General features: G+C 42.0%; 1 protein-coding gene across 1 annotated transcript; it reads right to left on the reverse strand.

Moving 5' to 3' along the window:
* Positions 1–16794: 16794 nt before the first annotated feature.
* Positions 16795–48129, reverse strand: LOC308083689 (solute carrier organic anion transporter family member 1C1-like; the record flags this gene model as incomplete). The annotated part of the gene is made up of 14 exons (XM_080426003.1): positions 16795–17002; positions 17334–17451; positions 18907–18971; positions 19339–19523; positions 23557–23722; positions 27861–28056; positions 32461–32625; positions 33493–33747; positions 40976–41074; positions 42255–42401; positions 43814–43923; positions 44278–44410; positions 44915–45056; positions 48073–48129. 14 exons carry the CDS (start codon positions 48127–48129, stop codon positions 16795–16797), a joined length of 2046 nt encoding a protein of 681 aa, XP_080282129.1.
* Between the last annotated feature and the right edge of the window lie 23960 nt (positions 48130–72089).

Consider the following 72089-nt stretch of genomic DNA (forward strand, 5'->3'; position numbering starts at 1 on the left):
TACTATTTGGCCATATCCCACCCTGCAATATCCCGGACACCATCACCCCTCTTATCCGCCCATCTGCCAAAAATCTCGGTGTAACCCTTGACAGTTCTTTCAAATTCAATCAACACATCAGCTCCGTGGTTAAAACCAGCTTTTTTCAGTTAAGGCTTCTGGCCAAGATTAAGCCTTACCTCCCCCGCCACCAACTGGAGATGGCTATTCATGCCTTCATTTCATCCAGAATAGATTACTGCAACTCTTTATACACCGGTTTGGATCATAAACAGATCAGACGCCTTCAACTAGTTCAAAATGCTGCTGCCCGCCTCCTTACAGGTACAAGAAGGCGTGAGCATATTACCCCTGTCCTTGCCTCTCTACACTGGCTCCCCGTGAATTTTAGAATTGATTTTAAGGTGTTTTTATTTGTCTATAAATCACTAAATGGGCTCGCTCCATCCTACCTCTCCGCACTTGTTAAACCATATGTCCCAACCAGGGAATTGAGGTCTGCCGAAAATTATTTACTTGAAGTTCCAACCAGAAATTTTAAAAAGACCAGGGGTGACCGCTCTTTCATGGCCACGGCCCCGCGACTCTGGAACAGCCTGCCCCTCCACATCCGATCCCCCCAATCGATCGGGGCTTTCAAAGCCAAACTAAAAACCCATCTTTTTTCCCTCGCTTTTAATAGCATCTAATTTCCACTTATACTTATTTGTCCTTCCCTCTTTTATGTTGTCTTTTAATAGTGTTTTCATGTTTTCCTTTGTTGCTAAATATTTTTGTGAACTTGCTCTGTTGTTTTTGCATTGATGTTTTTAATTTTGCCTGTACAGCACTTTGGTTCAGCTTGCCTGTTTGTAAATGTGCTATATAAATAAAGCTTGATTTGATTTGATTTGATAGCCTACATTGGCAATATGGAAAATAGCAGATGTACAAGCTCACAAGTTGTCGCATTGCGGCACATTGTGAAATTATGGATCTTTTATTTTCAGAAAATGTTGAAAATATTTTCAGATGGGGGTCCGTGGACAAATACACATTAATTTGGGGGTCCTTGACATGAAAATGTTTGAGAACCACTGGTTTAAATAATAATCAAAAACATAATTTGAAGCAAGCCCAAATAAGCAACTACACTTTAAAAACAAGCCCAAAAACACAACCAATATTTACAAGCAACTTTACAGAAAACAAGCCCAAAGTCGCTTATAATAAGCAGACATGGCAACATGGGACCACATTACCCAAGTCCTGGCTACTCTTCGCTGGCTTCCAGTTGCTTTTAGAATTTTAAAATCCTTGTATTCACTTTTTTTTTTTTTTTTACTTTTACTTACTTTTTTTTTTAACTCACAGGAGTTCTTACTGTATGGTGTGTGTGTGTGATATGAAATGTGAGCTTACCATAATCACAGTAATCCTTAATCATATAATTTTCAAACAAAATCACTGTATTTTATTAGATATTATATTTATAGCTATTTTCTCCAGCTCCCTGTGGTGCATGAGCCCCCCACCACTATTATGTGGGGTGGGTCTATGATGGACCCACCACGCACAATAGTGGTGGTCCCCAGGTTGCTCTTAGTCGGGATGGTGGTCCCTGGGTCAAAATCAGTTGAAAACCCCTACGTTAGAGTATCTATCACCTGTGGTTGTTTTGTTACCATAATGATCTTATGCTACTTTTGTTGGTCTGTAGAGACACCATCAACGATGCCTGATGTCACGTGCAACCCCTAACACCATTGCAGGTGAGCCAGGTGTACACTGTAAAACCCTCAGTGTTCAAATAACTCATAGAGCGTACATCTGTAACCTGACATCAGAATCAGAAACGAAAACAGGAATCAGAAATAAGATATCGGAATCACTCTTTTTGGCTAAATAAGTTTGCACTCACAAGGAGTTGAAGTTGGCAGAGTGTTTACATAGGACAAACTATTTACAAATAAATACATAAATATTATAGCTGCAAGCAGCAATGACCGGGCCGGGCCCTCTGTCCACGTTGGGGGCAAATATGGAACATTCAGAACAGGGAGCAGAGCTAAGTAACTCTAACAAAGGACAAGGATTTTCAACCGAGTCCAGTGAGACGACTCATGACTCTGTACGACAAATTGTTCAAAAGTTAAAGGATCTACACCATGAATTTAAAAAAAATATTTGATATTTAATATCATATGGTGTATGTCCCTCAAACCTTTTTCAAAAGGTTTGAGCCTAAATCATCACTCAGATATACTCATCCCAAGTCAATTGTCTCTGGCTTATACAGCACTTTCAGCTGCAATACCAAAACGTCCTTTTGGGCAGGGGGTGGCTACTGAGCAATTCTGTCTGGCCATCATCAATGCAATGGCAAGGCAAGTGATGTCACTTGCATTGCCATTCTGAAATGGCCTGTTCAGACACGCCCATTCTGAAAATCTCTGAAATGAGAATGAATGACTGAATGTTAAAAAAAAACATTTTTTGGGGTACAAGAGACACTGGGGAGCCCAAAAAATACCCCCCCCCCCAAAAAAAAAAATGAAATTCATGGTGTGGCCCTTTAAGGCAAAACATAGGAACTATCAAATATCGACCAATCAGAAGAGGGGGCCGAGTAACACTAATGAAGGAACAGGACTTTAAACCGAGTCCAATGAGGCGACTCACAAGTGGCAACGTCAAACTGTTCAAAAGTTAAGCAAATGATAGAACCAATGTAATATCGACCAATCAGAAGAGGGGGCGAAGCTAAGTAACACCAATGAAGGACAATGACCCTCAACCAAATCAAGTGGCACGACTCACAAGTCTGCACGACAAACCGTTTAAAAGTTTTAGCAAAAAATAGGAACTGTCAAATATCGACCAATCAGAAGAGGGGCGGAGCTAAGTATAGCCAATGAAGAACAAGGACTGTGATCTGAGTCCAATTGTGATGTGTGTGTAAAGTTGCGCAACTTTCTGTGTACGTTTAGGCCCTCATTTTCCCGATTAATTATCGGGAAGAATGAGAATAATAGACAATGGACATTGACATTTTAAGTGTGCCTGCCGCCCGCTAAGTCTTTTAACTGCCTTTGATTACTCAAATAAATGATTATAGTGGGGGGGAAATTGCAATTTGACCCACTTCCGATGGTGGGATTGATTTCTGGTCTTTTTCAATGGTTTCCTCGTACCCAAAAACGGTTGGAAGGGGTAGGCAGAGTTTCGGGTGTCTACGTATACTGGTAAATCCGGAAATGAACAGACCCACTTCTGGGTTGCAGGGTGAGGTTTCAAGGCAATCAGACAAACCGGAAGTAGGAAGTATAACAACCGGCAGTGATATTTTTAGATGAAATAGGAAGTCTGTGGGACCACTAGCATGCTGAGAACTGGAGTTATGGCTGTTTAAAGCCCAGCCAATAGGAAGGCAGAGGGGGCAGGGCACCACTACACATGGCTATATCGCAAAAAGTGAAAAGCACTTTTTTATTTCTGTGAGTGGCCTGAGACATTGAGCTACAACATGTGCAAATGTTGTGTTGGTACGATCAAAAATGTGGTTATAAGGGCGAGTTAAGAAATTGTTTCTTTAAACATCTTTTTGCCAAATGATAAATAAATTAACATGTGTTACGCGTGTGCGTGTGTGTGTGTGCACACGTGCCTTTATAAGGCACAAAGCACCACCTATAGTAACATAAATATGTTCTTGTTTCTTGCACAGTATGGTCACAAAGAAGTCTAGCAGAGTCTGTATGGATCCTTCTCTCCCTTGGGTCCAGGTTATCATGAAGGCTCTGGATCAGCGTACATTTTAGAAGCAATCTGCCCATTGATTGATTGATTGATTGATTGATTGAATACTTTATTAGTCAAACATGTAACCAGCACGAGGTACAGTCAGACATTAAGGCTAAAAGGATAAAAATAAAATACATTGATTTTATTCATTTTTTTCTTTCTATCTTTTTTATTACTTTTCTGTCTTCCCCATCTGGTTGATGTACTGAGGAAAATGTTGGTTTCATATTTTAGTATGAGGATTTTTTTTTGCTAATAATTTACTGTAATGGGTCAATGACACAAATGCAAATTTTGTGTGAATTGGCGGCTTCATTTGATTTCTCCTTTACTTTTTTCTTTTTGAATGTTTATATAACCTATACTGTACTGTACATGCACTATGGGGCATATTAAAAAAAAAATTTAGTCCAATATGTTTGATCTTGATTCTTGATCTTGAACCTCCTATAGAGAGTGCCAACGCGTCATGTCCGCTGCTACCAAAAGACACTTGTTGACGCCCCCTTCAGGATTTTTGGCACGCGCTATAGGCCTACATGCAATAATTACAGCTTAAAACAGGCTGACAACAACTGGCAACATATGATGGTAATTGTTTAACTAATGCAGTTGTGTATCTTTTCCCACTTTGTCTCTCCTATTTATTCTTTGTTCTTTGTTTCTCTTATTTGTGTGTGTGTGTGTGTGTGTGTGTGTGTGTGTGTGTGTGTGTGTGTGTGTGTGTGTGTGTGTGTGTGTGTGTGTGTGTGTGTGTGTGTGTGTGTGTGTGTGTGTGTGTGTGTGTGTGTGTGTGTGTTAACCCAACCCATCGGATTGGCCGAGCTTTGCACCATGTTTATGCACCAATATAAGTGGTAGCGTGCACAATAGAACTCCATTCTTTTACATGCATGAAATGTCTGTATCTGTCTGTGTCTGTCTGTCTGTGTGTCTGTCTGTCTGTGTGTCTGTCTGTCTGTCTGTCTGTCCGTCCGTCCGTCCGTCTGTCTCCCATTTCTGCCAATGTACGTCATCAACACGACGTCAGCAGTTTCTGACCACATCAGGGATCCCAAGATCTGCATATGTGGTCGACTGTGATTTTGGGCAAAGCTTCATGATTGTTATATCATTAATAGCCTATCACTGTTTCTATGCTGCTGCAATGTCCAAGAAGCTGAACAAAAGTACATTTTACTGTTATGTACCTTGAACCTTGATCGTTGTGTAGTTCAGGTCATTTGTACTGATTGCTTTCTGTCCCTTCCTCTGTACTCATCCACAAACTAAAGGTCTGACATATACAGCTCCTAAACTAAAGAACACTGCTGCCCTCTGGAGGAAGAGTAGGGGCGTACACACAATCAAATGGAACAGAGAGATCATATTCAGTGGTGGACAAAGTACTCACCTACCCCAGGGGGTCCCCACATGATTCTGGGGGGGTCCCCAGATGACAGTAAAGTGACAATTTAAGGACTTTTAAGACCTTTTTATTACCTAATTAATACCGGCCCCCAGTTCAAATATGATTATTTTGGGGGTCACGGCCTGAAAAGGTTGAGAACCACTGAACTACAACTGAATATTGGTGGCAAATTTAAATTACAAATCACATGTTCTTTTTAATATCAATGTGTTGCTGTGTTGAAATGTAGACATTAGACAATATTTTCCAGACATTTCCCCCAAAAATATCAATACTGAAAATAGCAGACCGCCTAAAGTTCTGTCAACTGCCATTGCATCTCTGTATACAGTATTATATTTATTATTGTATTCTACAGATGGCACGGGTGGGCCCTAAATGTCTCGGTGCCCTAAGGCAACTGCGTAATTAAATCTTCTCAACATATAGTACACAAATGCCTTCAAAATTGTATGAAAACTGAACACAAAAATCAGAAGCAGATAGCTTTATTCCGCAAATCTAAATGACATGACAATTCAGCCAAAAAACTGAGATCTGCATCTCTTGGGAGCTGTGGGGGCAGAGCACCTGTCTAGCCGACTGAGAAATCTTGGACTCCTGGCTTCTCTTTATATGGCATATAACAGGAGCTACTCGTCCACACTACTTGTTTTCCCTGGTGGGATGGTTTATTCCACATCCATAAGTGTGAACCGTATGTGGATTTTTTACACTTCATCATTAGTACCTCTCATGCCTTTCAGCCTGGCGGAGACTATGTTTTGCACACTGTCCGTCCGTCGGTGTGTCCGTGTGTCCATGTGTTGGTATGTCCGTCGCCCCCTCCGTCTGTGAGGCCGCTTTTTGCAACAAAAATAAATTACATTTTTATCCAAACATCACGCAATCGCCATCTAACAAAACTTTCAGATTTTTCATATTCCATCCTGATTAGATTCCAAAGTGTGCAGGAGTGCTCTGTTTTGAACCAAATGCCTCAAATCATGAACACAGCATGCAATTTCCAAGAAATTTGCATGCACTTAAAAAAAAAAAAATCAGCCTCATGGTGGCGCTATAACAGGCCGATTCGTGTTTTTACCTACAGTATAACTGCACCGATCTGTGTAGAACTTTTTATGTCCACTCCCTAGAGGCCAAGAAAAAACCTTTGCCATGCATTTTTCACATCTGCCTTTTATAGCGCCACCAGGAGGCCGACTTATGTAAAACACATGTTTGGATATTACTCCTTCAGATTTTATCCAAATGACACGCAATTCGGTACACATGATCTCTATAGACATGCGATCAAGACGGATCTGGTTGATTTTTCATATTCCATCCTGATTGGCTAAGATTGACTGATCTAAAGTTTGCAGGAGTGGCCCCTTTTCATGATGCAAATCATGAATGCAGCGTCCGATTGCGGTGAAACTTTGCACGCACATTTGCACTACGTTGAGGAACAAATGCCACCCTTTCAACATTGCCCTATTATAGCGCCACCAGGAGGCCTATTTTTATCGAAACAATTATTTTATATTATTCCTACAAATGTTGTCCAAACATCACGCAAATCGGTACATATTATCTCTTTGGTCAAGTGGATCAAGACTGATCCGTCCGATCCATCCGATGTTTCACTTACCGGCCTGATTGGCGAATTCCGAACATTGCTGGCCCACACTAACCTACCTGACCTGGAGTGCCCCTCGGATCTGTGCTCCGAGGGGCACTTTTTCTATTATATATATATTTTTTTTACAGTATTCATTCTGTGTAAACACACTGAATACAGTTTATACAGGGTCAATAACCTTAAAGTGTTAGTTCGGATTTGTTGAGTATTTTCTGTAGGAAATACTTACCATTAATGTAGTGTTTGCAAAGGTATTAGTTAATTGCCCGAGTCCCGTGGTCATAGTTCTGGTCGGGTTCTGATGAATATTAAGTAGTTCCGTGGTTTGGTGGGGGCCACTCATTCAAAATAAATTCATCCAAAAAACTAGCGTCATTTGTATTGTTGACCTATTTCTAGGGTTGTAGTACTCGAGACCGGTCTCGGTCTCGAGACCGGTCTCGAGTCCGCATTTTGATTTACTCGGTCTCGTCTCGGTCTTGCCCATGATTTTACTCGGTCTTGACTCGGTCTCGGACTAAGGGACTCTGGGACTCTACCCCCACGAGTCCACTCGAGTCCAAGTCACTATAATGCAATGAAATAATTGTATTAAACCCATATTATGAGGAGCCCATTCACATTAACATTATAAGAGAGCTGTCTGGTGTTTATGGACAGCTATCAAATAATAATAATTTAAAAAAATCTGGTCTCAGTCTCGACTCGGTCTCACCTCCTGTCGGTCCCGCCTCGACCACCTCCCTGGCCTTCCGTACATGTCATTTGGATCCGAGTCAAGACCGATCTTGACTCTGACTCGCCCCCCCTCGGACTTGGTCTTGACTTGGACTCGCTTAAGGTGGTCTCGACTACAACCCTACCTATTTCTACCATATAGCGCAGGTTTGGTTCAACTTTGACCCGTCTGTCACATGGTACTATTTTTTGTGTCCAAAATCACTGCCTACTCTCCCAAAACAAGGTGCACTATGTGTGTGTGTGTGTGTGTGTGTGTGTGTGTGTGTGTGTGTGTGTGTGTGTGTGTGTGTGTGTGTGTGTGTGTGTGTGTGTGTGTGTGTGTCTGTGTGTGTGTGTGTGTGTGTGTGCGTGCGTGCATACTGGATTTACTACATTACACTATACTACTACACTATACTGTATATTATCTTAACATTCTTATATTATACCATTATATACTGTATACACGTTATTGTTGTACTATATTATATTATCATATACTATCTTACACTATTATATTTGCTACTATTGTTATTGCTACTACTTGTATCTCTCTCTCTCTCTCTCTCTGTCTCTCCTCTATCTCTCCCTCTCTCTCTCTTCTTGGGCGGCAGAAGACCGCCCACCCTAGAGCCTAGGGTCTGCCTGACGTTTCTTCCAGTTAACTTTAAACCTAATAAGTTATGTAGTGCAGGCATTTTATTTTTAAAAAGGTCAATATTGGAGGTCATGGTGCCGTTTATAATAATAAAAGACAACAGGGGAAACTAATTTTCTGCTCGACCCAGCTGAAGTGGTCATATATAGCACGCAGGGGATCACTCCGGGGTTGGGAAACTCACTCATGGACACCTCAACCCATGGCCATAGACAGGAATCTAACCCTCAACCTTCAGACTCACAGGCTGTCACACTAGTGATTGAGCTAAGGCTTCATCCAGGCTGATGGTGTCTGTTGAATATCATAGACTCTTGCCTTCTGCCATGAACCAAGCCCCTGTTTCACTAACACTAAGAGGTTCACAAAGAATTTACCAATAGAGAAATGTGATGTCTCCTCGGAACCAAAACTAGTAAAAGTAGCCGGTCTACAAGCTCACAAAGCGTTGCTATCCAAAAAGTGGTGACCTTGTAGATCGGCTATTTTTTACAAGGAAATAGGGTATACATTGAAAATAACTACTCTCAAAAAGGCATTTCATGTTATCTTTAAAAATTGCATATGCATTAAAAAACATGGTCATGTTTTGTGCAATGCCCCCCGCCCCCCTCACCCACCTTCACTAACCTTAACCTCAGTAAAACAACGCCTAAACCAAACCTCAAGAAACACTATTTGTAAAACTAAGAATTCCAAATCATGATCACCTCAACATATTGTCGGGGACAGGGATCGAACTAGCGACTTTTGGACTCACAGGCTACCGCTCTTCTCATTGAGCTAGAAATATGTCCTCCCTGATGGTGTCTGTTGATATCTATTCCATCTATACGTTGCTCCGTCCGTTATGAACCAAGCCTCTGTTTCGCTAACTACTCTAGATCACTGGTTCACAAAACATTTACCAATAAAGATTTTTTTTGTCTCCTCGGAATGGAAACTAGTAAAAATAGTCGATCTACAAGCTCACAACGCGTTGTTATCTGAAAAGTTGTGAGATTGTAGATCGGCAATTTTCACAAGAAAGTATGTCATACATTAAAAATAACTACTCTCAAAAAAGCATTTCATGTTATTTAAAAAAAAATGCACATAGGTCCAAAGTACATGTGTAAAGAGTTTCGTGCAGATCGCTCAAAAATCCCAGGAGGAGCTTTTCATATAATTCAAAATGGTGGGAGATCTAAAGGTCACAGGTCAAAAGTCAGAGTTTGAAAGTCGTTCGTCATGAGGAGACTCATATGTGTACTAAAGTTTCATGGCCATAGCTCAAACAGGGCATGAGTTGTACCTGTTCAAAGTTGGCATTTTTCAATTGATTGCAATAGCGCCACCCTTTGGCCAATGGTTGTGAGTTTCGTGCCTTGGCCGTTTGGCATAGCCCTCTGCCATATTGCCGATTTTTGTGAAAAGTTACCGCACGGTTAGGCCGTGACAGAAAAAACGGCGGAAGAATAATGAAAGTGTAGAGATGCAAAGAGGGTGCACGGCCCTTTGGCCTGGGCCCCTCAAAAAGTAAAGAAAAGAAAAGAAAACCTGCTAACAGAAAGAAATAATAAAGACAGTAACCTAATTTCTTTAAAAACATAATGATTCTCTTAGCACATGATTTGTATCCTCTCTCGTTTTTTGTTTTATTTCTCACGGTTTCCCCAAGGTACAAACCTGGCAAGACAGAAACAACAGAACTAAAAACTATAAACTATTAAAGATGGGGTGCCATGATATTTTTCAACCCTAAAACCTGATCATAAGGTATTATTATTATGTAAGGATTTAAAAAAACAAAAAACAAACAATCACTTATGCGTATCTAATCCAACTGAACTAGCTCTGGCGACCCTAACGTTGGCTGAGACTGTATGACTCGAGTTGGTCCCGCCCGCGTCGGTATGTTCTGCCGATTTAATGTCAAATTTTTACCTTCTGAACATTGTATGAAAAATCTAAAGCTAGGCGCCGTAACCTACATAATTTATGTCTGTTGTTCCGACGGCGTGAAACAACGCATCGATGGGCTCAAACAACCGTTTAAAACCTTAGTTTGTTGGCAGCCTGCGTTGAATTAACATGGAGGCTCGTCCCTGATCGAACTCTGCGCCATGTTAACACTTGCATGACTAAGCTATCAATATGACCGATTTTGAGAATTTAAAGTGGATTATCTTCTCTCATGAAGCTCTGAGAAAGTTCCCCTTTCATGACTTTTCCTAAATATATGTTTCAAATCATCTCCGTTTTTTTTTTCTTCTGAAACGTATTATAAATATGAAATATATACCATATATACCATCCCAAACGTTATATTTCGGCTAAATTGACCGCTCTCCCTCTCTCTCCCCCAGGGAAGAGCAGTTCACACCTCTAGACCCCCCGCAGAGCGGCCCGTAGACGAGCTGCAGCAGCGAGTCTATGCGAGTCGATGTTGCCATGTCTGCTTATTATAAGCGACTTTGGGCTTGTTTTTCGCGTCTTTCTATTATTATTAATATTATAATTATATATATAATTACATTATAATGGTAATACTTTTCTACTCCACTACAGCTCAGAGGCAAATCTTGTACTTTTACTTCACTACAACTATTTGAAAACTTTAGTTACTAGTTACTTTGCAGATATAAATATCTTTTCATACTTGTTTAGATTAGAGCTTCATGCATTTTTATTAGGTATATATTTATATAGAAAGGTCTAACCAGGGACTGGTGTTGCAAATTAGCCTTGGCTATTACCCCAGCATTCATGCCTAACTGTTTTCTCAGGGCACAACGACGCATGCAGTAACATTTTCATACACCTAACTTATTTCTCTCGCAAAATGTGGCGACCCATTTTACTTTCCCTTTCACTGCAAAGCGGTGGAAAAAGATAGGATCTACAAGCATACAGCTTGTCACGCAGCAACTGTTTTATGCTTGAAGATCAGATATTTTGCGCAGGATTGAGCACATTTGTGGAACATAGCATTGTGTTCACTTGTTGCACGGGAGGAGGAGAGGAGACGCGTTTGTCAGCGACGTGGACAGCTGATAGAATGAGAGCTTTACGCTCAGACAATAATGTGAATATTATTATTATGAATAATAATAATATAGGTTTGTCACTGGGTTGTTTACAAGTTACTATAGTTCGCTTGCTGCTACTAAATCGAAAGCAGCATTACATCACGGTCATATTATGACAGTCATGACGAAACTTCAACCTGTTTTTTGCACTTTCTCCATTTACAGCCCGTACATCTACATAAACGTTCGGATTTCAAATATAAAGTTTTTATTCCGTGGCCACGGATGTTACAATTTACTTCGGGTGGGTATAAGTACCCGTAACTTCTGTATTGTTCAATGAAAAGCATTTTAATCCGATTGGCGGTCATTTTCTCATAGTTATAGTGTATCAGAGTGCAATTACACCTCCCAACCGATAGGGTCACTTAGTTGAAAGCATGGAAAAAATACGGAGAAAATGGCCACCGATCGGATTTAAATGTTTTTTATTGGACAATACGGAGAATATGGGTACTTATGGGTTACCCGAATAGAATTGTAACATCCCTGGCCATGAGGTAAGCACTTTATATTTGAAATCTGAACGTTTGTGTAGATGTATGGGGTGTAAATGGAGAAAGTGCAAACCTTTTGTTAACTTATAACTCGATCTCTTTGTGGTGAACTCTTGTGTTCAAGCATTGTGTTTTGTTCTCCACATCGATGTAGCGAAAATGTGTCCATATCACCTCTTCTCTTTCTCCCGAGCCCCGTGCAAAGCATTTTACCGTTTTATTTTGTAAAGTTTCGCTCTGAAATCTGAATCCTCCTGCCATTCATTTGACGGTTTGACTCTGTGTGTGTGTGTGTGTGTGTGCGTGCGCGGCTGCAACTTTAAAAGGGTGTGTGTGTGTGAGTGAGGAACAGCATGCCCTGCGCTGCTTATCAAAGGAGACAGGGAGTGACAAAATCATATAATAAATATATGATATAATATTTCGTCTCGTCTTTGTTCGTGAACTAAAATGACCATAGAGTTTAGTCCAGTCTTTATTTAGTGAACTACATTTTCGTCTCGTCTTTATTAGTCAACGAAATTGCATAATGATTTAGTCCCAGTTATTGTTTATTCATGGGTGGTGGTCTCGTCTCGTCTTCGTCCTTTGAAAAATGTGCGTTGACGAACATATTTCGTTTCGTTTTCGTTAACGAAATCAACACTGCATGGAAGTAAAAATGAGATCCCCACATACACAAATCACAAATCATGATGACATATAGGAGACAGATAGAAATACACACTAGCCTACTGCCTACACTTTCATAGACCTGCCTGCTTATTTCTCTCTCAAAATTTGGCAACCCATGTTCAACTCTCATCTTTTTAGAAGACAATGGAACCCCCCACTGTTTGGGGGAGAAAGTGTGAACTAGTCTGGAGAACAGAGGGAGACAGTGGCCAATAGGATAGCCTGATTTGGGGATCAAAATGATCTTTTTTCAGGCTTGGTGGAGGAGTATGAAACCTCAGTCATGCGAGTGTTAAACGGCCATGCGCGTTCACGACCAGCACTGTCTCTGCACGTTGAATTCAACGCAGACCGGCACAAAACCCCGGTTTAAAATCCATTAATTTCTTCACACCGTCGTAACAACAGACGCCTGTAGGTTACCGCGACTACCGTTACATTTTCCATACGATGTTCAGAAGCGATCTTATCGACGCTGAACTAAATCCCACAACTAAACAGTGGGGGAGGTCACAGACACAAGGCTATGTCAAACCGATTCATGCTCCTAAGTCATTTTATTGGGGCTGGCGAATGTTTTAACTTACGGGTATCGCTCCTGAGGTGCTGCTTTCTGTGTCTCTAAATCGTCAGAATAGAACCTGGCTTCAGTACTTTCCTGTTTGCAAATCCCATATTGACTTGCACTAAGTTGATGAAGCAGTCATCAACAAAATGGGAACTACACACCCGAAGCTTGGTAGAGAGGGCTGAGGGAATAATCCTGTCTTTATAAATGAAATTAAGCCATTGATCACGTTTGTCCGTGTCAATGGGTAAAGTGTGAAACGACTGTTTGATAGCTGTCACACAGCAGTTAGGCACAGAACAACCTGCCATGGTCACACACGTGCGTTTGAGCCAGCTCCGCCCACAAAAGGTTGTAGTATAAAGGACAATGATAATGAGGGGAGGTGCGGTGGGTGGGTATGACTTTGTTTCGTCAGTATGTCACTGTTTTTGGATTGGCACCTTTGACTCTCAAGGTTTCAGCCTCCAGGAAGAAACTCCAAATAGTCAGAGAAGACATAAAACCACCACGGGGGGCTTAATGAAGTTCTATCAACCTCATAGACACATGAAAAACAGAAAAAGTGCAAAAACATGGCACCAGCTCTTTAAAGATGGGGTGCCATGATATTTTTCAACCCTAAAACCTGATCATAAGGTATTATTATTATGTAAGGATTAAAAAAAAAAAAAAAAAAGTGTACAGTAAGTGTTAAAATGTTGTTTTTATGTGGACACGCCTCCAGTTCATTAAGTATACCTGGTTCTCACCTTAGCACCTCCTCCACCACCTTAGCACCACCCACCTGTCCTAGTCCCTCCTCCTCATGCCCACACCTGTTGTGTTATGATAATGAGGGGGAGGGTATGGCTTTGTGATGTCACTAAAGCACTGTTTCTCTATTGGCACGTTTGACCCTCAAGGTTTCAGCCTCCAGGAAGAAACTCCAAATAGTCAGAGAAGACATAAAACACCATAAAAACACCACCGGGGGGCTTAATGAAGTTCTATCAACCTCATAGACACATGAAAAACTGAAAAAGTGCAAAAACATGGCACCAGCTCTTTAACTTTATCGTTTCTATGCTTCTTGCCTTCAGATGTGAAGAAGCTGTGATCTCCTTGATTCCAGCAGGTGGCATCCAAACCTTTGAGTTTAAAGCAGTGGTTTTCAACCTTTTTCATATCAAGGTCCATTATGTATTCGATGATATTTAGTCAGACTGTCAGACCCAACACTTTAAATATTTCTTCTACATTCTCTAATTATGTAGACTTCTTGTAAATTAAGTCATGCCGATGTGTAACAATAATTTAACTCTTGAGAGCGTAAAATGAGACCAAATGGACCCTTACGGGTCCATTTGGTCTCATTTTACGCTCTCAAGAGTTAAAGATCTATAAGGGTCCATTTGGTCTCATTTTACGCTCTCAATCATTTAGCATGGGGAACCACCTGGAACCCCCTCAAGGACCACTGATGGTCCCCGGACCACTGGTTGAGAACCACTGGTGTAAAGGACTAGAGGGTGGTTTTATCAATATTTTCATTCCTGGTAAAGTAGAAGTATATTGAAATCGTTGAAACATTATCATTGTTAGTGCTATTATGGGTTTTGATGGTTGTCTCCAAAGAGTTTAAAATGTTCTAAATTATATCTAAAGAAGAAAGCATCAGCGACCATACAACATGTTTTTGTCTGAGTAAATGATGTCCTTCCTCGTGTTCTGGTAGATTTCAGATTGCATGTCTCCTTATTGCTGTAGGAGTTCTGACTTTTTTTCAACTATTATGACATCATTTTAAATGTAATATCGGTTACTTAATACATTATTTAAGCGTTAATGAAGCATTAATTCATCATGAATTCCTTGTAATTCATCATTAACCTAATTAATTCATGTATTAAGTAACTTTAGTTAATCTTAATGATTAACTAATGATGTTAATAATGATGATGAATTACAAGGAATTCATGATGAATTAATGCTTAATTAATGCTTAATTAACACTTAACAAATAATAAATTAAGCATTAATTGCGGGTACCTTATGAGCAAGTGTTACCGTAATATCTAATGTGGTATAAAACTCCCCGAAGTCTGATTAAAACAAACTAATAATAATGTCACATGAGGCGTTGACTCGTCCTGTTTCTAATGCATATTTGACACGTGTCATGTCCGTTTGTTATGTCAAAATCATCACCATTTTCTGTTGATCCATAAGCAAGTATGATTGTGTCTCTGTAGGAAAGACTTGAACCGTACGTAGCTGAATAAAACACAGGGATGTTTGACTTGAGAGAGAGAGAGAGCCTCTTTTTATTCACACTGGAAATGCTGCCATAGGCCACATAATGGTACAGGTTATGCATACTGTATGTCTGAGATTCTAAAAGCTTAAATCAGTGGTTCTCAAACTTTTTCATGACAAGGACCCCCAAAATGATACGTTTTTGGCCGCGGGCCCCTATCTCAAAATATTTTGTTCCAGGGACCCCCCAGAAGCAAAGATTTGAGTTACAAATGTTCGCTTTAAAGATATATACTGTATATTCAAAGGTTTGCACACATTTTCATGATTTTTCAAAAATAGCAGATCTACAAGCTCATAGTGCGGCACTCAGTGCCGTGCTATGAGCTTGTATATCTGCTGTTTTTGAATAGTATAAAATAGTATAAAAGGTTAAAGTGGTTAAAATGATTGTGATGCTATATTAACACATTTAGCTGGGGACCCCCTGGAACCCCCCCCAAGGACCCCTGGGGGTCCTTGGGGGGGGGGGGGGGGAATAGGGTTAAATGGGGTTAAATGGCATTTCAATATACCATGAACACATGACTTTATAAACAATGCCAATGATCCAATGACTTTTATTCTCTCTCTCTCTCACACACACACACACACGCGCGCGCACACACACGCACGCACGCACGCACGCACGCACGCACGCACGCACACACACACACACACACACACACACACACACACACACACACACACACACACACACACACACACACACACACACACACACACACACACACACAGTATAAATGATAGGCTTAATACAGCCTATTTAAAAACCAACAAAAATAATGTTACTTGGATTAATAACTGCAAGGCACTACATGTAATTAGCTAGGGAATGCAGTAATATTACAGCAATACATTAGTAACACGTACAGTACAGTATTGTACAGTCCAAAGTCTTGTTGTAAGCGTGTTTGTGTGGCACCAATGGATGCACAGTATTGTGTTAGTTAGGTAATGAAGACCATGCTAACATTAGACACTTTCCTCATCTGACAACAACGCCTTTATCTGTAAACAGTTAAAGTCCTGTAATAAAACCACAGACTACTAGTAGGACTGCAAAATTTAGTGTTTGGTGATCTAATGTTATCGTTGTCGTTTAATGTGGCTCAAACACAAACTCACTAAACATTGCAATGTCTCTCGTCAAAAATGTAAATGCTGAATTAACACACATTATGCTCTTTGAAAAACATTAATTACAAGAGTTATTATTACTATTTCATCCTTGCTCGGGAAAAAAAACATTGTACTTTGAAGGTACAGTAAGCACATGACTAACCTGTATTTTCCACATCTTCCCTAAACTATTTACAGCACATAAGCTCTTATCTTAACAATACTGATCCAGTACACACTCCATTCTGTTTAAACAGTAAGTAAGTAGTAAGTAGCACAGTAAACGAGTGCATCCAAATCAGTGTTGCATACAATTGTATGTTCCAAATCTGAATGGGCTTGGAATGCTGCCATGACTCAAAACAACTCAAATAGTGCTGTGTCTCTCCATATCCTCTTTGTCGTTGATGATGTTAGCAGGTGCTTTGCTCATTTCAGTGTCTTCCATTGCATTTTCCGTGGCCTGGTTCCTAAGGGCTTGCTTCTTTTGCCTCTTCAGTATTTTCAAGTTGAGGAGTGCCCAAAGTGCCCAAGTCGCAGAAACGATGCCGTATATCAAACCAAGGAATGTGAATCTAAAATGGAAACATAGATTTAGTGACGTGCGTGGTCATTAGTCATTAGTGACACACTTCATTGGCAGCCAAAGCCAACACGTCACATCGTTGTGAGCTTGTAGATCTGCTATTTTCAAACATTTTGGTACTTTTACTTTCGGTACTTTAAGTACATTTTGATGCCAATACTTTTGTACTTTTACTCAAGTAGTATTTTGAACAAAGGCCTTTTACTTGTGACAGAGTAATATTTTTACATTGTGTTGTTGCTACTTTTACTTAAATAAAATATCAGAGTACTTCTTCCACCACTGCACGTGAAGTATTGCAGAATGACAGAGGTGTGTACCTGAATGCATTGGCGTCGTAGAACCTGCAGGCCCCACGGCCTCCACACGGCTTGGTCCCCCACTTCAAACACGTCAGGTCAATCAGTGCCCCAAAGTAGATAGGAGGAGGGATCCCACCTGAACACACACACACACACACACACACACACACACACACACACACACACACACACACACACACACACACACACACACACATATGCACGTATGCACCCACATATATAATTAGTATCAAATCTTGTATGGGGGACCTTGGCACAAAATATGTTCAGATGGGGCTCCACAGTCAAATACATTTTAATACGATCCAAAAGGTTTCTCTTTGGATAAATTCTATAGCTGTAGCTTTTAGGAGAGAGGAAGGGCTGCCATGTCCTTTTTCATGGTGATTACTGTGATCTTGTTTTGGGCTTACAGTGTAAAAATGTACTACACTGTGAATATATTTACTCTTATTATTTTTTTCCCAGTATGGTATTTTAACTGTTTATTTGATGTTGGTCACTCTGGGTGTTGCCTTGTTTCCTTTTTGATTGTTTTGATTTATTTGGGCGTTTGTGCTCACTTTGAACTGTTATTTACATACAGACATGATTGGAACATCACCCAAGGCTGTATTTAAGTGTGACTGATTAGCCAAAATGTTAGACAGACCCTGATAAAGACCTTCTAGGTCGATACGCGTTGGTCATAATTTGTTGCCTTGCTCTAGTCTAAATAAATCTAAATTGTTTTAAGACATAGTGCCTTGGAATTATTTTCTTTGCAAGTCTGAAGTTCACACCTTTTTGGAATCAAGCAGTAGTTCTTTGGAAACCCCTTTTTTGTTCATATATTCCTACCTGTGTCACCAAAGAGCAACTATCTATCAGAGCCACTGAGCTTATGTTTTCTCATTTTAAACATTTTCTAAAAGATTTCTTTGGCAATTCAAAAATAGCAGATATACGAGCAAGGTATGTCCAATAGTTGTTCCATCGATTAGAAATTGACAATTCATAATATTCTCCTCATTGACTTGAAGCAGCTATCAAAGTCACTCATTTAGTAGCACATAAACACAGCTGATTAAGACAATGTTTGACATCACAAAACACAGCATGTCTTCCCCCCCCCCCTCCCTCATTTGTATGTATTTTTCTTGTATGGATTTTTAATCAACGGAGCAAGATATGTGGCCAATATGAGGGGTTACATCATGACGAGGTAACCACACAACCCAAGCACAACCCACAATGGCTAGCAGCTAGTAAAGGTTTTCTCTTTCATACAGACTTTCAACTTACCATCCATGTTTCTTGAACAATTGACCTGCTTGTGTGAAAGTGTGCGCTATATGCTCTGTATTTCAAGAGTTTGCCACAATGTTGTTGACCAAATCAATTATTATTGTTACTGCCAATAGTTTTTTTCCCCTTCAAAATAACACACTAACACAACTCTGCCTTCAATGGCTCAATACATATAAATAATAAGTAGCACATGCACGCACGTGCACACATACACACATGTGCACACATACACGCACGTGCACACATACACGCACACAATCGTGCCTGCTTGTGTACTCACCCAAAGTTCTCACTACCAAGGTCTGCATTCCCAATGCCAGTGACTTCAGATCGGGCTGTATGCACCTAACATTGTACACAAACATTCACACATGGCTTTGTAACAACGACACCATGTGAAAACACTAGGCATGTAACCATTTATCGTAAATCGATTCAAACTGGTCACAATTTAAATCGATTTAATACAAAATTTATCACGATGCAAAAAATAGCCAGAAGAAAAATGTGGACGGGTGAAAACTTTAGTTAAACTTGCAGAGTCCCTGCGCCCTGTGCCCTGTGCGGACGGCAGCGATTCAGGAGTCCCGAGTTGGTGCTGGCTAGTCTGCAATATCGCATCGCATAATAACTGTGTCTATCACTAATAATTACAATTATGTAATAATTGTGACAGGCCTATTAGGCATAAGCAAGAGATTTGTGTCTGTACCTGAGCAGGATGATGTACGCGGGCGTGGCACCGCATGCATTGATGAAGGACGCCAGCACAGCAAGGGCCATGTAGAACTTAAACATGTGGTCACAGTCACTCTTCCTGGGACACTGGCCCAGCACTGCTGACATGTTCACACCTGGACTCATCATCTCCCTCATGCACGTACAGTTACCATACATCTGAAACACACACGTACAGTTACCATACATCTGAAACCAGTGATGTAAAGTAACTAAGTACATTTACTTAAGTACAACTTTGAGGTATTTTTTACTTTACTTAAAGGTAGGGTAAGTGATTTTCTTTGGTTAAAATAAGTGTTAAATAGCTCTATATTCTGATAGTACTCATTGCTATAGAGTGTTTGTTCAGTAACAGGAGTCTCCTTGTCTCTCCAGCTCTTTATAAAACAGAAAATGCATTTTCGTTTCAGTTTCAGTTTCAGTTCCAATTTTATCCAATCAGGATAGAGAACTATATCAGGATATAGATTAAACAAGTGAAATTGGAAGTGATGACACTAAGAAATGAGCAGGCAAAATTGGAACTGGAACACTATAAAAATGAAGCTTAAAAATGGGTACTTTCTCCTGATTGGATGAGATTTTGACACCTACCGGAAAATGTATTTTCTGTTTATTAAAGAGGTGGAGAGACGGAGAGACTCCTGTTACTGAACAAACACTCTATAGCAATGATTACTATCAGAATATAGTGCTTTAACCTTTTAACAAAATACTTTTTGTTTTAACCCAAAAATATCACTTACCCTGCCTTTAAGTATGTCCAATTTTCTGTATTTTTAGACGGGTGACGTAGTCGCCCAGTCTCTATAAACACTTTTAAAAGAATTCCAAGAATGCGGCTTTAGCCCCGCCCACCTATTTAGTTGTTCGGGAGTGAACGCCCACAATTCAACGTCACAGGCGCATTCCTTCGAAGGCAGGGAGACAGGCAGTCGCATGTTTCTAGCAGAGAGGCGAACGGCCCTTTCATAAGGAGTTTTTGCCAAGGGGGAGGGGGGGTGTTCTTTCATAACAGATAGGCTATACTCTTTAACCTTCGGTTTTAAAGTGAGACCAATGCGTTGTAATTACGCTCCCAAATCCATATCGCCTGTTCTCTCATAGTTTAATGTTAACAGCCGATTGATACGTAACCGATCTCATGCGCAGCACTGCTGTTAAATACCAAAACACTCGCCCCAAAACACAGTCGCCCCGGGCAAATCCGGCGGTAGGCTATTCACCTGGCATTCAACGTAACCTCAGTAAACTAGCCTACTATGCCTAAACCTAGCCTCATTTCTAAACGTAACCTCAGTAAAACGGTGCCAAAACCTAACCTTATTCCTAAACTTAACCTCAGTAAAACTATGCCTAACCCTAAACTTATTTCTAACCTTATCCTCAAGTAAAACGAATACAAGAAAATGGGGGCGAGTGTGTTTTGGGGCGAGTCTTCTGGAGGTTTTTTAGCAGGCGAAAAAAAAAAGCCACCGGGAAGATTGGAAATTGGAACGTCGTCTGTGTGACTGTGGAGCATGTTTATGGATATAATCTGCGGGGACAGACGATATTAAGTCGGCGAAATGAAGGTCTATGTACTCACGTTGGCTGTTATTGTTATTTTTCCACCATTCTAATGGATTCCAGGGGTGTGTAAACATCTCTGAAGTAGCTCCATAGTTTCCTCTGAAGACTGAAGTGACGCAGTTAACTATTGTCCCCCCCGTTATCTTTCATCATCCACCTTTGTTCAATAATCCCGAACAGAGCTACACTTTAAGTTTACATCAATCATAGCCTCTCAAACCCAGATACATTGCTGCGATGCGTATGTGCGTCGCCTACCTACCCGAAATAACAGACATACAAGCTATCAACGTGCTGCGTCATGTTGTGTCGACAGCTTACAGATCTGTTATTTTGGGCATCATAAACAATGAGGCGCATGAGGCGTGCGCGCGCCACGGAGTAGCCTAACACTAAACCAAAAACATTACATACATGGTCAACAACATACTAGACATGTAACTTGCTTGGAGCTTTTAATGCAGTGGTTCTCAACCTGTGGGTCAAAACCACAATGGAGCTCCCAACGCCTGGCGAGCTTGTAGATCTGCTATTTTCACAATATTTACAGCACGTATGGGTCTGAGACCCGGTCAGACAGGGTGTAGTACATTTGGATTATCCTCGGTTCGTTTCGGAACGGGTCCAGTTTTCCTCCGTCCCGTTTCGGGCCGGATCCAGTAATTTAGAATGTTTTCTCGGTTCCGTTCGGACCGCTCCAATTATCCACGGGTCCGTTTCGGTTCGGATCCCATTTTTTGGACCCGTGCTACTTGCATCGTCTCCCTCGCGATTGAGATCATTTTGTTATTAACGAAAGCCTCTGCGCTTTATTAGCCCCCCCCCCCCCCCCCCCCCCACACACACACACACACACACACACACACACACACACACACACACACACAATAACGTTTCTGGGTGTACTGCTTGCCAGTGGCGTACCCACCATAGAGGCAAGGTAGGCGGCCGCCTGCCCAACTAAAATCTCGCCATCCCTAGAAAATAAAGTAAAAGACTGACAGACAGCGGCCGTCATTCACGCGGGCAGGCAGCCAATCACTACCGTATCCATTCAGCAACGCGACCCGCGCCTATAGTGATGCAAATCATGTATGCCATTGTCTTCATGGGGTACTAGGAGTGCCAGGTCTGGGCCATCACCTGTACTCACCTGGCATAAAAAGTACAATGAAGAAGTACAATGACAACCTCTCGCCTAGTCTCCTAGCGTTTGAGAGAGATTTAACTGAAGGTCTGAACTACGATTCAGTTATAGAAATTTTCAAGTGCAGCAAGCCCCGTCGTCTCATGTTTTGAGACATCACTACATGCTTGAAAACTATTTGATTTGGCTGTTATTGTTACTGTTGTAATCGCAATGTTGAAATGAGTCAACAATTTGTGCAGGACATCATGTTCGCCTTTTCTGTAATGCTGCTTTTTTTTTTTGAATAAAAACAAATTTTTCAGTTTTGTAGTCAGGTAGTGTTGTTGTGTTGTTAACTTGTTTCCCCCGAGATTTTCCCCCGAGTACCCCCCCCCCCTCCATCTCGCCTGCCCTAAATGTAATTTCTGGGAACGCCACTGCTGCTTGCGTTTAAAACAAAGTCTGATTCACAACTTTTCACTGTTGATGCAGCTATTTGTCTGCTGCCCACAGAAGAGGGGCTATAGAGCTTATTTTATTCCTAAAATAGCAGACCTACAAGCTGACAACGCGTCGTGGCTTGTAGGTCTGCTATGTTTTTAAACTACATGCCTCACCTCGCCCCAAAAAAAACCTCCCACAGGCGTACAGGGACTGACCTGCTTCACACTGCCACCCGTCTACACATGACATCTTATGTCATACGTCCTTGTTACTTCTACTCCACTACATCTCAGAGGCAAATATTGTACTTTTACTCCAGTACAATTATTTGACAACTTAAGTTACTAGTTACTTTGTAGATTTGGATTATTATTAAAAAACATACATTAACCACTTCAGCCCTATTTAAACTTTGGCTATTTGAATATAGCCGATCTACACATTCACAATGCGTTGCAATGCGACATGTTGAGCGCTTGTAGATCTACTATTTTAAAAATATTTGTTATACATTTGAAACCTGTGAGTGCATTTTTAATTCTGGACTTTTACTTGTAACAGAGTATTTCTACATTGTGATATTGATACTTTTACTTAAGTACAAAATGTAAGTGCTTTTTCCACCACTGGTTACCATACATCTGAAACACGCACATACAGTTACAACACAGGCAGTGGTGGGAGACGGACACACACACACACACACACACACACACACACACACACACACACACACACACACACACACACACACACACACACACACACACACACACACACACTAGAGTGCTACTTTTACATAAGTCAAAGTAGCAGTATCACAATGCAGAAATACCCCAGTGCAAGTCCTGTAATCAGAATTCTTTAAGTATTGGCATCAAAATAGTTCCAAAGTGAAAGCACAAAAACTTGTCAAAATGTGTAAAAAAAAAAAGATCTACAAGCTCACAACGCGATGCAACTCGTTGTGAGCTTGTAGATCGGCTATTTCCGAAGCATAAAAGAGGGCTTCATTGGTTAATGTTTTGTTAGAACGTGACTCACTGTGTCCTTGCCGGCGCCTGTGATGGTCTGGCATCCTGCCAGGCAGGGGGAGGCGTAGGTCAGCCCGTTGTAAGAACACACCGGATCCCACTGGCTCACCGAGCACGAGCACTGGGAGTTACACTGAGACACCATGGTCTCTGGCTGGTGAGACACATGTGGCTCCCTGATGTGCACGTGCACACGCGCACGCACGCGCACACACGCACGCACACACACACACACACACACACACACACACACACACACACACACACACACACACACACACACACACACACACACACACACACACACACACACACACACACATGGATGCGCACGCGCACGCACACGCACACACACACACACACACACACACACACACACACACACACACACACACACACACACACACACACACAGTGATGAAGTATAATGAGCTATTTTGTTTATTTATTTTTCGGGGCCCCCCCCCCAAAAAAAGAATCTACCTATTAGTCACCCCATGGAGACTTGAATTCATGGATATTTTTTGTCACATTCCTTGTGCCAATAATTTGATGGCCAGCGGTTCCGGTTGGAGATACAAAGAAGACTTTTTGTGTCTCCTACCGGAAGCGTCATCAAATTATTGGCTCAGGAATGCGTCAAAAAACAAAAAATGTCCATGAATTCAAGTCTCCATGGAGTGAGTAATCGATAGAAAAAAATCTTTTGGGGTGAACTATCCCTTTAAATGTCCCCGTTTCATCTTCGGTAAGCAGTTAACCCTTGGCATGCTAGATGAATCTTAATTGAAGGGCAAAGTTGATACGTTAGAGGTTTGGTCGGTGTCGGCCATGTGGTCGGCCATGTGAACTCCTGTTGTGTTGTTGTAGTCATTACTGCATTGCATTGTGGGATAGTTACGTTGGCATAGTGCACAGTGATTGCATACTTTTAATATTCCCCATAATTAGCATCAATCACATCATCCTATATTAAAATTGCAGAGAGGGTGGGTCAACGGAGACACAAACACTGGTCAGGGGGTCTTCCATGTGAATAGTCACAGCGGGGGGCCACGTGTGTCCCCTGGGTGCCCCGCCAGGGGCCTCCGGTAAAACCAAGTTCTGCTGTTGGCCACTGAGCAGCTCCACTGGAGCAGTTGAGCGTTCAGTGCCTTGCTCAAGCGCACTTCAGCAGTGTTGGGGAAGGAGCGAGTGTTGGTCATTCACTTCCCCCCTAATCGAATCGAATCGAATCGAGTCAGGGGTCTGCCATGAGAATAGTCACACCAGCAGGGGCGGCGATTCCGTGGGGGCCTCGGGTCCACAGCGCCCTCACTCAACTGATGAGCCCCTCAGATCGGGGCCCAATTTAATTTCCATGACTATAGCGCAAAGCAGCTCTCTGAAGGTTCAAATGGTGCCCGCGACGGCCGCGAGAGAGACGCATTCAATGCGCCAGCCGTTAACACCTATAGAACAATAGCGCAGGAATGTAGGAATCTAACAACCCCACCCAGCCATCAAGCCCTTGTAAACCTGCTCTGTGTAGTTTGATGTGTGGGTGTGGCTGCTAGCATCACCTTGCTTGTTCTACTCCACTACATCTCAGAGGCAAATATTGTACTTTTACTCCACTACAATTATTTGAAAACTTTAGTTAGATTTTGATTATTATTACAAAACAAACAGTAACCGCTTCAGCCCATATCAGCTATTTGAAAATAGCAGATCTACAAGCTCACAATGCTCACAAATCATATTTGAGGCATTGTGAGCTTGTAGATCTGCTATTTTCAAAAGATTTGTATACATTGAAAACATTGAAATGGGACATTTTGTATAATGAGTACTTTTACTTGGTACTCTAGAGTACCAAGTAAAATTACTCTAAATGTTTTAATTCTACATTGCATTGATACTTTTACTTAAAGGAGCATTTCACCCCTGGAAGAAACTGCAATCACTCAATGGTAATAGTATTTGTAGTAGATAACAGTAGCACAATTTAAAATTTGCACCCTATGGCCAGAAAAATAATGAAATCTGTGTGTTTGACTAGGGTTTGACTGGACTGCTGCATTACTAAAATGACCATAATGCTTTGGTGCACTGCACCTCCTTGTGGCAGGGGAGGTTGCATGTGGGTGTGATCTCCAACAAACAACATCCAAACAGCATGCCAGTGTTGCCATGTCTGCTTATTATAAGCGGCTTCTTTCTAAAATGTAGTTGATATTTGGGCTTGTTTCCAAATGTTTTGATTGTTGTTTAAACCAGTGGTTCTCAAACATGTTCATGTATTTTTCCACAGACCCCCATCTGAAATTATAATTTGTGCCAGGGAGCCCCTAACAAATATGTGTCAAAAATATTCCACATTTTGCACTTTTTCCCCCTCAAGACTTTTTTGTAAATAGCAGATCTACAAGCTCACAATGGGTCGCGAAGCGTTGTGAGCTTGTAGATCGGCAATTTTCAAATATATAATATCCCATGTCTAGGTAAAGTGCTGTGCGGAAAGGAATGAGACCAATCTCTCGTGACGTAAATAACGTCACGATGTATTCGAAGATTACTAGATATCTAAAAACACAGATTATACACAAAAAAAAAAACAGGATCTTTTCTTTCTTTCGTTTCTTGAGTCCTAAACTTCATTAAAATAAGATCTGGTTGCAAAATTGGCGAAGTGTCCCTTTAAGTAAAACATTTGAGGATGGGACGCACTGAAGGATGGGTAGAGTGTTCTTAATGTTGTTTTATGGTAATTTATTTAATTAATTAAGCAAAAAAAATCGCGCGTACATGCCCACGACGCAGTGGGTGGGGGGGAAGGGGGGGCCGAGTGGTGGTCAAGTTCAGTCCCCATGGCCACGCACAAAAGCCGGCGTCCCTGCACACCAGAGACTTGTTCAACATGGCCCTTGGTGTGACTATTATCATGGCAGACTCCCGAACAGTGTTTTTACCAAGTTTGGTGTGAATCTGAGCAAAGCTGTGCGCTTCCTAAGTTCAGATGTTACGTTTGTGACGTCCACCGTCCACCGTCCACCCACCATCTGGGCAATTTTTATATAATAGAGTACAGAAGTCCTGACGTCACTCGTTCATCCCCAGGTTCGTAAAGTAATTTCTCTATGGAGAATAACATTGGGTCATCATAGAATCGTCTCATATAAGAATTGTGGTCCAAAAATAAACAAACTGTCTCGGCGATATTGTCAGGGAGGAGGTTCTGTATCGTTTATGATAGTCAGTCACTTATATTTGATACAGTCTGTTTCTGGCGAAAATCTTAATAATTCGGCGGAAGTAACATTAGTGTTTTCTCACCGTCAGTTGATGCTTCATATCCATAAGAGTAAAACCGCTGGGGTCATTTGTTTATTTTTGGAACACAGTTCTTATTTGAAGCGATATTAAATACGTCTATGGGATTCAGAATGGGAGTGGAAAACCGCGAACCAGGTAGACAAACCTAGGATGTGTAAATTACGTCAGACTTCGGTGCCCTATAAGGAGGAAGAGGATAAATATTTTCAGTATAGGAGCCCGGGACTCCCTCTTTCTTTGGTGTTTCACCCTGGTGGGCGTGGTTATATGCCTAAACCTAACCATAACCTCACATAAATATATGCCTTAACTCAGTGGTTCCCAAACGTGTTTTATTTTTTAGCAAAAGAGAAATTTGATGTCTTCCCGGGACCCAAACTAGTGAAAATAGCCGATCTATTTTCACTACTTCTATAGATTTTTTTAGATTTTTTTTTTCTCACAATTATTCATCCAATATATATATATATTATATATATATATATATATATATATATATATATATATATTTTATTTTTTTTTGGGCGGTGTAGCCGCCCCTATAAGTGGGGTTGGGACACCTCATTAGTATTAGTTTCCTGCACTGTGATTGGCCCACTTGGCCCACTTTCCTGTACTGTGATTGGCTGACTCTATTGGCTGACTCTATTCAGCACTGTGATTGGCTAGCGAGACACATGATGACATTAATAACCTATAAATAGGATTATGCACTTCCAAAAACATTTTTTTTTGGAAGTGAGCTTCCATCACTATGATGACCACTGTGATGACCACACCGCCCACTTCACACTGGGTGTGATTTTTTTAATAAGAAGTAAAAAAAAAAGGGATGTTTACTTGCGAGTCGCGACCCATAAAAAAATGGGTCTGGGAAACACTGCCTTTTTTGGGAAACACTGCCTTAACCAAACCTCAAGACCACGCCCACCTGGGCGAAACACCTGCGAAAGAGAGACTCCGATACAGGCGTGCATCCACCCAACCACAACCACTCACCCCTGGTAGGTGACGGTTAGCCCTGCCACCTGGGTGTTGTCACAGTAGAGGAATAACTGGACCAAGTAGAGGCAGGATGCCAGGAAGCTGGCGCCGACGCAGATCCTGGATGCTCCCAGCATGCCCAGCTTGAAGCGCTTCAGTACAATACCCCCTGTGATGAAGCCTGCTGCCATGGCAGGCAGGGTCATCGTGCCTGCAGTGACACAACGTGACACACAGATCCATGTTGTCAGGTTTATAGTAGGATTTAACCTTTTTGTTTTTCCTCAAACATTTTCATGTCAAGGACCCCCCCCCAAATTAAGCATATGCATTAAAATGCGGACCCCCATTTGAAGAGATTTGGTGCCAGGCAGTGTTAATTTTGACAGCAATTTTTTATTTAGTTTTAGTCATAGTTTTTTGAATAGAATTTAGTTTTTGTCATATTTTAGTCATCTGAAATGTTTTAGTCTTAAGGCGGTTACACACCGGCGAATATGCGAATATACGCAAAATTCGGACTCGTTCCGAATAATTAAAAAACGCTTTTTTCGCTCCGCGAAACTGGTGTGGAAGCTTGCATTGACTTTATAAGGTTTTAAAAAAAAACGTATTATTCGCATGAAAAAAATCGCCCCGGTGTGTAAGGGCCTTAAGTACTTGGCCTTGATGGCGTAGTAATGGCTTAGTAAAAAAACTGTTAGGATTTAGAAGACATTTGTAGAATCCCCCAGAAGCAAATTGAGTTACAAATGTAAGATTTGCACAAATGTTCATGATTTTTTTTAAATAGCAGATATACAAGCTCATGGCGCTATGAGCTTGTAGATCTGCTATTTTTGAATAGCCAAAGTATAAGATAATGGTTGAAGTGGTTAAAATAAAAAATGACAGATGCTTTCCCGGTCTTACTGGGTTAAGTGAACTTGAAATGAGCCTCACATTATTTGATTAGCAATGTGAAGCAATATTACTTTTATGGCTGGTTTAATGTGATTAGTGCTGACAGGACTAATAGTTATTATGTGGGTGTGCAAAGGTATCTGTGTGACCTCTGACGTGTCTGTTGGACATTTCATTCCCTGCCTGTTGAGGTCAGAGTCTGAGAAGTCATGTCTACGTTTTCAGAAACTCTATGGATTTGATGTACAGTTAATATGTATACAGTATTGGATCAGATAGCTGATGGATTGCTGTCTAGATAATTTAATAAAGATTATTTTGTCAGAAGGGCACAGGCTCACACATGTGATGTGCGTGTGCTCACGCCAGAGATGTCCACGAGTCTCTGAGCTCGAGTCCGAGTCAAGTCTCAAGTCTTTGAGGCTCGAGTCGAGTCAAGTCTCAAGTCTTTGAGGGTTGAGTCGAGTCGAGTCCGAGTCAAGTCTCGGGTCTTTGAGGCTCGAGTCGAGTCGAGTCTCAAGTCTTTGAGGCTCGAGTCGAGTCGAGTCTCAAGTCTTTGAGGGTTGAGTCGAGTCGAGTCCGAGTCAAGTCTTTGAGGGTCGAGTCCGAGTCAAGTCTCGAGTCTTTTTAAAGTCTTTAAAAAAAAAAATGGGGGGGGGGGGGGGCATAGATGTAAAAGTATAGACAGGTCATAATAAATCACATTAGATTCACAGATTAGAGATTTTATGTATTTTCCCCACAATTTATTTTCATTCAAATGAAATGTGATTGAACTTGCACTAATAATGACTTTAGTTGATTTTTCACTCTTTAAAATATAGTATTTCTTAATTATTAATAATTACAGCTTGTAGATTGGCTATTTTCATGATTTTTAATTGTTTTTAAATAATAATAAAAAAGGAACATACAAGATTTCCACCCGACAGCGATAATATATAGCCAATATGGTTCTGTATCAGTATATGAGTCAGTTTTTGCAGATTTCATTCTAATTGGCTACTATGCCTGCATATGAATTTCATGGGCCTGGGTAGGTCACCCTGGCTTGGCGGAGATATGCCCTGTTGCGCACACTCGACTCCGCACAGCAGTCCAACAGCAGAGCAGGTGAAAGCAATTCACTTAAACGAGGGCTGTGTTGCGCACCAAAAAACTGTCTAAATGTGGATCCCCAGTTCAAATATGATTCTTTTGGGGGGTCACGGCCTGAAAAGGTTTGAGAACCACAGCTTTTATGCAGTGAACATTACATGAGCGTAGCGTTTACCGTGGTGAAGTGTTGAATATTCACCCAGCTGGGTTTAACGAAATGAAAATCCGATGTTTCCTAAACGTGCTGTCACAGATGATCCGACCATCTTATAAAAAATGTAAGCATATGCCAAGATAACTGAGGTTATATAGCTGATTCTGAGCGAAACATATTTGTTTAATTTCGAAGTTTTTATATTTAAACTTTATGATGAAAGGCCGCGGCGGCCACACACATAGCAGCTGTTGCGCTCGCCTCTCCATGTTTACGTTAATGAGCAGCATGAAACAGCTTGACTGAAGCCGGCTCCGCGCAGCGCGCACTGGAGCGGAGGTTTCTTTGCGGGGGGGGGGACAGGGGAGTGGAAGTTTTTTGGGCATTTCATTCATTTATTTGTCCAAAAAATAAACATAAAATAAAGATTGTCCACGAGTCTGTGAGGCTCGAGTCGAGTCAAGTCTCAAGTCTTTGAGGCTCGAGTCGAGTCAAGTCTCAAGTCTTTGAGGGGCGAGTCAGAGTCGAGTCGAGAGTCTCGTTTTTGGCCACTCGAGTGCGACTCGAGTCCGAGTCCCTAACTCGAGTCCCCATCTCTGGCTCACGCTCACGCTCACGCACACACACACACACACACACACACACACACACACACACACACACACACACACACTCACTCACTCACACACACACACACACACACACACACACACACACACACACACACACACACACACACACACACACACACACACCAGTGGTGGAAAGTAACTAAGTGCATTTACTCAAGTACTGTACTTAAGTACAATTTTGAGGTATTTGTACTTTACTTGAGTTTTTCCAATTTCCAATACTTTTACTTCTACTCCACTACATCTCTCCGACCAAGTGGAGCTTACTATGTAACCCTGCTTGGGTTGTGTCTCTGTCTGTCTGTCTGTCTCTCTGTGTGCACTGCCTGTGTGCAGCTCCTCTGAGATAAGTAAATGTCCAATTTAGACGTACCATACATCAAATGAAAGGTCTTTGAAAACTGAACACACCTGTCAAGGTTGCGTTTAAGCCCGCCCCTTCCCCCGGAAGCCACGCCCCGGAGAAGGCTCCTAAAAACTCCCCATTGAAACCCCATGTTAAATGAAAAGTGCCCGAATCGCTCCCAAACTTTTTCTACCCCCCCTAAGTGGGGGTCTACGAACAAATACATCGGGCTCGGATTTTGGCTCCGCCCCCCGGAAGTGGGTGAAACAGGCACTTCAAACACTTTGTTGAATTGTTCAAAAACATTCCAAGTTTTTTTTTTGTGAATTTGTATTTTTCTAAGATGCTCCTTTTAACGCAGATTTTTTTTTAAAAAAAATATTTTTTTTTATTGGTTACTTTTTTTTTAATATTTTTTTTCATTCTTTTTTTTCTTTTTTTGCGTTCGCTTACCGCGTTCGCGCGTCTTACTTGTACTTTTACTCCACTACAATTATTTGAAAACTTTAGTTACTAGAACTTCGTAAATTATGATATTATGAAACATACGTTACCACTTTAGCCCATCTGCTATTTTTCAAATAGCCGATCTACAAGCTCACAACGCGTCGCAGCGCGACGCGTTGTGAGCTTGTAGATCTGCTATTTTCAAATATTTTAGTACTTTTACTTTTGGTACTTTAAGTACATTTGGATACCAATACTTTTGTACTTTTACTCAAGTAAATTTTGAATTCCGGACTTTCACTTGTAACAGAGTACTTCTAAATTGCAGTATTGATACTTTTACTTAAGTAAAACATTTGAGTACTTTTTCCACCACTGACACACACACACACACACACACACACACACACACACACACACACACACACACACACACACACACACACACACACACACACACACACACACACACACACACACACACACACACACACAGTGCCATGTGCACATTTATATTCATTATGATCGCATGTCCGATCGTTTGTAAACACACACAGCTATCCGTGCGCGTCGCCCCGACAACAAACATTCCAACCGGGTCGGCCCCTTCTCATGCAGCCGCATGATGAAAACAGGTTGTCTTTGCGGAACACAGCGAAAGAACTGTCAACTCGAGATATAGACGTTTTAATGAAAAAGTTAAACAGGGAGTGGACGGAGGCGGAAATCTTCGGATGACGTTATTTCCGTATCCATGTGAGTTACAGTGATTTTTCTTAACGTTTTTTAAGCAGAATTGGTAATTGGAAAAAAACACGCTTTTTACGTCCTTGGCAGTGAACGAGTTAACATGATACAGATATGTGTTACACTGTACCTATCAACATGATAAAGATGGCATTTGTATGTCAACATGATAAAGATGCCGTTTTTATGTTAACATGATAAAGATGGCATTTTTATGTCAACATAATACAGATGTCATGTTTATGTTAACATGATAAAGATGGTGCTACACTGTTAACTGTAGCCTACCTATCAACATGATGGTCTTGGAGGAAGGCTGGCCATAGACTTGCTCCATGAACTTGGGTTCGTATGTGAGCAGGCCGATGAAGCTGTTCAGAGCCACCAGGGACACCAGGAGCACCAGCCTGTACACGCCGTTACTGAAGAGCCTCTTCAGAGACGGAAGGAAGTCTAATGAAAGACAACAGCACACCACGACAGTCAACACCACACCAATTCTACTTAAGAAGAATCAAGATAACATGTTTGGGTGTCAAAAGGATTAGCAAAGTTTCATTACATTTGCTTGTTTTGGATTGAACTCTTACACCTCATTGCTGTGTCACTTTAAATAACTCCACATGCAGCAAAGTGCTGTGGGTGCTGTGGGTGTGGATTGCATGGATATATACACGTTTGGACTCTGCTCTGTTAGGTTACAGAAGTTCACTCTTCTAGGACTTCTAGGACAATGATTTGTAAACACTTGCTGTAAAGCATGCCACTTGTTTAGTCTGAACTGAGCCTTTAGAGAGAGAGAGAGAGAGAGAGAGAGAGAGAGAGAGAGAGAGAGAGACAGACAGACAGACAGACAGACAGACAGACAGACAGACAGAAAAAAAAAGCTAGAGAGAGAGATATATTTGATCAACTTTGACTTAATAGATAAGATTACACTTCATTGATCCCAGGTTTTATTGCGAAATCCACTCCATCGTGACATGTTGTGAGCTTGTAGATCGGCTATTTTCGTTACTTTTGCCACTTGGGAAAAAAAAAACTTTCGTTACTTTTACAAAATCACTTCAGCTCTATTTAAACTTTGGCAATTTGCAAATAGCCGATCTACAAGCTCACAACTGAGCTTGTAAATCGGCTTTTTTCAAAGGATTTTTATACATTTTATACATTTGAAAATGGGGAAATGGGACCTTTTGCATAACGAGTACTTATACTTTTGGTTATACATTGCAGTATTTCGTACTTTTACTTAAGTAAAACATCTTAGTACTTCAGATATACAAGGTTTATATGACTGACAAAATTTAACTCAAGCACCTTTAGCCAGGTCAGCAAAAGTGACAGGCTTGTCCTTGTCCTTGTGTGTGGGCTGGTCCTCTGGTAGGAAGTCCTCCTGCTCGGGCTCCTTGTTGGACGGCTCCACATTGGGACTTTCCTGGCCCTGCTTGGGAAGAGACTTTGGGAGGAACCAGAATGGGATTCCGGCCACCAGCATGAGAATACTAGTCAGCAGGAAGCCCAGCCACCAGGCTCCCACCCACCGATAGTCCTTATGGTTGATGGTGATACTGTCTGGGAGAAGGACACACATTAGGAGGGGTTAGCGAGAGCAGGAGTGATTGCTGGGCGATATCCAGTGGTGGACAGTAACGGAGTAAATGTACTTGTGTACTGTACTTGAGTACAGATTCTGAGGGTCTGTACTTTACTTGAGTATTAGATTGTTTTGATACTTATTGCTTTTACTCAAGTACATTTCCAAGAAAAATATTTTACAGTACATTTCTAGGAAGGCTTTTTTTTTTAGTAAGGTAGCTAACTAGTTACCTTTTGAGAGCAGCAGCCTAACTAGTAACTAGAAATAACTATTGTTCCTTTTGTAAAGTAACTTGGCCAACACTGTTTATAAAGTTATGAGTGAAATATTTGTCGCCACTTCTCCAGTCGACCCCCTTGCTTTGTTAGGACACTGACACAGGTCCATAGTTAATCCATTGTTAGGACACTGACACAGGTCCTTAGTTAATCCATTGTTAGGACACTGACACAGGTCCTTAGTTAATCCATTGTTAGGACACTGACACAGGTCCTTAGTTAATCCATTGTTAGAACACTGACCCAGGTCCTTAATTAATCCATTGTTAGAACAATGACACAGGTTCTTAGTTAATCCATTGTTAGGACACTGACACAGGTCCTTAGTTAATCCTTTGTTAGGACACTGACACATGTTCTTAGTTAATGCATTGTTAGGACACTGACACAGGTTCTTAGTTAATCCATTGTTAGGACACTGACACATGTTCTTAGTAAATCCATTTACATGTTCTTAGTAAATCCATTGTTAGGACACTGACACATGCTCTTAGTTAATCCATTGTTAGGACACTGACACATGTTCTTAGTTAATCCATTGTTAGGACACTGACACAGGTTCTTAGTTAATCGATTGTTACTGGCTCTCGATCCCCTTCTTTTACACTTACTGTAGTGTGCAAAATAAATATACATGATGTTAATCTAGTAATCATACTAGTTCAAGGTTTCTGTATTGCTACATCTGGTATGGGCGTATAGGAGTAAAAGTATTTAGCATGTTTTAGGAACATGCTACATACAATACATTACATATCAGAAACAACACTGAGATACTATATTTACAGAAAAAATAGTGATGGGGCGGGGTGCAGAGGAGGCCACGCCCACTGGTCTAGAGGAGCGCTGGTGTGTGTGTGTGTGTGTGTGTGTGTGTCTTGCCGGTGTCCATGTTTGTTGATATAATGTTATAAATATCATACGTTTGTTGTCACTGTATATTTTTTATCCTAGGAGCAGTGAGCAGCTGTTGGTTGTAGCGGCTCGGGGAGCAGTTAGGGCTTTAAGCGTCTGGCTCAGTCTGACGCTTTTACACATTGCTGAGGCCTGGAATCGAACCTGGGACCTTTACCTTCCCAGGCGGGCTCTCTAACGATTCAGCTATGGCCGCCCCATGTTGCCATGGTTACCTGATGTGTCCAATCACAGTACGTTGAGGCCGGTCTGGAGTCACGTGGAACTCCATATTTGGGAAAATGACGTCATATTTGATGAGTCAAGGTTTGAGGAGCTGGATTTAAAGGCTGATTCCACACAGTGTGAGGACATTAGTGAAAGAGAAGCAGACTTTACATCCTCCTATAAACCATTAGAGCACCAAGTGGAAGTCAAAGCTGACCATTCCTGGATCGTGACTTGAGAGTCACTGTTTGGGTTCTTAGACATCACTGGGATAGTTCTAGACAACTGGAGAAGACACTCAGTCAAGAGATGGAGAACAAGCTGTGTGATGCTGAGATGAGGAGGATCCAGCAATATGAGGTGGATGTAACTCTGGACCCTGATACAGCAAACTGCAAACTAATTCTGTCTGAGGATGGAAAACAAGTGAGTCATGGAAATGTAAAGAAGAATCTCCCTGACAACACGGAGAGATTCTCTTTCTGTCGCTCTGTCTTAAGAAAACAAACCTTCTCCTCAGGAAGGTTTTACTATGAGGTTCAGGTTGGAGGGAAAACTGCCTGGAGTGTAGGAGTGGCCAGAGAGTCCATCACCAGGAAGGGACACATTTTTCTGAGACCAAACTATGGTTACTGGACTATATGGTTGAGGAATGGAAATGAGTACGAGGCTCTTGTTGGCCCTGACCCTGATGTCCTCCTCCCTGTAAGAGAGGAGCTCCAGAAAGTTGGAGTGTTTGTGGATTATGAGGAGGGTCTGGTCTCCTTTTACAATGTGGAGACCAGACTTCATCTCTATACTTTCACTGGCTGCACCTTCACTGAGAAACTCTATCCATACTTCAGTCCATGTGTAAACCGTAATGGTACAAACTCTGCTCCTCTGATGATCTCTCCTGTCAATCACACTGATTGACAGGATTAATTCTTACATTTACAATGAGGGTTGCATTAACAATAGAATGTGTAAATTACACAGTATAATTGTAAAGCTTAACAACCCTGCTTATCTGCAGCAGTGCTTCAGTGCCTTGCTCAAGGACGCTTCATCCAGTTCAAAACACTGGTGACGACCTACAAGGCAGTCAAGGTCACGTCACCTCCTGACCTTGAGGACATGATCCACCCTTACACCCCTTCACAACAAACACTTTGCATCAGATATCAGTTTGTTCTTTTTTTGGGTGACAATGAGCATCAAACAGATACTCCATACTGCAGAAGAGAGAACACTGGAGCAACACGGACAGTTTAGGCCTTTTATTTAGATCGGTGCAAGTACAACAGAATGACTGACGTTTCGGTCTTTCGACCTTCCTCAGAGTCATAGGTGGCAGTAACAAGGTAAGCAGTTATATACAGAGGTGAGCATGGGCTGTGCTCTCAATAAACCAATGGTGGATGGCTCTCTGTTTAGTGGTAATTACCTAGTACTGCATGTCACAGTCTCAAGGATGCGCCCATCAGTGGTGATTAGACTTAGATCTGGGCATGTGGACCATTTAGCATATTTGCAAGATATGGAAAATAATCTACACATATAGTGCCTTGTTAAGGTTAGTTTAGAAAAACAGTGTACAAGTAGAAAGAGGCAAAATTAGGCCAAAACATTTAGAATACATTTGACTAAATAATTATTCACAACAAAGAGATAATTCACAAAAAAGATAATTCACAAAAAAGGGGGACATTCTCAAGAGTACAGAGCACACAAAAGCAAAGTCAAGAAACCTCAGGGACCGTCTATAGAAAGCATGAAAGGCTCAGTTCTTCATTTAGACCATTGGGTTCTAGGGTGTCAAGGTTATGGATCCATAATGCTTCTATGCGAAGCAGTTTGTTAATTATGTCTCCACCCCGTGATGGGACTGAAATTTTTTCAATTCCCCAAAATTTCAGAGATGCTGGAGAGCCATGATTTGCTGATTTATAATGCCTGGCCATGGCATATTCTGGGTTGTTAGTGCGAATAGCAGTTTTGTGCTCGCCTATACGGAGTTTAAGTGGTCTCTTGGTTTGACCAATATATGCCAGTCCACAGGGACACTTGAGCATATATACCACATGGGTTGAGTTACAATTTATAAATGAGGATATTTTGTATTTTTTGCCTGTACGTGGATGGGTAAAGAATTTAGCATTCGTTGAGTTAGAGCATTGGGCGCAGTTGCCACATTTATAGAAACCCTGTGGGGGACGTTCTGTCTGTATGTAGGGCCCTACATACAGACAGAACGTCCCTACTAACAAAAAAGCCTAAACAGACACCCACTCGGCTCTGTTTCTCAACACAATATTCTCCAGCGGCAGGGCTAATTAAGAGTGCTTTCCTAAAACATTGGCACGTTTTAAAAAGTGATCCTAAACTTGTCAACATGTGTAATGATCCTCCTCTCTTCTCTTTCAGACGCTCCAGAAGCCTCAGAGACCGTCTTGTCCACTCGGACATGAACACACCCTCCCCCCCTACCTGGCTCTCTAGTCCCCCACAGGGTTTCTATAAATGTGGCAACTGCGCCCAATGCTCTAACTCAACGAATGCTAAATTCTTTACCCATCCACGTACAGGCAAAAAATACAAAATATCCTCATTTATAAATTGTAACTCAACCCATGTGGTATATATGCTCAAGTGTCCCTGTGGACTGGGATATATTGGTCAAACCAAGAGACCACTTAAACTCCGTATAGGCGAGCACAAAACTGCTATTCGCACTAACAACCCAGAATATGCCATGGCCAGGCATTATAAATCAGCAAATCATGGCTCTCCAGCATCTCTGAAATTTTGGGGAATTGAAAAAAATTCAGTCCCATCACGGGGTGGAGACATAATTAACAAACTGCTTCGCAGAGAAGCATTATGGATCCATAACCTTGACACCCTAGAACCCAATGGTCTAAATGAAGAACTGAGCCTTTCATGCTTTCTATAGACGGTCCCTGAGGTTTCTTGACTTTGCTTTTGTGTGCTCTGTACTCTTGAGAATGTCCCCCTTTTTTGTGAATTATCTTTTTTGTGAATTATCTCTTTGTTGTGAATAATTATTTAGTCAAATGTATTCTAAATGTTTTGGCCTAATTTTGCCTCTTTCTACTTGTACACTGTTTTTCTAAACTAACCTTAACAAGGCACTATATGTGTAGATTATTTTCCATATCTTGCAAATATGCTAAATGGTCCACATGCCCAGATCTAAGTCTAATCACCACTGATGGGCGCATCCTTGAGACTGTGACATGCAGTACTAGGTAATTACCACTAAACAGAGAGCCATCCACCATTGGTTTATTGAGAGCACAGCCCATGCTCACCTCTGTATATAACTGCTTACCTTGTTACTGCCACCTATGACTCTGAGGAAGGTCGAAAGACCGAAACGTCAGTCATTCTGTTGTACTTGCACCGATCTAAATAAAAGGCCTAAACTGTCCGTGTTGCTCCAGTGTTCTCTTTTCTGCATTTACTGTCCCTACTCCTGTGACGCACCGGACCGGCCGTCTAAGGCTTGAGGCGCAACGGTAGAATCCCTTTGTTCAAGATACTCCATACTGTTTGACTGTAATTGGATTCATAAATGTGTGGTCGGGCTGGGACCTATTTCTTATCCAAAAAACTAAACATATCACAAACACAACATCCAATCAACCCCAAATTAGAATCACACAGAGCACACCTCCAAAAAGCTCATTTCTATGTTTGTATAGGTGTTTTTCCAGGCTTTGTATGACGTAGTGGTTCTATAAGCACATCAGTGCATGCGGTGCAGGTGGTTTCAGAGAGTTACTTCGTCCACCACTGACAATATCAGTGATTCTCTTCTTTTCTCTCTTGTTGAGGGTGGCCGCCCACCCGGCGGAGCTCCGACGTCACACTCATGTCACCATAACTCATCCATAACCATAATAAGGAGTTCCCAATGCAGCTACGCCCAAATATGGAGTGTGTTGTCTAACCTCAATTGTCAAGGCATCGGGCGCAAACAAATCGGTCAGCTCCATATATGGCCACAATAGGGGGCATGCCCATATATGGGCATCTACTGATGACATCAGAGATGTCCATACATGGGCATAAAAGGGACAAGGACTGACAGATACAGAGTTCTCCATGGACATATCAGTCGGCTTGGCGGTGCAACGTAGGTGTCCGGGGCGAATAGCGGGCCTAACCTCTACTTTGATACAATTGCTTATCTCTGGGACCTTAATTTACACTATACAATTTAACTCTGAGAGTACACTGACAGGGTTACAGACCTGTAAGGGTCCATTTTGACCTCTGTTGGTCCCTAGGCTCTACATTGAGAACCAGAGGACTGTATTATCTTTCATGCCACCATTATTATAATGTCTATAAGAACCAAATAACCAGGCCAGTTGTAAGGTAAGTTTGTCTTTACAGTTCAACTGCAAACGTTACAAGCTGAAGCTCCATCATACTGATAAGCCACACTCAAGTAAGACACTCCCCCCCAGCCCAGCACTTAAAGGAACAGAGACACAAATAGCCAACAACAATAACTGTGTGTAGTTAATACACAATAATAATAATAATGAATTGCATTTATATGGCGCTTTTCTAAGTACTCAAACTTACTCAAAGCGCTTTACAATGGTTCATTCATTCATACAGGGGGGGGGCATTGGGAGGTGGAGCGGCGAACAGTCGACGCCAGCGTCCCCACTTTTCCCACATTCACACACCAATGGTGGCAAGCTAGCGCCGACCGAATCATTGGAGGCAATGTAGGGTTCAGTGTCTTGCCCAAGGACACTTCGACATGTGGACAGGAGGAGTTGGGATTCGAACCGCCGACCCACGGATCAATGGACGACCTGCTCTACCTCCTGAGCCACAGCCGCCCAATTATAATTATACAATTATTGTCACTCCCAACTCATCATACATGATACTTGGTCAGGACTCCCTTTATGTCCCAGGTAACTGGGTTTCTCTTGTCGCTTTTCACTGTTCAGGATAGTCAGCGTCACGTGACACGTATTGCGGACCGTGTAGAGTCAACGTTGAAAACACCACTAATTAACCCATTAAGACCGGGAACGCAGCTGTGTCATTTGAATATTTATTTGGCTATTCAAAAATAGCAGATCTACAAGCTCATAGCGCGGCACCGAGCTGTGAGCTTGTAGATCTGCTATTTTTGAGAAATCGTGAAGGTTTGTGCAAATCTTTGAATATATATTTTTTTTTTAAAGCAAACATTTGTAACTCAAATCTTTGCTTCTGGGGATTCTACAATGTCTTCTAAAACAGTTTTTTGGAAACTTTTGCCCAAAATGTATTTGGCTGCAGACCCAAGCTTCTCAAAATATTTTGGAATAGGGACCACCAGAAGCAAAGATTTGAGTCAAAAATATTCCCTTTAAAAATATACGTATTCAAATATTTGGAAAAATGTTCATGATTTTTCATAAATAGCAGATCTAAAATTTAAATTGGGTTAAATAGCCTACACTGAAAATGCATTAAAATCGAAACTTGACACAACGAAGGTGCCTGAGTTAGGCGCTAGTTGAGCAGGTGAGATGTCCGCTTTTGCAGACTAAAGTGCCGTTTGAGTTGCAGAATAGTTGAGAATAGTAATAATAAATATCCCTCCTTATCAATTAGGCACACAAACAGGGTATCGGACAGGTCCAAGAAAGTTGTTGCCCAAGCCAATATATCGTCCCGTCAATAGGACAATACAATAACATATGGTTGTTTGGCTCTTTTTGAAGAGAAACACAATGCTTTCCATTGTCCCAGCAGGGATGGAACGTTCAGAGAAATGATTTACCTAAATCCACAGTGTCAATGTCCACGTAGATCTTAGCACAGAACGAACCCATCATGTACCCTGCAATGGGACCGAACATTCCTATGGTCTGGATGCATGCTGGAGAGAGAGAGAGAGAGAGAGAGAGAGAGAGAGAGAGAGAGAGAGAGAGAGAGAGAGAGAGAGAGAGAGAGAGAGAGAGAGAGAGAGAGAGAGAGAGAGAGAGAGAGAGAGAGAGAGAGAGAGAGAGAGAGAGAGAGAGAGGCTTGTACATTTCATCTTTGTAGATCTTGATTATTATTACAAAACACACATTAACCACTTCGATCCTACATTCGGTCATTTGAAAATAGCTGATCTACAAGCTCACGATGCGACGCATTGTGAGCTTGTAGATCTGCTATTTTCAAAAGAGTTTTATACATTTGAAGAATTGAAATGGGACATTCTGCATAATGAGTACTTTTACTTTTGGTACGCCTCTTTTTTTTCTTTTTAGGTATTAAAAAGGTCTTAAAAGTCTTTCAATTGCCACTTCACTGTCATCTGGGGATCCCGACCCACAGGCTGAGAACCACTGGTTTGCATATTCAAACATTAATAGGAGCAACTTTTTGAAATGTGTGTGGAAAACTGATCTGCTCCTTTTAAAAACAAATGTGGATATTGTTCTGTAAAAATTGGTTAAAAAACGTCAAACGTCCTTAAAGGTGGTGTGTTAGTTTGTTAAAAATAAGTGTTAAATATGTGATAGTAATCATTGCTATAGAGACTTCCGTAATAGGGGTCTGTCTCTCTAGCTCTTTAATAAACAGAACATATATTTTCTGGTTGGGATACCAATTGTATCCAATCAATAGAGAACTCATACAGGATAGGCTACAGTATTACTGTAACAAGGGACGATGGAAGTGACGAAACACAAATGAGCAGACAATCACTATAAAAGTGAAGCAAATAAATGGATTCTCTCGACTGATAGGATGACATTTGTAACCCGTGCACCTGAAAACTTATTTTCTGTTTATTAGGTGATTCGTTGATAATTAGGGTTGCACCGATATGGAAATTCTTGGCCGATACCGATACGTCTTTTAAAATAACAATTTAGCCGATAGCCGATACAGATATTAGTTTATTTCGTTTTTGGTGTTATCGTTCTCCCCTTTTGTGCAAGGGAAACAAATACATCTTCATTATAAGAAATAACTTATAATAATTTAGTAAAAGTACAGAAAATTGGAAATACTCCAGTAAAGTAAAAGTACTTAGTTACTTTACACCACTGTCAGTAACTCACCTATGTAGAAGGCAGTGTTCTCCTCTTTGGAGAAGTCGTCCAGGTAGGACACTCCTAAGGAGACCACAGGAGTCTCCCCGATGCCTCGGAGCATGTTCCCCACGAACACATACACCCACATGGAGGAGCCCGCCTCCTTCTCACAGTCTGAGGGAAACATAACACATTGGTTCTCAAAAGTGGGGTCCGGGACCCCAACAGGCCCTTAGGGGGGTCCCTAGCAAAATGCGTTAATGTAGCGACACAATAATTTTAACCACTTTAACCTTTTATACTTTGGCTAGTCAAAAATCGTGAATCGTATGTGCAAACCTTTGAATATATATATATTTTAAAGCGAACATTTGTAACTCAAATCTTTGCTTCTGGGGGTCCCTGGAACAAAGGTATTTTCAGATGAGGGTCCGCGGCCAAAAACATATCATTTTGGGGGTCCTTGACATGAAAAGGTTTGAGAACCACAGACATAAGAAACAACTAGACTCGGATTCTGCAGTTAGAAAAATGCTTTGGCAAAGTGAATTTTCTAGGTATATTTTCTGAGATAGCATTGTATAGAATATATATATATATATATATATATATATATATATATATATATATATATATATATATATATATATATAGACTAGACAGGGAGACTCACTGCTGGAGTATTTAACCACTTTCAACCTGGCCTCGACCGCTGTTTTAGGCATGTTTCAAACTCTTTTTTTTCCAGAATAGACTCAACCCGGGACTGTAGTTCCAGGGTCCTAGAATGTGGCATGCCTATTTCCTGTTTGATTGGCTCAGCAGCAATTTGTAGAAACATGTGAAGGTGTCATAATGTGTCAATCAAACAAAGGTACGTGAAAATGAACTGGAACAGAAAACAGGCATGCCACCTTCTAGGAACCCAGGACTGCAGTTATGCACTATTTCCATATTTTCAAGAAATGGCAAATATTAGTTCTCAATTTCACAGAGATTGCAATTTTTGAAAGGTTTTGAAAATATAAAATAGGGCTAAAGTGGCTAAGATTAGAAATACATTCTCACAGAATCAGGGTTAATATAGTCAACTAAAACTAAGGAAATAACAAAAACTAGAATTGGAAATTGGTTATCTGAAATGAAAATTAAAGAGGAAAATCTCAGATAAATCACAAAGAAAATGTCCTTAGTTTTAGTCCTTGTCAAAAATCTTAAAAAATATGAGCTTGTAGGTCTGCTTTTTGGGGGGCTATTTTTCTGACCTTCGCCCCTGAGTGACTAATCCATATTACAAAGAACGTTTATAAATAAAGATAAACTAACACTAAAACAAATGACAACTAAACGAAAACATTATGCCTTAAAAAAAAACTACAGTAGCAAACCCGCTTTAAAAACGAATCAAAACTAAACTGAAATTGAAAACAAACAGTCAAAACAAAACTAAAAACTAAAAACTAAAAACTAAAAACTAAAAACTAAAAACTAAAAACTAAAAACTAAAAACAAAAACTGATGAAAAATGCTAAACTATAATAACCGTGCACAGAATATGATCCAAAATAATGCGGCTATCATGTCACCTGCTTTATTTCCTGCAGATGGCAGCTCATCATCACTGTTGGACGTGCAGGGCACGATGTCTGTAGCATTGGCATGTGTGTTGTGAGTCACACTACTCTCATATGTATACCTGAGACATGGAGACAGTCTTAATAACACATGATCATATACCTGAGGCATGGAGACAGTCATAATAACACACGATCATATGTATACCTGAGAGATAGAGACAGTCATGACACATGATGACAAAATCAGTCGTCGGAAGTAACTAAGTATATTTAGTCAAGTACAATTTTGAAGTACTTTTAGATTACTTAAGTAATTTTCATTTTCTCGTTAATACTCCACTACATCTCAGAAATAACATTTTACTTTTTACTCGACTACAACTATTTGAATTACTGTGTGAGTTTAGATTATTATTACAAACCATCTTTTAGTTTGTATATATTTGAAAACAGCAGATCTAAAAGCTCTTCACCGTTCCATGAAGAAGTGAGGCAGGGCACTGCAGAAGGCCCCGGCAGCCATGACCAGACAGCCACCCGCGATCAGCCTGGGACGATGGAGCTTGCCCCCAAAGTAGCTCACAAAGGCTATTACTAACAGGTTGCCTGGGAGAGATAGATGAATGAATGAATGAATGAATGAATGAATGAATGAATGAATGAATGAATGAATGAATTAATCAATGAGTGAATGAGTGAGTGCATGAATGCATGAATGCATGAATGAATGTCTTTGTCGTTTGGAATAGCCCTGGCCTCTACCATATTGCAGAGTTTCGTAAAAAACAACAACTGCACTGTTTAAGGGTTAGTTCACCCCAAAAAGTGCTTTTTTTCTATCGATTAGTCACCTCATGGTCACTTGGATTCATGGATATTTTTTCGTTTTTGTCACATTCCTAAGCCAATAATTTGATGACCAGTGGACCGGTATGCACCGGTTCCGGTAGGAGAGACAAAGGAGACTCTTTGTGTCTCCTACTGGAACCGCTGCCGGTCATCAAATGATTGGCTTAGGAATGCGATAAAAAAAAAGGCCTGGTTAAACATACCATACTGTATATGGCCTGGTTAAACGTATCATACTGTATATGGCCTGGTTAAACGTACCCATCTCAAAGCTTCCGTTGATGACTCCTATGAGCGAGCTGGGAATCCCAAACCTCCTTTCAATCTGGATAATGGAGCTCTTCATGTAGGCGTCCCCAAAGGACTTGGCAAAGTATAAGTAACACATCGACGCAATGAAAATCTGCAGAACACACACACACACACACGCACACGCACACACACACACACACACACACACACACACACACACACACACACACACACACACAGTTCAGTTCAATCTGCAATTTTCAAAATATTTGTATACATTTAGAAACTTGTGAAATTAAATGGGACATTCTGCATAACGATTTGATGCCAATACTTTTATACTTTTACTCAAGTCAATTTTGAATTCCAGACTTTCACTTGTAACAGAGTATTTCTACATTGCAGTATTGATACTTTTATAAAGGACGACTTCACCCATTTTCAACCTGTCTTCATATAATTGGTCCTCACTAATGCTCGTTGTCTCCGCCAGGCCAAAAGGCATGGCGAGAGAGTATGTTTTGCACCTTGTCCGTCCGTCCATCCGTCCGTGTGTCCGTCCGTGCGTCCTGTCCGTGTGCGAGCCGCTAATCTCCCGCACCGTCGGCCCAGCCGCTGTGAAACTGTGCACACACACTCCCTGGATGCTAATTCAGAACCTCTACCTCAAATTTTTCACATGGGCCTGTTATAGCGCCAACAGGAGGCCAATTTGTGCAAATTTTTGAGCGGTGTAGCCGCTCCTATAAGTGGGGTTGAGCGGTGTAGCCGCTCCTATAAGTGGGGTTGGGAATTCGTCCTTCCCTGTACTGTGATTTGCTGACTCTATTCACACCCTTTCCGTCCTTCCCTGTACTGTGATTGGCTGACTCTATTCACACCCTTTTTGCCGTACCGTGATTGGCTGACTCTATTCAGACCCTTTGCTTTGATTGGCTAGCGAGACGCATGATGAAATTAATAACCTATAAATAGTACCACACACTTCAAAAAAATAAATAAGGATAATTCCTTTTAACAGGACGTTCATGAAAGTCCTTGCGGGCTTGTTTCCAATTAGGGGTTAAGAGTCTTGCTCAGGGACAAATTTCATTTCATCGACACATATACTGGCGTGGCTTGGAATCGTACCTGGGGCAACCAGGGCCTCTGGCTCCCTAGGCGGGCTCACTAACCACTCAGCTATGGCCGCCCCTATGAGCCCCTGTGAGCTTCCATCATTGTGATGACACCGCTCACTTCACATTGGGTGTGATTTTTTTATATTACTCCCACAGATTTTATCCAAACGTCATGCAAATCGGTACTCAGTATCTCTATAATCATGTGATCAACACGGATCTGTCCGATTTACCATATTCCATCCTCATTGGCTAAGGTAAAGTTTGCAGGATTGGTCCGTTTTGAACAAAATGCCTCAAATGCCACATGCACATTCCCACTAGGCCGAGGAAGAAATGCCACCCTTTTCACATTGGCCTGTTATAGCGCCACCAGCAGGTCTAATTTAGCAAAACACATTTTTGGAACAAAATGCCTCAAATCATGAATGCAGTCTCTGATTGCCGTGAAAGGCCTAAGAATAAATGGTACCCTTTTCACATTGGCCTATTATAGCGCCACCAGGAGGCCACAATAACGTACCTGACCTGGCGGAGACCTGTGCTCCGAGGAGCACTTTTTCTAGTTATGGTATGGCACCATTTTTGTCTGCTTAGTCTGTGTCTCAGTGGAGGGCTGTGGGTAGTTCAGAAACCCGTCTACCAGTGACATCATCGATGGGGAATCCAAGCCAATAGAAACTACATGCTTTCTATTCCTGGAACGTTAGCAAGCTATAATGGAAGCCATTGTTCTAGTGTTAATACAAATAAAAAAAAAAATATTGAAGAAAAAAAAACATTCCTAAGGATGATGTCACTGGTAGACGGGTTTCTGAAGTGTCCACAGCCCTCCTATGAGACACTAGTCTGGGAGGCATTGCGTCGGAGCTTGGACAGCAGGGGCGCGGCCACTGCGTTGTGATTCAAATCAACAGCCAATGAAGAAAAGGGGGCGGGATCCACATGCAGTGGGTGTTGCATCTAAATAGGATCGACGGGAAGCAATTTCCCCTTGAGAAATTGCGGCCGCCATTGTTGTGTACTGCTGTTTGCCTCTCGTCGGACTTTTTAGACGAGTTGCACAGCTCTCAGACCGGTAAGAGGTGTGTCCGCTCAGATTCTGAGCGTAAGCTACATCCCGCCCACAAATACCAGGGCTCTGGCCCAGAAGTTCCTCGCCAGAGCTGGCAAAAACTTCTGGGAACTCAGATTAATGAGACACAGACTGAGTAGAAAAAAAATTACACAATTTTATCAGGAGCATTAGTGAGGATCTATTATATGAACATAGGTTGAACATTGGTGAAGTCGTCCTTTAAGTAAGAAATGTGAGTACAGCACTTCCGCATAGCTGGAGTGCAGAAGTGCCCGAGACAGCGCCAGATGACTGGAAGAGGGTCAAACGTTTGACCTTTTGTCCCAATAAGTCACGATTGGCTGTTTTGGGAGAGAGAGTGTGTTGATTCAGCCGTCACTAATGTGGTGCAGGTCAGACTGGGCACTGCACTGGTGTGTGCTATGGTGAAACCATGCATGTTACTATAGGACATACATGGGCAAATGGCACCTTCACGTAATGCGGCCCGCAGGTTAATATTGGATTACTGATATATTACTGATTTCAGCTGTTACAATTCCAAACATGACCCGCTTTAATTCCTTCAGTCTATATTAGTAGCTTAATGACTAGTATTAGAATTCTATCGTCTGTTTTTATGTCCAATGTATTTGTATTTAAGTTCATAAAGTTAACATATAGTATAACTAAATGCATTTGAAATTAAATAAAAATATTACATTTCAGGATTCCAATTCAAAAATAACTTTTTCATGGGTTGCACCCATGAAAACGTGTGTCAAATCTTCTCAGCAGTGACACACAGCTTGTTCTGCTGTTGCTACTGACTCTTGTTTGTTGTTGTTTGGTGGTTTGGATGATTGAAGTCTGTCAGTAACCACGAATAACACATATTGGCAATTTTACAATCTAATCATTTAAACCAAACACTAATTTACAGACTTTTTTGTTCGATGATTATATACGGTGATGACAAAGGTGCTGACCTTGAGCTTGGAGCAGCAGGCCTCACGTGGCCCCGCCTCCTTGGTGTCAACACTCATGATGTCACCGTGTGGCCAACAGACACAGGAAGACAGAGATACACCAGATCTGTTAAATGCAATGAAGTCAGTTACTAATACACATATACCTCATGTTCCTAACATGTATACAATGAAGTTAGTCACTAATACACATGTTCTTCATGTTCCTAACATGTATCAATGAAGTTAGTTACTAATACACATGTACTTCATGTTCCTAACATGTATCAAAAGAGTCACAATGTTGCACTGGTTCTCAATGTCAGGTCAGTGGCCCACCAGGGGTCCAAATGGACCCTTACAGGTCTGTTACCCTGAGAGTGTACAAATGGAACCAAATGGACCCTCATTTGTCCATTTGGTTCTCTTTGTGCACTCCCTTAAGTTACATTAACACTGGCGTTTTCACAGTGTAGATTAGGGACCATTGTGTAAAGGTTTTTTTTTAAAGGGGGTAAATCAGGGTATGTGGCCCAAAGAGAGAGAGCACGTGAGATATTGTCACTTTACTGAATAAAGCCAATGCGCTTTACATGAAATATATAAATAAATTCAGTCTTAATATCTGCTTGTAAAAACGGTGTTAAATGGCACTGGCTGCCTCCCAAGCAGTGGTGTAAAAAGTACTCTAATTTTGTACTTAAGTAAAAGTATCAATACTCCACTACAAGTAAAAGTCCGGAATTAAACATTTACTTGAGTAAAGGTACAAAATGGCATAAAAATGTACTTAAAGTACCAAAAGTAGAAGTAGTCATTATGCAGAATGTCCCATTTCACAAGTTTAATTTTTTTTTTAAATACCTCAAAACTGTACTTAAGTACAGTACTTGAGTAAATGTACTTAGTTACTTTCCACCACTGCTCCCAAGGCCCTCACCATACAGTATGGTGTATACATAAAGATCTGTTCATTAAATTATGGACTATCCGTGTTAAATATGTAAAGCCTTTTCACACACATTTTGTAGAGTTACTGTCAAGCCTTTATATGGTTCGTTTTTCATTGATTTTACTTGTGTACCAAGCATACCCTTTGTTTTCAAATGAAAACAAGATCTGAAGCCAACAAAATAAATTACGCTTGAGATACTGTATGCTTTGTATTACTGCTGTCCCAAAAATAATGAACACAAAAAATATATATATAATGAAAATAATAATATAAAGGTGAAGATAATGATTGTTTTTTACCTTAACGGCAGTCCTGTGTGGTAGAAGCAGGGCTAAAGTTGCCACTGGCAGGACTTTGAGCCTCACATGTAATCAGTAACCCAATGCCATGACATCTGATCATGTCACCAGCAAATGATAGCATATGGCATATAATATATGCCATGGATCCCCATTGCAAATAGGTGGACCGGGGACCAAACGCGGGCCGGCCAAAGCTAATTTCCTGGCCTTCACTGATAACATGTTATGAAGTTCAGGAAGTGAACAGGAAAGAAAGGAATAAAGTGTTAGGGTTAGAACGAAAGGTTAAACAAACAGAACAACATGTCACTACACTCTTGTTTGTGTTGAATCCATTTCTAATGGACTTTGAATCTGAAAATAAGGTGGGCCTGAACTCATTAACGAATGCTGTGTGTACTGCACGTTTACAACCACTAACCTTTGTTCAAAACAAAGCCTGTCTGTCTGTCAGTCCTGTCCCACATGCTCTGTGTGTGTGTGTGTGTGTGTGTGTGTGTGTGTGTGTGTGTGTGTGTGTGTGTGTGTGTGTGTGTGTGTGTGTGTGACTGTGTGAGACTGTGTGAGACTATGTGTGTGTGTGTGTGTGTGAGTGTGTCTGTGTATGTGTGTGTGTGTGTGTGTGTGTGTGTGTGTGTGTGTGTGTGTGTGTGTGTGTGTGTGTGTGTGTGTGTGTGTGTGTGTGTGTGCGCGCGCGCGCGCGCGCTCGCGTGTGTTTAGAGTAAGCGAAGAACAAAACAAAATATCAGACGAGATCCCGTGTGTTCAGGGTGGTGTGGCCACAAGCAAACAGTGAAACAGTGGGGAAGCTACATAACCTGGGATTTTTTTTAATAAAGGGATCTTTTCTTCACTCCTGCATAAACGACATACAGGATTGATGATTAGTGTAAAGGGTGGAGGGGGGGAAAATACATTGTATATCTAAATAACTATAGATTTGTGTTTTGTTGAGATTTGGCTGCCAAGTAGCCAAAGTACCAGCATGTACTTTAACCCTTGCATTGTGTTAGAAAACTGCATCCACTTGTGGTGTTAGCGGGTCAAATTTGACCCGTGATTTAAATCAACCCAAAATACTCAAAACATTTCTCCCACCTCATAGCTGACTTGTAATGCATTCATATCCATGTAAACACTTTTTAAAATATCATGTTGGGTTAGGGCTAGGGTTTCATCTTTCAAAATATCTCGTTTTCTATTATAAAAATGTTAAAATTCACTCATTAAATTTCCTATAATGAAGGCAATGGATAATGATGTTATCTAGCTAGAATAGAATAATTAAGAACTAGAAAAAGTGCTCCTCGGAGCACAGGTCTCCGCCAGGTCAGGTAAGTTATTGTGGCCTCCTGGTGGCGCTATAATAGGCCAATGTGAAAAGGGTGGCATTTCTTCCTCGGCCTAGTGGGAATGTGCGTGCAAATTTTCACGGAAATCGCACGCCGCGTTCATGATTTCAGACATTTTGTTGAAAACGGACCAATCCTGCAAACTTTGGAAGTCAACCTTAGTCAATCAGGATGGAATATGAAATCGACAGATGCGTCTTGATCACATGACTATAGAGATACTGTGTACCGATTTGCGTGATGTCTGAAGGATTAATATCCAAAAATGTATTTGACATAAGTCGGCCTCTAGTGAGTAGGCGTGCAAAGTTTCACGCAGATCGGTGCAGTTATAGTTAAAAATGCAAATCGGCCTGTTATAGCGCCACCATGAGGCTGATGTGAAAAGTTTTAAGTGCCATTTCTTCCTCGGCCTAGTGAGAATGTGCGTGTGCAATTTTATGGAAATGACAAGCTGCGTTCATGATTTGAGGCAGTTTGTTCAAAACGGACCAATCCTGCAAACTTTGGATGGTAACCTTAGCCAATGAGGATGGAATATGGGAAATCGGACAGATCAGGGTTGATCACATGACTATAGAGATACTGTGTACCGATTTGCATGAGGTTTGGTTAAAAACTGTAGGAGTAATGGGAAAAAATGGGTTTTGCACAAATCGGCCTCCTGGTGGCGCTATAACAGGGCCATGTGAAAATTTTGAGGCAGAGGTTCTGAATTGGCATCCAGGGAGTGTGTGTGCACAGTTTCGCAGCGACCGGGCCAACGGTGCCGGAGATTTGGTGGTAACACACAGACAGGACACACGGACGGACGGACGGACACACGGACGGACGGACGGACAGGGGCGAAAACATACTCTCTCGCCATGCCTTTCGGCCTGGCGGAGACAATAATAATTAGAACACACTTCAAAAAGGTCATTTTGGACCCTAACACCACAAGTGTCACTTTTCTTTTTTGAGACCATCAGAATTAATTAAAATGATGATAAATAAATGGCTATTTCTGAGGTTATCATGAAGCCTCGTTCCAATAAAGAAATGTAAAGGGTATTTTTTTACCTATTTAAACTTGAAAACGGGTAAAAAAAGACCCTAACACAATGGAAGGGTTAACAGTAATTTTCTGTTGTGAAATATATTTGTTTTTTTGTGGCGGTGTGAGCCCATCACAAAACATAAAGTGAAATGGTTCATATATTTGGGTAAGTATTTGTGTTTGGACTGGAGAGTCTGAGAGACAGACAGACAGACAGACACGCGTGGGGTGCGCATGCACACGTACACACGCACACACAAACTAAAAGTTCTAAGAAGAAATTGTATTTCATACATCAATTTCAGCATGCTAACAGATAGAATAATACTCTATCTAGTTCAATATGTCTTTGTTGTGTTGTGCTCTAATACAAACATACTATAATGTCATTGGTTGTTATGATTCATTCGGATTAAAGATAAGTAACAGAACGGTAAAAAGCTGATGTAGACAGTTTTGCTGTGATAAAAGTGACAAATTAAAAACAAATATAACTAGAAAAAGTGTGCAGGTCTCCGCCAGGTCAGGTAGGTTAGTGTGGGCCAGCAATGTACGGAATTCGCCAATCAGGCTGGAATGTGAAAAATCTCACGGAAATTGCACGCTGTGACAGAGATGGGGACTCGAGTCAGAGACTCGTACTCGAGTTGCACTCGAGTCGCCACAAATGAGACTCTAGACTCGACTTGGACTCGCCCCTCAAAGACTTGAGACTTGACTCGGACTCGAGCTCAAAGACTCGTGGGCAATCTTTATTTTATAGGTTTTTTTGGACGCATTAATGAATGAAATGCCCAAAAAACTTCCACTCCCCTGTCCCCTCCCTCCTGCAAAGGAACCTCCAGTGCACGCTGCGCGGAGCTGGCTCCCAACCGGCTTCAGTCAAGCTGCTTCGTGCTGCTCATTAACGTGAAGGCGAGCACAATGGCTGCTGTGTGTGTGGCCGCCGCGGCCTTTCATCATAAAGTTTGAATATAAAAACGTCGAAATTCAACAAGCATAATTAGCTCCGCATCAGCTATATAACCTCAGTTATCTTGGCATATGCTTACATTTTTCGTAAGATGATCGGATCATCTGTGATAGCACGTTTAGGAAACGTCGCATTTTCATTTTGCGCTGCTGTCTCGTTAAACCCAGCTGGGTGAATATTCAACACTTCACCACGGTAAACACTACGTTCATGTTTACTGCATTAAAGCTGTGGTTCTCAACCTTTTCAGGCCGTGACCCTCCAAAATAATCATATTTGAAGTGGGGATCCCCATTTTGTGTGACTTGGTTCCACAGATAAATATTGTGAAAATAGCAGATCTACCAGCTCGCGAGGCGTTGTGAGCTCCGTTGTGGTCCCGACTCCCGACCCACAGGTTGAGAACCACTGCCTACAAGCAAGTTACATGTCTATGTTGTCGACCACATAATGTAATGCTCTCGACACGCCATGACGCGATGCGTTGATAGCTTGTATGTCTGTTATTTTGGGTAGCCAGGCGACGCACATTACGCGTCGTAGCAATGTATCTGGGTTTGAGAGGCTATGATTGATGTAAACTTACAGTTGCCTACTAGATTATAGCTGGCAGTTGTCACAATATTGTAGCTCTGTTTGGGATTATTGCACAACGGTGGATGATGAAAAAGTTGCACTTTGAGAACGGGGACAATACAATGGACAACTGCGTCACTTCAGAGGAAATTAAATGGAGCTACATCAGAGATGTTTACACACCCCTGGTTATCCATTAGAATGGTGGAAATGGAACGTAAACGATAACAGCCAACGTGAGTACACATCTTTCCTGAAACTGGCCAATTTATGCTACTGTATGTGACTGTGTACCGCCCGGCCCGGCTGGGGGTCGGTCGGGGGAGGTCCATGGCTGTAGGAGCGTTCTCATTACTCAAGGGACAGCACAAGCAGTGCGCACTAGATGTAGGCTATACCCAAACACGTTGACATGTCAATCTTCCTTAATAAAACATAATGTAGACTAACTAGCAGCAGTAGCCTTAGTCAGGCTGTGTGTAAGCCTGTGCCTTCCGCAGTTGAGCTGCGCTATAAGATGCAAAGGAGCCTAAATGAATGTATCCTACTATTTTGATAATCAATCATTCTGTGCATTTCTCATTTCGGGTTGGGTTTGTGGACCATCATAACTGTATTTCAGCCTTAGGCTACATCGTATAAATACATTAAGAAAATAACTCTAAAGAGACTTGAGACTCGACTCGGACTCGTGGCTAAAGACTCGAGACTCGACTTGGACTCGACCCTCAAAGACTCGAGACTTGACTCGGACTCGAGGCCAAAGACTCGAGACTCGACTCGGACTCGAGCTCAGAGACTCGTGGGCATCTCTGCGCTGTGATCATGATTTGAGGCATTTTGTTCAAAACGGAGCACTCTTACAAACTTTGGAAGCCATTCTTAGCCATTCAGGATGGAATATGAGAAATCGGAAAGACCCGTTTTGTTTAATGACTATAGAGATACTGTGTACTAATGTGCGTGATGTTTGCACAAAATCTGTAGGAATACTGTCAAAAAAAATGTTGTGCAAAAATCGGCCTCCTGGTGGCCCATGTGAAACATTTGGGGCAGAGGTTCTGCTCTAGCATCCTGGGAGTGTGTGTGCACAGTTTTGCTGCGATCAAGCCAATTAGCTGTTCACAGACGGACACACAGACAGACACACAGACGGACGGATGGACGGACAGACAGGTATGCAAAACATTGTCTCCGCCATGCCTTTCGGCCTGGCGGAGACAATGATGGACATAGCTTGTCTTTGTTACAGTGCAGGATTCAGTGAGTTTCTGCTGTAGAAAATGCTCTACTGTGGCTCTGGGCATTGTCTCATTATGCAGCACAAACAAAGAAACCGGCCAATTATTTTATTTGCTTTGATATATTTATGATAAGACAGACAGTACACACCCTTCGGGTCCTCATGTTGTTGGCTACAAATGCTGGCTCATTACCTTATAAATAGCTGGGGGGTAATTCAGTTGGTACATCAAACAAGATAAAAGATAGAAATGACAAAACCAGAGGCCCATGATCCAAATCAAATCAAAATAATAAATATATACCTACCTCTAATCAGTAGATATTCATAGTCATGTATGTTGTTTAGATAGATGTATGCTGTTTGCTGGTCGTTTTATGCTAAGTTTGTTCTTTTGTTTTTATGGTAGGTTTGATGTTTATCTAGTGTCCTATTACTGTACTTTGTAGCATTTAATTGTTTTCTTTACAGTCTATTTTCTTGACCTGAGGCTATGTGCAAAATAGGTGCCTTTAAAAAAAAAGGAACATCCTTTATCTTTACAATACACCCTATGCGAAATGACGAAAATATGACAACATTGAGGCCGCCTTTAGAATGCGGTGATAAGAGTGTATTTTTCTGGCCGAGCAGAGCACTTTTAAAAGTTTACACTAGTTAAACTTTTAGAGAAATGTGTTTATGACATGGACTGCTTTTTATCAGCTGTCCAATCACGACTGTACATAAATGCAGAGCAGCTCATCCGAGCTGATTGTCTCGCTATGCACCACTGTCCGCCACAGAGGCAATCCACACCCGACTTCCACCAGCGTCCCTCCCCCTGTTCTACTGAACAAAAACAGTATCATGGTTAGTATCATGGTTAGTATCATGGTCAGTATCAATTCCAGTATCATGTCAGTTTAATGTCATGCTGTTCTCTTTCACCCGAGTGATCAGGTTCACTTTCCACTCACCCGGATCCGGAAATAACGTCATCCGAAGATTTCCGCCTCCGTCCCCCTCCTGTGTATTGGTTTCCTGGAAATGCTTTTATCTCGAGTTAACTGGTTTTGCCCTGTTCGGCTAGACACCGTAGTTTTAACTTGCTCTAACAAACGAAGGGACAGCTCCGGTTATATTTTCTTTTCTCTGGACAACGAACAGTGATGCCCTTTGTGTTTACCAACAGTCTGACAAGCGATCATAATATATATAAATGTTCCGTGGCCAGTTGGGGAGGTTGGAAAGACGTGCATTTGTGCCAGTATATGCTGTTTTCAGCGTTTTCAATACCCAGATTTGTTTGTGTCTCTCATGTATCATTTTTATAGGCTATTTATTTTGGAATATTATCCAAACAACTATTTGTATATACATACTATTTGTATATTAATACTAACCTGGAGTATTCACTAAGTAGTTGAAAATGTCGGGATATGTCATTCCTCCATTTAGTTGGGTTATTTCCCCAACTTACATCCGGGCAAACCCTCACGTTTTAATTTGTCATGTACCGTCGGAGCTCCGTGGTGGGTAGAAAATAAATATAAGCCTATGATATGTTCAAAATATAGAAATATGAACAAAGTCAGTTTGGATTGGGATGAGAATTCCCCACTTCAGAGTGGACGTTCGGCGCTCGTAAAGACAGTGATGACACTGAAATGCGACTACTGTGTCTGTCTGCAGTCAACCCTCTGCTGTGTTAACATTATGGGTAACCCATAAAAGTGGCAAATTAAATGTGAAACACATCAACTATTAAGAAAACAAGAAGATATGTTGACAAAGACACTCCATACATTTGGAAACATATTTTTATTTAAATCAATATCGTCTCCAGTTAATGTAGGATCATTTTAAAAGTAGGCTAACTCTCATATCCTCTCATAGGGAATGCATGTTTACCAACAGTCTGACAAGCGATCATAATATATATAAATGTTCCGTGGCCAGTTGGGGAGGTTGGAAAGACGTGCATTTGTGCCAGTATATGCTGTTTTCAGCGTGCCTGCGAAAGTTACCTCGTGGGTGACATTGTTTCCCTCTGGGGGTCCGCCATGGATCCTGTTTGTGTGTACTCACGATCCGACGATGGATCACAAAGGATCTACATTTTCTGTGACCAGTTGAAAAGGTTAAAAAAATCAAAAACGCTGGCCGTGGATGGGTTTATTAATGTATATGTTACAGGTAGATTGGCATTCCAGGTAGAATGGAAAATAAGCGCTTGTTTTCACCGCCCGTCCGCCCCCCAGGCAATTCTGTAGAACCAACGCCAGAGGGCAATGCAAGCCACACATGAGTCCCACACCACACACGCACGCATGCACACGCACACAAACGAGCACGCACACACGCATACGCGCACATGCACGCGCGCGCGCACACCCGCGAACAAGGGGGCGAGACTGAGGAGGCGGGGCTGGCGGGCTATGTTAGTGCAGTGAGTGGCAGTTGGGGCAAACCATAGCGGGGCAAACGCAGTCCCCACAACATCATTTACTATTCTGTGCCTATCGGTACATAACTCGGACGGCGCTTAGTCGACTAGGAGACCATCGGCCGGTCGTCGCGGGCACTCGCGCCTGGAGGCGCTCGGGCGCGACTCCTTGGCCTCAAGGTCTCCTGACCCGGCGCGCCTCCGTCATGGTTCAAAACTATACTTTATCGGCGGGAAAAAATAGTCCGCGGTTGTTTGAAAAAGTAATGTCCCGAGCGGGAGTCAAACCCAGACTCCCAGTGGTAGTGGATGGGGAGTCCAATGATTTTCGAAGTGCGCCACTGAGGCCAGTAAGTATGTATATTCATGTTGTGTTGTCGTCGTCCTCGCATCGCAGCCCCGCCCCGAGCCTAAAAACAAGCGCTCCACTTCCAATCTACCTGGAATGCCAATCTACCTGTGACATATATACTCTGGCAGTGAAAGAGTTAAGGAGCCTAATGGCAGAGGGGATTAAACTGGCACTGCCCTTTGCCTTCTTGAATAGAGAGGCAAATAAATATCCTATCATACAAAGATTTGGTGGCTCCCTTGTGTAACTCTGATGACCCCTTAGGGGTCCCGGGCCCCCTGTTGAAGACCCCTACTGTATAGCAATGATTAGTCTCAGAATATAGAGTAAACACTTATTTTAACAAAATAAAATCACTTACACTATAACGTTAACTCTGTCTGTCTGTCTGTCTGTCTGTCTGTCTGTCTGTCTGTCTCTGCTATGATCAGGCTGTGTGTGTGTGTGTGTGTGTGTGTGTGTGTGTGTGTGTGTGTGTGTGTGTGTGTGTGTGTGTGTGTGCGCGCGGGGGGGGGGATTCTCTACTATACTTATTTGATAGTGACTGTGTGGACGTTATTAAAGGCATAGGTTGACTATGTATGGCATGTATGTTACAAATATGCTGTACTTGACATGACACTACTCCAGGCGGACTAGTGAAATAAAATCCCATGAGAGGACACAACTGTTCTACTAGTTTAAATATTCACAGACTCTTTATTGGAACACTGTTGTGTGAGTTGTATTTGGTATGAGAGGTGTGCGAGACGCTGAGCTGTTCACAAATACCCGGAGGCCTTTTTCTTTGTACTTTTGAATACTTGAGGATGTACTTGTCACGCTCTGTGTCTTCTGTATTCCTGTAGTGTTTTCTTGTGTTCTTTGTTTCCTAGTTTTAGTTAGTGTTTTACTTTTCACTTGTGTTCCTTACAATTTTAAGTAATGTAGTATTCCTTGTGTCTTGCTTTACACTTGTGTACCTTTATTTTGTAGTACTGTTTCAGTGTCCTGGTTTCCTCTGTTGCTCCTGTTACCTGTCTTGTCTCACCAGTCCTGTGATTAGCCAATGTTTTGCACCTGTGTCCTTTGAGTTGTAGCCTATCCCTGTGTTGATTGTCAGTTTAGTTCACCTGTGTCTAGTTAGTATTTGTCTATGTATAGGCCAGAGTGTAGAAGAGAGAGTAACGTCACGCTTTGATCTCGCCGCAAAGCGGGCCTCTATGGGCTATATTTCCAAACATTGAACTATCTCATTGACGTAGACAGAGCACTTCTGCATTCCATTCTTACAATGGGAGTCGACGATACTGTCATTACTCTCTTTCTAAATTACTCTGGTATAGGCTATTCCACTACAATTGTAGGCCTTACTCCGTTTGTTGAATGTAGGCACTGGGCACAGTGCCCAGTGAGTTCAGTCTGTGATGTTTCCTAGTGACGGCAAATTAAGCTTTTATGAACCACTGAACCACTTGAACTAATTGGCTCACAAATGTGTTCATTGCTAGACACAACAGTGATAATGACATCTCCTGGCGAAATGCTAGACTGCAGTCAAATATTAGGTTGACCAGTTGGAGGCTTTTACACAGTTAAAACAAGTGTGTTTGTGTGTGTGTGTGTGTGTGTTTGTTTATTTGGATCCCCATTAGCTACTACCTTAGCAGCAGCTATTCTTCTGACACTGAAATGCGACTACTGTGTCTGTCTGCAGTCAACCCTCTGCTGTGTTAACATTATGGGTAACCCATAAAAGTGGCAAATTAAATGTGAAACACATCAACTATTAAGAAAACAAGAAGATATGTTGACAAAGACACTCCATACATTTGGAAACATATTTTTATTTAAATCAATATCGTCTCCAGTTAATGTAGGATCATTTTAAAAGTAGGCTAACTCTCATATCCTCTCATAGGGAATGCATGTTTACCAACAGTCTGACAAGCGATCATAATATATATAAATGTTCCGTGGCCAGTTGGGGAGGTTGGAAAGACGTGCATTTGTGCCAGTATATGCTGTTTTCAGCGTGCCTGCGAAAGTTACCTCGTGGGTGACATTGTTTCCCTCTGGGGGTCCGCCATGGATCCTGTTTGTGTGTACTCACGATCCGACGATGGATCACAAAGGATCTACATTTTCTGTGACCAGTTGAAAAGGTTAAAAAAATCAAAAACGCTGGCCGTGGATGGGTTTATTAATGTATATGTTACAGGTAGATTGGCATTCCAGGTAGAATGGAAAATAAGCGCTTGTTTTCACCGCCCGTCCGCCCCCCAGGCAATTCTGTAGAACCAACGCCAGAGGGCAATGCAAGCCACACATGAGTCCCACACCACACACGCACGCATGCACACGCACACAAACGAGCACGCACACACGCATACGCGCACATGCACGCGCGCGCGCGCACACCCGCGAACAAGGGGGCGAGACTGAGGAGGCGGGGCTGGCGGGCTATGTTAGTGCAGTGAGTGGCAGTTGGGGCAAACCATAGCGGGGCAAACGCAGTCCCCACAACATCATTTACTATTCTGTGCCTATCGGTACATAACTCGGACGGCGCTTAGTCGACTAGGAGACCATCGGCCGGTCGTCGCGGGCACTCGCGCCTGGAGGCGCTCGGGCGCGACTCCTTGGCCTCAAGGTCTCCTGACCCGGCGCGCCTCCGTCATGGTTCAAAACTATACTTTATCGGCGGGAAAAAATAGTCCGCGGTTGTTTGAAAAAGTAATGTCCCGAGCGGGAGTCAAACCCAGACTCCTAGTGGTAGTGGATGGGGAGTCCAATGATTTTCGAAGTGCGCCACTGAGGCCAGTAAGTATGTATATTCATGTTGTGTTGTCGTCGTCCTCGCATCGCAGCCCCGCCCCGAGCCTAAAAACAAGCGCTCCACTTCCAATCTACCTGGAATGCCAATCTACCTGTGACATATATACTCTGGCAGTGAAAGAGTTAAGGAGCCTAATGGCAGAGGGGATTAAACTGGCACTGCCCTTTGCCTTCTTGAATAGAGAGGCAAATAAATATCCTATCATACAAAGATTTGGTGGCTCCCTTGTGTAACTCTGATGACCCCTTAGGGGTCCCGGGCCCCCTGTTGAAGACCCCTACTGTATAGCAATGATTAGTCTCAGAATATAGAGTAAACACTTATTTTAACAAAATAAAATCACTTACACTATAACGTTAACTCTGTCTGTCTGTCTGTCTGTCTGTCTCTGCTATGATCAGGCTGTGTGTGTGTGTGTGTGTGTGTGTGTGTGTGTGTGTGTGTGTGTGTGTGTGTGTGTGTGTGTGTGTGTGTGTGTGTGTGTGTGTGTGTGTGTGTGTGTGTGTGTGTGTGTGTGTGTGTGTGTGTCTATCTCATTGACGTAGACAGAGCACTTCTGCATTCCATTCTTACAATGGGAGTCGACGATACTGTCATTACTCTCTTTCTAAATTACTCTGGTATAGGCTATTCCACTACAATTGTAGGCCTTACTCCGTTTGTTGAATGTAGGCACTGGGCACAGTGCCCAGTGAGTTCAGTCTGTGATGTTTCCTAGTGACGGCAAATTAAGCTTTTATGAACCACTGAACCACTTGAACTAATTGGCTCACAAATGTGTTCATTGCTAGACACAACAGTGATAATGACATCTCCTGGCGAAATGCTAGACTGCAGTCAAATATTAGGTTGACCAGTTGGAGGCTTTTACACAGTTAAAACAAGTGTGTTTGTGTGTGTGTGTGTGTGTGTTTGTTTATTTGGATCCCCATTAGCTACTACCTTAGCAGCAGCTATTCTTCTGACACTGAAATGCGACTACTGTGTCTGTCTGCAGTCAACCCTCTGCTGTGTTAACATTATGGGTAACCCATAAAAGTGGCAAATTAAATGTGAAACACATCAACTATTAAGAAAACAAGAAGATATGTTGACAAAGACACTCCATACATTTGGAAACATATTTTTATTTAAATCAATATCGTCTCCAGTTAATGTAGGATCATTTTAAAAGTAGGCTAACTCTCATATCCTCTCATAGGGAATGCATGTTTACCAACAGTCTGACAAGCGATCATAATATATATAAATGTTCCGTGGCCAGTTGGGGAGGTTGGAAAGACGTGCATTTGTGCCAGTATATGCTGTTTTCAGCGTGCCTGCAAAAGTTACCTCGTGGGTGACATTGTTTCCCTCTGGGGGTCCGCCATGGATCCTGTTTGTGTGTACTCACGATCCGACGATGGATCACAAAGGATCTACATTTTCTGTGACCAGTTGAAAAGGTTAAAAAAATCAAAAACGCTGGCCGTGGATGGGTTTATTAATGTATATGTTACAGGTAGATTGGCATTCCAGGTAGAATGGAAAATAAGCGCTTGTTTTCACCGCCCGTCCGCCCCCCAGGCAATTCTGTAGAACCAACGCCAGAGGGCAATGCAAGCCACACATGAGTCCCACACCACACACGCACGCATGCACACGCACACAAACGAGCACGCACACACGCATACGCGCACATGCACGCGCGCGCGCGCACACCCGCGAACAAGGGGGCGAGACTGAGGAGGCGGGGCTGGCGGGCTATGTTAGTGCAGTGAGTGGCAGTTGGGGCAAACCATAGCGGGGCAAACGCAGTCCCCACAACATCATTTACTATTCTGTGCCTATCGGTACATAACTCGGACGGCGCTTAGTCGACTAGGAGACCATCGGCCGGTCGTCGCGGGCACTCGCGCCTGGAGGCGCTCGGGCGCGACTCCTTGGCCTCAAGGTCTCCTGACCCGGCGCGCCTCCGTCATGGTTCAAAACTATACTTTATCGGCGGGAAAAAATAGTCCGCGGTTGTTTGAAAAAGTAATGTCCCGAGCGGGAGTCAAACCCAGACTCCTAGTGGTAGTGGATGGGGAGTCCAATGATTTTCGAAGTGCGCCACTGAGGCCAGTAAGTATGTATATTCATGTTGTGTTGTCGTCGTCCTCGCATCGCAGCCCCGCCCCGAGCCTAAAAACAAGCGCTCCACTTCCAATCTACCTGGAATGCCAATCTACCTGTGACATATACTCTGGCAGTGAAAGAGTTAAGGAGCCTAATGGCAGAGGGGATTAAACTGGCACTGCCCTTTGCCTTCTTGAATAGAGAGGCAAATAAATATCCTATCATACAAAGATTTGGTGGCTCCCTTGTGTAACTCTGATGACCCCTTAGGGGTCCCGGGCCCCCTGTTGAAGACCCCTACTGTATAGCAATGATTAGTCTCAGAATATAGAGTAAACACTTATTTTAACAAAATAAAATCACTTACACTATAACGTTAACTCTGTCTGTCTGTCTGTCTGTCTGTCTGTCTGTCTCTGCTATGATCAGGCTGTGTGTGTGTGTGTGTGTGTGTGTGTGTGTGTGTGTGTGTGTGTGTGTGTGTGTGTGTGTGTGTGTGTGTGTGTGTGTGTGTGTGTGTGTGTGTGTGTGTGTGTGTGTGTGTGTGTGTGTCTATCTCATTGACGTAGACAGAGCACTTCTGCATTCCATTCTTACAATGGGAGTCGACGATACTGTCATTACTCTCTTTCTAAATTACTCTGGTATAGGCTATTCCACTACAATTGTAGGCCTTACTCCGTTTGTTGAATGTAGGCACTGGGCACAGTGCCCAGTGAGTTCAGTCTGTGATGTTTCCTAGTGACGGCAAATTAAGCTTTTATGAACCACTGAACCACTTGAACTAATTGGCTCACAAATGTGTTCATTGCTAGACACAACAGTGATAATGACATCTCCTGGCGAAATGCTAGACTGCAGTCAAATATTAGGTTGACCAGTTGGAGGCTTTTACACAGTTAAAACAAGTGTGTTTGTGTGTGTGTGTGTGTGTGTGTGTGTGTGTGTGTTTGTTTATTTGGATCCCCATTAGCTACTACCTTAGCAGCAGCTATTCTTCCTGGGGTCCACGTGTGTGTGTGTGTGTTACACTCAACTCTATGTCCCCATAAAACCTACACTGATGTCACTTGCATTGAGTCCTGTTTCAATAGGGTGACCATCTCCAAACAGGCCCATTGAGGGACAGGTGAACCCCTTTTGCGGGACTTTGTGGGACGTGCGTGCATGTGACCCGCCCGTGAAGCCCGACGGTTATTGTTTTCGGTTATTGGGCGGTTCTAATTTTCGGTTATTGGGCGGATTTTGTTGTTTTTTTTATTTTTATTTTTTGTTACTTTATTTCGGTGTTAGGGTTAGGATTAGGTTAGGTTAGGGTTATGTTATTTAATTCTTATTTTTGCCTGATTTTACCGATTTATTATCAAAAAAAATTAAATCAATAGAGAACATTTTAATGACATTACGGATCTGTGAGAGTGAGGGTGTCGCGTCGTACGCACAGTGAATGGCCGTGATGCCAAGTTATCACTATAAACCCCTTTGTTTCAGAGGATAGACAGACACTAATATTAATAACAAATATAATGCAGCTGAGAAACTTTGGCCAACTTCATTATGTACTTGCATAATACATGGTCTTTTGGTCGCAAAAAAAATACCTAGTCTACTTTGGATCTGATGGATAGGGTTCTGTGCAGACTGCAGTCCATTTGGAAACATTTGGTTGGACCCTACCTGGTCGTAGTGTCACTGTTGCCTGGTCCATAGACACACGGCCGGAAGAGGGGCGCCTACAAATTCACGCCCACTTTTGACACAGCGCCGCTACTCGAGGTCCTTTAGAACGATGAACTGCAGCTCTCAATGCAATCTCTGAGAGGCATTGTAAAATACTGTAATTTCACTGGTTCAACTACTGAGGCTGTAGCAATTTTTTTTGTGTTCTAATAAAGTGTCCCATTTGTTTGATTTGTCCTTTTTAATGTGACATACCTGCCATCTCAATATACAACCCACAATATAGTCTAAAAAGTTCTAGCATCTGAAATCTAAGGTTTAAGTGGTCGCATGGTATATACGTCACGGATGCATCCCTTGAGGTTTTCAATACCCAGATTTGTTTGTGTCTCTCATGTATCATTTTTATAGGCTATTTATTTTGGACAATTATCCAAACAGCATCTTGCAAGACTATTTGTATATTAATACTAACCTGGAGTATTCACTAAGTAGTTGAAAATGTCGGGATATGTCATTCCTCCATTTAGTTGGGTTATTTCCCCAACTTACATCCGGGCAAACCCTCACGTTTTAATTTGTCATGTACCGTCGGAGCTCCGTGGTGGGTAGAAAATAAATATATATGATATGTTCAAAATATAGAAATATGAACAAAGTCAGTTTGGATTGGGATGAGAATTCCCCACTTCAGAGTGGACGTTCGGCGCTCGTAAAGACAGTGATGTCACTGAAATGCGACTACTGTGTCTGTCTGCAGTCAACCCTCTGCTGTGTTAACATTATGGGTAACCCATAAAAGTGGCAAATTAAATGTGAAACACATGAACTATTAAGAAAACAAGAAGATATGTTGACAAAGACACTCCATACATTTGGAAACATATTTTTATTTAAATCAATATCGTCTCCAGTTAATGTAGGATCATTTTAAAAGTAGGCTAACTCTCATATCCTCTCATAGGGAATGCATTGGCAGCTGCAGTACATCGTTCTAACGCAGGGGTCTTCAACCTTTTCGGGCCAGGGACCCCCAAACTGATGGGGTGATGGAGCAGGGACCCCCTACCTCGTAGGGTAGGGGGTAGGCCACCACATATATCGTATATTTATGTATAAAATTGTGTTTTATATGTATAAACATGAACAAATGGTGGCCTGGAGCCTGCTCCTACCCACAGGTTGTCCCAGTAGGTGTGCAAAAGACCCTTTCTTTCTCTACAAAATATGTATAAACATACCATGTTATTGTGCATTCAATACTAAGCTATTCAAATATGTCATGTTATGTTTAAAGACATATTGACATTTTTGGAGAAAAAAAATTAACAAAAACTTTTTTTAAACTTTTATTTTTATTTTTATCAAACAATTTTGCGGACCCCCTGCAGTACCTCCGCGGACCCCCTAGGGGTCGCAGACCCCCTGTTGAAGACCTCTGTTCTAACGGACCTCGACTGGAGGCACTGTCTCAAAAGTGGGCATGAAATTTGTAGTTCCCGTGTTGGTCTATTCGGTTTTTAAGTCTGACGTCATTTTGTAATCCGACGTCACGTCCGGGTCCAAAAGGCACCAGCGCCGTCCACTCTTCATTGTAAACAAACTTGTTGGAACCCGTAAATCTTTTTACAATAACTTCCTTTTTCAGAAATGAACCATTGAGGGTTAATAAGGGTCTTAATGCTAATATCATAGACAGTAAAAAGTAGGCTAATATATATCTATTTATTTGTATTTATTTATTAAGCCGCACGGTTTACACTACCGCAACAATATATACATGAAAACGTGCGGCTTGGTCGGGAATCGTGTGCTCGGAAATGAATTTACACTACGCCGAACGACGAAACTCCGCCCCTTTTGGCCGCACGCACCGCGCAAAACGCTACTCCTCCCACACGGTTTACTCGTTAGTGGCAATGTATACATCAAAACGTGCGAGACGACCGGGCCACTTACCGCATTACTTTTCTCACCGTTTCGCGTTACCACGGCGACGTAAATGGCTAAACCACGTAGCCACGCCCCCTTTTCAATCCCAAATTCAGACTCATTATTAAAAAGCAGCCTTCATCATCATCATCCTCATCTAGGTGGCCGGATCTCTTCTCCTCTCATCGGCCACACGGCCAACTGGTTATCAAAGAGTTCAACCACGTAGCCACGCCCCCAACCACGTAGCCACGCCCCCTTATTGTCCCCCATTCACACCCATGTTAACGGTTACAGATACGGTTAAGAGTGCAGGTTGATGGGTGGACCTTTTTTTTGGGTGGACCAATTTTTTTTTCAACCTTTTTTTTCCAATTTTCTTTTTCCGAAATTTTTTTTTTCCCCAATTTTTTTTTCTTCCAAAATTTGGTTTTTCATCCTTTTTTTTTTTTACCCCCAAACACTCTCTGAGGGGTATGGAGCTAAATGGTGCATTATTTTTAATGCATTTTTTAATCATTATTTTGCTGCTTTTTTTCTCTACTTTTTTGGCCGCCCGAGGGGACCAAAATGCTACTCCTCCCACACGGTTGACACGGCCCCGTAGACTAGGTCAGTTTTCCAAAAATCTTAACCCCGAAGGCAAATCGTGTTAATTTATGACACACATGTTTTTTAGGGGTATTAAGGTGTGCTGAATCCAAATCTGCTGTGTGTCAAGCTCAAAAATGGCCGCTAAGCCCTCAAAATGGACCATTTAAAGATGGCGGCCACCACTATGCTGAAACATAATAAAACACTATATGTTTGATTAAACAAGGTAGAAAATAGACTGAAATGTGCTTTTTTATGTTTACATATATGGGGAATACAATGAAATATTCTGATATAAGATCAATTGTGAAGGAACCACTTTTATATAATTTATATTGTGAAAATTGGCCTCTTTGGTAATGAATAATGTTTTTTTTCTTCCTTTTTTTTGGGTTGTTAATGAATAATTGCTTTAAGATGTATAATTGCCTTAATTTGTGTTTCTGACTTGTATTTGCAGGCAGCAGACACATGGACTTAGTCCCAGTCATCCTCAGTGTTCTGGCAGGTGTTGCCAAGTTTCTTGCAATTACACGCTTCAATGCACTCCATACGTACTTTCCTGCAGCCACAGCGTTGGCTGAGACATCCCTTTGTGCAACTGCATGACGTGATCTCCCTGCATGCTTTTGGCATAGGTGGCAGAGAAAGCAGCCGTGGCACCAACTGACCATTCAGGTGCATCCATCCCATTTCGGTCACTGGAGGAAGATCAGGATGTGGCAAGTGAGCTTGGTTCCAGACAAGAGCTTGATAGTGTGAACGCATGATGTGAAACTTTGCTGCATCTGAGGTTGGTGGCAGAGTCTCTTGTGCACGACCTATACAAAACAACTTGACTCTTGCGTCATTGCATGTATCAACTTCAGGCACACTGTATATCTTACAGATGAATTTCTCTGTTGACCTCGCTATGTCTGCTGTGAGAGGGCCTTTTCCAAGCCCAATGAGATCTGTGTGATGTTGCTGGAACACCTGCCAGGCTGTTTTCTTACCGTGGCCACTGAACTGAGACACGCTGTCACAGCCAGTGACAGCATGGAAGGCAAGTAGTGTGTCAACTTGATCAGCAGAAAGCAACATGCGGATTTCATGTACTGGAAGATACTTCGGAGCCTTTGATGTCCCAGCTTTCATGTAGAGACGCTTACATTGCATTCTGTCATAGTGTGCCAGAAGTAGAAGAAGCACATCTGTATCTCGTGCTGACACAACTAGAGTTTCCATTTGAGCATGGATGCAATGCAAAATCAGTCGTGTGTCAGCTTCCTCGTGGTCAGCACTTAGAGAAGAGACTTCAAGATCTGGATCCGATGACTTGACAGTGGTCACTTCGGCAAACCCCCCTGATACAATGATGGTTAGATTATTTGGGCTGTGTTTAATCAGATGGTTTGAAAGCAATAGAGCAAGGTCTGCTTTATTTTCCTCAAGTGCCATGAAGCTAGACCAGTCTGGTGGAAGAGGAACGGACTCGTTCTCTATTTTACGACGTATTGGTCGGTGGCGCTGCTTGCGTTTAATCCTTGTGCCTGCTTTGATTGTTAGCTCTTGATACCTGTCAAAGACTACGTCAATCCTCTGGCAGTTTTCTCCCATTTTAAAAACAGCTCCAGCAAACATGTTGGCATATTCACCAAATGTTCTAATGCCAGGTTGCTTTCCTAGTGCCATCACGAGTGCTTGGCCATCAATGAGCAGGCAGCTGGAATCATCAAGTGTAACTTTTGCTGGGGTTTGGACTTGTTCTGTCAGTATGTTTACTAGCACAGATTTGTTTGTGGAATGTAGACTACCATTAGTTGTCGCCAAAGATAGTGGGATGGTCATGAGTTCATGTGTAAGGATGTTTTCAAGGTTTACCTGGCGCCCTGCTCTGTAAGCTGTAATGAGCCTTTGAAGAATGTTCCTATCCACTTTGATAGTGTTTTGCTTGCCCTTGGAAAGTTGCACAACTTCATATAAAGAGGCAAATGTCTTGGCCTTATTCTTTCGAATAGGTGATTTCAGAGCCAGGTGCTGGTCACTATCTGGAGGCTCACATAGACGTTTCTCGACAAAGACTTTCAATTGTGCTTGTCCAAGTTCTTCTGCATTAAGCAGAGATTCCTGAATCTCAGATGTAACTACATCCTTGTTGATCATGTTTTTCAATGTGTCTCCACCATCTTGAAACACACCATGCTGTTTCAATGACACAACTATTCTGCCTTCATCAGAGTCGTCTTTCTCCATTCTTTTTTTTGTGCACTCATTGTGTGTGTACTCATCATCTTCATTGCCTGTCATTCCTAGCAAAGCTGTTGTCTGAGAAACTATGTCTGTCCTCAGATTATATGACAATGTCCATCTACTCAGTGCAGACGCTATTCTGGTAATACCTACTAAGCCTCCACTCTTCTTTCCTGTAGCATTTAGCCATTCTGTACTTTGGTCCGCTGATACCTGATTGAAGTGTCGATCAGTGCGTTTTACCACAAAGTTGCCTTCCTGGAACTCAAGGAGGACCTCTGGTGGAAGAACTGACATCTCAGCCAGGTATACAGTACCCCATCTGGCATAGTTAACATGATCATACCTGAAGAAGAATGGCAGCATACGTTTGAATGCATATAGGTGGAGATCCCATAATCCATCACGTTGTGCTCTTGTGAAGCAGAGTAGGATGCTGACCATAGTCATATAGTTCCACCAGAACTCAGCATTTGGGTCATCAACTACAAGAGCTGCAACAAAATCTTTCAAGGGCTGCTGAAATCTGTTGCTATTCAGTTTGTCGATCATCTGTGCAATGTGGTCGGCATCTACGGATGTACAGACATCTGACAGTTCGGCTCTCAGTGTAACATCAATCTCATCCAGATAAGTATAGAGCCGTGGGAGTAATACTTGCCAAAGAGCCTGTAGAGTAATTTTGTGCGCCCTAATGGCACGTGCATACCCCTTTCCTGCCATGACATGTTGTGCAGCATTAGCTCCCAAGAGATCACACCCTACCCATAGCTCACTCAGGCCAGAATCAGCCATGTGTCGTCCTATTATACCAAGAAAGTTCATGGCAATATGAAGGCCTCCAAGGCAAGGTATAAGCACCTCCTTGTATTCCTCTACTGACCACTTCAGCTCCATCAATTTAGGATACAGTGCCTCATCCACAGTCAGAACAACATGCTGCTGTTCCATTGCTTTGGCAACATGGATCACTCGCTTTACGACTGTGTTCAGTGTATCGAGTTCAGATGCAGGAGCCTGTATGATAGGTAGGTACCCAACTGTAGTCTTCTCAGGGTTAACTGTGCTTGCCTGTTGGTTGTAGAATGTCCAGGATGGCATCGGTTCGTGAGATGTCCTAGATACGATGAAGGCCATGTCAGCAGCATGTGCTTTCTGTGCTGTAGGACATTCTTCAGGTGATTGTGTGAAGCAGTCAGCTGCCATCACACCACCAAATGGGCGCTCTGTGATTCCTTTTTTGGGTGCAGGTATGATGTCATTCATTGCCTTGGGGATATCTAAGCTTTCAGTCTTAGAATAAAGGTCAATTCCATTGAGAAGATCACCTTCAGGTGGACCGCGTTGCCAGGCAGCCACTTGAGTGGCATGAAATGTCCCTTTTCCATCCAGGGTACACTCATTAATGTCTATGTTGTCAGTTGAGAAATGGACAAATCGACCCTTAACTAAATTTTGCGGAATGATAGCACCATCATCCTCCATGGTCTCCAAAGTCATTTTAGCCAGTTTAGTGTCAAGTTGGATTACCTCACGATAACTCATGACATGACCTGCCTGGTGAAACATGTTAACCAACTCTTTTGACCTTGTAGCTTGGTGAAGGGTACTGGCCATTCCTATATGCTTTGGAGTGAGGAATTTGTCTCCACTGGCTGTGTACATGAGGTCCTGAGCAATGCTGATTATTCTTAACTTCTGTCTTGTTTCATTGTCCAGTTCATCATCTTCCAGTAGACGCTGACCACCTAGCAATAGGTTAAGGAACATGTACAGGCTGTTAGGTATACAGTCTATTGCTCTCTCCTCACTGATATCAATCCCTTTTTGTTTGGGATGTGACAGCATGTCGCCACGGATCTGCAATGCAACATGAACCATGTTCAGGAACATATCCTGTTCCTCATGCTGGAATGAAGGAATGACTCTGTTGCAATTGGTGGTGTCATCTTTCATCATTGCTGACAGTGGAAGATGCCGGAATTTCGATGGAACCAATATAGTATGAGGTTCATTTCGAGGGTGATCCTGCAGAACAACAAAGTCATATATGCCCTCAAGTTGATTGGCTAATTTATCCTTGAATGTATTCCGCCGACTCAGAAAAGAAGGTGGTATATCTAGCTGAGTATCTCGAGCTATTTCACAGTACCTGTCCCACACATCTACAAGATCCAAGATATCAGCTTGCTTTGCTGTCTGTTCAAGCTCTTGGCAAAGCCACACTAATGTCATCTCTGTGCTCTGGAGTGACATATTGGCCATGCGATTAGCCCTACGTTCAAATAAGACAATGCAACTCCGGTGATATCTTCCATCTGCAGCTGTAAGATCATTTACACAAGCTAGTCGAACTCTTAGGAATTGATCATACTTTGCTGAGTCTAATATTCTCCTGCTGACTTTCATTTCTTGTATGAGATGAAGTGCTTCTTTTTTATCTTGTTGACAAAAGATACACTGCTTCCAATCAACTGGATTTGTTTTGCTCCGTAGACTAACATTTTGCAGATTGGCATTTGATGTGGATGCAGGCGAACATTGGTCTTTTCCTCTTTTCAATCCAGCCTTCCTTAAGCGTTCAATATTAGTTTTACTCATGTAATTAGATCGACAGTTATTATGCCATAAAATTGATTGAGATGAGTTCTCAAAAACTATTTCAAGTCGATTGGTTGCATCTCGGAAATTGTCATTATGTAATTTAGAACGGAGTTGTCGAACACTATCAACTGACTGGAGGCCATCTTTACTAACTGCCATGAGCTTTTGCTTATCATCTTTCTGACATATGATACACAACTGTGGCTCCAATGACACCTCTCCAGTATTGTCCATTCCCTCAGCCATGTTTTCTGACACCAGCCACAATTGAGACCTAGTTGTGTTCAGTTGTGTGTGTACAATTTGTGTTCAATGTCGGGTACTGTGAGATAGACTCAAGAGTATACACAAAGAACAGCGTTTCAGGTTCTTTAATGGCAACTAAAACAGTTCAAGGATCAGGCAGAGACAGAAACGTGGGCAGGCAAAAGTTCAAAATAAAAAGGTCAATCAGCGAGGCAGAGGTACAGTAAGGGGTAGACAAAAATCGTAGTCTAAAACAAGCAAGGGTCAAAATCAGTTCTTCAACAAGGCTTAGCAAAAATGTCTTGAGAGCTTGACTGAGTCACAGAAACAATCTGACAAGCTGAGCATGGAGAGGCTGTGGCTTAAATAGGGATGGCCTGATAACTGGTGATGGTCTCCAGGTGTGTTCACTTTGGCACAAGCTCCAGCCACACCCACACCCAGAACTAGGTCACACTGTGACAATCAAGTGTGTGTGTGTGTGTGTGTGTGTGTGTGTGTGTGTGTGTGTGTGTGTGTGTGTGTGTGTGTGTGTGTGTGTGTGTGTGTGTGTGTGTGTGTGTGTGTGTGTGTGTGTGTGTGCAATTGTATTGTGAACAGTAATTTCTCTTTGGA

This window comes from Gymnoscopelus braueri, assembly GCF_963280865.1.
Source record: "Gymnoscopelus braueri genome assembly, chromosome: 4".
Lineage (NCBI taxonomy): Eukaryota > Metazoa > Chordata > Actinopteri > Myctophiformes > Myctophidae > Gymnoscopelus > Gymnoscopelus braueri.